A 72,089-nucleotide genomic window follows, 5' to 3' on the forward strand; every position below is an offset into this window, starting at 1 on the left:
TGCATGTATTGACTATTTGGTTGGTTGTATAAATGAGTAGAAGTGTTAATTTGGGGGCGTTAAACCAGCTAGATTCAACATAACAAACTCTAGTGGCTAGGAGTGTTTGCATGGATGTTTGAACACATGCAGTGTGTTTTTGTTCTTGAAAATGATCCAGAAATTATGACTTTTTGTTGCAAGAAACATTTCTGATTATTATCCATGTTAAAAACAGTTGTGCTTCTTTATGTTTGTGTTCAAACTGTGAATTTTGAGGTATTTTTTAAAAAAAGAAGAAGAAATAAAAGTAATACTTTTATTCTGCAAGGTGCAATAAATTGATCAAAAGTGACAGTAATTATAATGTTACAAAAAAATCTCTTTTTTAAAGTTCTTTTGAAGTTTCTATTCATCAAAGAATCCTTTGAAACCTAAAATGTATGACGGTTTCCACAAAAATCTGAAGTGTTTTCAACACTGATAATAATCATAAATGTTTCTTGAGCATCAAATCATCACATTAGAATGATTAGTGAAGGGTCATGTGACACTGAAGACTGGAGTAATGATGATAAATTCAGCTTTGATCACAGGAATAAATTACACTTTACTATATATTCACATAGGAACGATTGTAATAATATTCCATCATTTTGACTGTATTTATGGTTAAATAAACGCAGCCTTGTTGAGTAGAAAAGACTTCTTTCAAAACATGAAAAATCGTAATTATTTATAACGTTTGACCGGTAGTGCAAATACCACAGAAGTGCAGATTACGGAAAGCGATGCACTTTGGAAAGTTTCTCTGATTTGTTTTTTTTTTGTGTGCAATTAGAGCAACTCTTGATCTGAAAGCCTTCTAATCAACTCTCAGGATGATGAAGACAAACTCCAGGGCTGAAGTGTGGATCAAAGCGCTTTCTAAAGATGAACCCGCAGGGCCCGTCTATAACACGGACCCTCATATTTGATTCTGCACAGACACAGAGAAAGAACAAGGGCTGCGTCTGTGGATCTGAATCCTGAAGCGCAGCCTTTAAACTTTTTGAAGACATGCTAGCTGAGTTTTATGTATTTTTACGTTTTTGCAGGTAATCGCATTTTGGCCAGTGTCTAATGCATCTCAGAATCCATTGCAACAAGCTTAGTGAAACAATACCCATTACAGGAGGCGTCTAATTCTATTTCATGCATCCTGACTTATTGACACTGTTAGAGTTGATTCTCAGGATAAACATGGACAAATTTTCAAAAAAACTAGTTGGACGTATGACAGAGTATTTCTTTGCCAAATTCAAATAAGTTTTGGAAAGTTTTTTTCAAGTACGTCCCTATAAGATGTCATAAAGGGCGGAATTCCTTGTATGGGCCTTATAGCACACACACACACACACACACACACACACACATCAACCAGAGCGAGAGCAAGAGCAAGAGCGTGTCAATCACTTGAGCTTCATTCGGGTTATGGGAGCCGTCGGCGGCGCTGTCATTTTGTTTTTAGACCACTAAAGAAGTGTGTTTCTGGGGTTTCTTCCCAAATAACCCAGTGTTAAGGGAACAGTGGATGCAGTTTGTGTTTCCGGAGTTCTGCAAGTGTGTGTGTTTGTTCCCGCTCATGAACTCAGGCGGGGAGTGAAACTGCATCAAATGTGTGTGTTTTGTTGGCAATCGGCGCGTAAGTGCAGATAATGTGAACAACACCAACGTATAGAGAATAAAGAGTTATTCAGGGATAATGCCATGATGTGTGTGTGTGTGTGTGTGTGTGTGTGTGTGTGTGTGTGTGTGTGTGTGTGTGTGTGTGTGTGTGTGTGTGTGTGTGTGTGTGTGTGTGTGTGTGTGTGTGTGTGTGTGTGTGTGTGTGTGTGTGTGTGTGTGTGTGAGAGAGACTCTTTAGCTCCGCCCACTGCACGCCGCACAGACTCGGCTGTTTTCAGAAAGAATCGGCACAGTGTATCTGCCTTTTATGAATATGATAAACTAAAGACTCTTGTGAGATATGAAGGATCAACACTACTCTATACATACTCAAGATTAACATGAGATTGGCAGAAACTGTGTGTGTTACGTACCCTTTAAAGTTGATGGACAAAATGAGAAGTGTAAAAAAAAATTATGCTTTTTTGGAATGTTTATTTTCAAGTAGCATGTGCACTTCACATACGGAGCACTATTTGTGTCAGTAATTCAGTGTCATATAATCAATTTAATGGACAGTTCCTGGACTCTCTAAAGCTTCCCTCGTGTGTGAAATATGATTGAATTTGCACAAGCGTGCGGCTTGGATTCCTTGCACATAGCGCATGACCCTGACTCTCTCCAGGCTTTGTTAGAAATCGGATTTTTTAAATCCGATCTTTAGGATTTACTGTCAGTTTTCTTCTACAGCTACTGTGAAAATACGTCATACGTCAAGATAAGCATTGCTGGCATTAGCCTATTTTGTTTAACACAATCATACGCTGTGCCCCCCTCAACCCAAACTTTACACTCGGCTCAATGCAGTCAGGCAAGTCCCGTTCTCCTGGCAACCGCCAAACCCAGACTCATCCATGGGATTGCCAGACGGAGAAGCGTGATTGGTCACTCAGAGAACACGTCTCACTGCTCTAGAGTCCAGTGGTGGCGCGCTTTACCCCACTGCATCCCACGCTTTGCATTGCACTTGGTGATGTAAGGGTTGGATGAGCTGCTCGGCCATGGAAACCCATTCCCTGAAGCTCTACACACTGTTCTTGAGCTCATCTGAAGGCCACAGGAGTTTGGAGATCTCGATTGACTCTGCAGAAAGTTGGCGACTTCGGTGACCCTCAGCATGCGCTGACCCCGCTCTGTGATTTCACTTCGTGGCTGAGTTGCTGTTGTTCCCAATTGCTTTCACTTTGTTATAACACCACTAACAGTTGAGCGTGGAATATTTAGTAGAGAGGAAATGTCCCGAATGGACTTGCACAGGCAGCCAGCGATCACGGTCCCACGCTTGAGTTCTCTGAGCTCCTGATAGCGGCCCATTCTCTCACTAATGAAGCGTCTGCACGTCTAGAGCTTGATTTATACACCTGTGGCCATGAAGGGATTGAACACCTGAACTCAGTGATTTGGAAGAGTGTCCCAATACTTTTGGCAATATAGTGTATACCCAAACATACAAAATTGTATGAATAAACCTTATAGTTATGAATTCTTATAGGATTAGTCTGGAAGCTGCTTGGTTCACAATGTAAACCAAATCCATAACCAGAATAAAATCATACTTTTGCTGCCTGCCTGAACAAGATTTGGGTCTCCTCTTAGGTGGGCTTCATTTGAGGCTCACTGCAGGCTCATGGATGATTCCCCTTCAATCTGTGGGCAGCGCAGTGATGAGAAACGCTCTGAGAGTTTTCCCAAAGGCGTTCTCTCTCTGCCTGCTGGGAGTCATTAATTTAAGTCATTCCTCCGCGCCGTCAGCCAATAGAAACGTCCGTCATCTGCCTCGCTCGTTTGCAAGAGCCATTAACTTTTGTTGCAATACGCAAGTTTCTGGCTGCAATAAAAAAGGCGCATTAAACATGCATGACATGTAATTCTTTTCATTCTTCAGCCGTGAGATGGGAGAGCGAGAGAGAGATGTTCGAGCGAAAGGGAAGCGCTCGCAGCGTAAACAGCACGTTTATGGTCATTTTGCTAATGCGGCAGGCAGCTGGGTCATGTACAGAGACACTGGCTCTCGGCATACAAGCCAGACTGTCAGAATAAACGGAGAATTATCTCAGTCTCTCTGAATAATATTGCTTTTGCTTTCGGAGGCTGTTTGTTTGACTGTCCTACTTTGAAAAATCAGCTAACAAGTGCAAAATTCTGTCTACATAATTACATGGGGACTAGTGCTGTGAAAATCAGACTAATGGCAGACTTTTTTTCCCTCCACATTTTCCATATATTTTTCTATTGCGCTAGTTTTACTTGAGTTCTTGAGAAGGGATTTGAAGTGCAATCTATCAATCTACAAGCTTCGAGGGCCCTCGAGAGCCTCCGTTATTTTTCATTTAAGTATCAATTTTCTGATGTTTATCTATAAGAGGAATAAATGAGTCAATACACTCTTAAAAATAAACGTGAAGAACATTTCATTAATCTTTTTCCACTTTTTCACTTCACTTTCCAAGAATCTGTGCAATGGAAAGGTTCTATGGATGTTAAAGGTTCTTTATGGAACCATCAATGCCAGTAAAGAACCTTTATTATTTTAAGAGTTTAAAATCAAAGTTGCAGAGTATAGAGTTTAGACAGTGAATGTGAATGATTTTGGCTTGGAAGAGTTGGATGAGAAATATTTGAGTTCATAATGAGATCCTTGACTTTTGATTGCAGATTTTGAGTGCAAATCTGAGCACACTTGAGATGTTTAAAAGTTTTTTATTACCATTGATTGTTCCATGTAGAACCTTTAACATCCATGGAATCTTTCCATCGCACTAAAGGTTCTTTATAGGAGAAAAAGTCTAAGATTTGAAAAATTGTTATTTTAAGAAGTGTTCACTGAAAGGCTCTCTGTGAAAAAAAGGCTTTTGGAAAATTTCATTTTAAGATTCTTTTCATTGCACAAATGGTTCTTTATAGGTTCTTTAAAATCTTAAATGTTCTTCACAATAAGTTCTAAATGGTTCTTTTAAGAACAGTTCTCGGAATGGTTCCTCATGGCATCAATGTGAAAACCGAGAGACTTCCGTCCCTCAATTGAAAGTCCAATGTGGCGTTCACACCTGACGCGTTTGACGCGAATAAATTGCGCAATTCGCGCGTAGGTGGACGCTCGAACATTTTGAGTTTACTCGCTTCATTCGTGCGTGACATTCACTGCACAACAGACGCGGAATCGCGTCATGGGCAGGGCTTCTGCCAGCCGGCTCGTCTCATTGAGAAATGGCTGACATGGGCTGTGTTTACACGTCTTTTTTTGTTAAAATCTACTGTTAATGTGTGACAAAACGTAGTTTTAAGACTTTTTCAGTCGATAATGTAGTTGTTTAAAGCTCAAATCTGTGGTCTATTTATATAAAGAGTGCCTATTTGAACATTTTATCTGCCGTTTTCGGAGTTGTGAGCTCCAGCGGATCAGTGGATTTTATTTTTAGGCTATTTATTTTTACGTAGCCGACTAGCACTGACTTTGAATGTTTGACTGAATTGTTTGCTTGATTTCATGTGTAGCTCATTATACCTTTTACTTATACTTTTGTATTATTTATCATACATAAACTTGCATTTAACAAAAAGAGACTGGGTTTTGTTTCATGTCATTTAATGTTATCACAGTGATAATCAAATTGTCTGAACCAGATATTAATATACAGATTTTCTCCTCATTGTTGTCACTACTAGAGCAAGCTCCTTATTAGTTAACGCAGCGCGAATATCCACCAAAGTACAGATTTTTCAACTTGAGCGATTCGCGCGAATCACGCGTTCAAAACGCTCAATTTGCATCATTTGCGCAAATCACGCCATTCGTGCCGCAGAATGCCATTTCGCGTCTCTGCATTGAATTAACATGTAGATCACTCACGCGAATTGTGTCAATCGCGTCCAGTGTGAACGCACCATAACTATAAAGAGATCATAAATTAAATCTATATGAATCAAGTGGTCTTCTGAAGAGGTCAGTTTGAACCAATGTGGTTTGTTCGTCAAAGACGTACGGTTGAGTTTCCGTTTATATCCGCTGGTCAGTGTTTATGTGAGTAAAAGCATCATTTAAATCTGTTCATCATATAAAGCCATTGTGTAAACTGTTTGATTCATATGATTTTATTTTACAATCTCTTTATGAACGTTTTGAAGCATCAGAGTTTTAACTGAATCAACTTCCAATGGAGGGACAGAAATCGCTCAGATTTCATTAACCCTCTGCTACTGTGCGCATGTTGGTCAAAAATTGCTGATTTTTTAATTTCAATTAAATTATTGGACTATATTTTAGTTTGGTAATATTTTTTATTTAATAGTTTGTATTTTCAGGGGATTTTATAATACTAAATTATATTTTTGCAGTAGTTATAACCCATGTATTTACGTTTTGAGCATAGACTTGAAAATTTAATTTCCAAACTAAACTTTCCTAAATCGTAAATTAAGTTTGGTCTCTTTTTAAAGACGACACTTGGCAGATTATTGCTGAAGTGAAAAAAGTTTTAAAAAGTGAACTTGAAACAAGTTATAAATGTTAATTTTTTTGTTATGAAAAATGACAAAAATACCATTTTCAATTTTTATATGAAATATATATTTTCTACAACACATTTTACTCTAAATCTGTAAGAAAATCAAAGCCATTAATCTAAACAAGCTGTTTTCCAAATTTGAGTTTGATATCAAAAAATGAGCTTTCAGTGAGATTTTGTTTGGCCGCAGTACCAAACGCTTCCATTAGGTGAAATTTGTCTCTCATTCATTTCCAATATGTGTGACTACTTTTTTCAGGACCATATAACCTTTTAAAATCATGTCCATTTTTGTTTTGTGTTCACACAGCAAGTATCAAAACCTCTACCAAGTTTCGTACCATTCCGATGAAGTAAAAAATTCAAAACATTTCTTGACCAATCACAGCACCAGAATGTTAAAAATATCTTCATTCGTATTCTGAAAATGAATGCAAGTCTTACAGGTTTGGAATGAGTAAATGCCGACAGACTGTTTTAATTTTGGGGTGAACTAACTCGTTTAAGTTTTCCAAGTTTATTTTTAAGAGTCAAATTTCATTATACTAGGGGTTTTTTTCCAGGAGAAAACTCATTACTGCCTGGCCTGCGAGAAACAATAGGGATCTCGTTTGGGATTTGATTTCCCTTATGGAGCCAAACACATCACCAAACCCCGGAGCCCGGAGCCGGCGCTGGATGTGTCCTCTGTCTTGTTTTAACACTGTCGTTGGAACAGGATCTATAGGATGCGCTGCATGGGCTTTGCTGGCTTATTACTAAAGCAAATATTTTCTCTGTTGAACTGCAGCGCAGACAAAATCAGAAGCCTACGGCGTTCATTAGAACAGCTTGTCTGGCTTATAAATTTATGTAGAATATTTGCATTTACTCTGGAAATGTTTCTAACCACGAATTTCCAAATCCCATGGAGCCAAGAAAGAGATGAGTGTCATTGTGTACAAGGCAAAATGTGCCTTTGCGCTCTCTCAATCCCTGAATGATGAAAGGCCGACATGTCACTGGTTCCAGTCCAAATGCACGTCAATCGATAAACGGCAGACTGACACTTAACCCCAAAACTAAAACTTTAATAATAATGTGTTTGCCAGTCACGCCGGAGGTCAGATTTCATGGGGCGTCAGGTATTTTTATGCATCTGTGTGCACTTCCTAGAGGAAGTATTGTGTGATATTCAATCTCTCTGATTAAAACCATAAATCGCCGTCATATCAAAGAGGCTTTTCCTTTTTCTCTTGTAATCATATACTGCCTCCTCCTGAGAGACGTACGGCAACACAAATCACTATGGCAACAGCAGGGACAGAATTACCTCTCTTCCGAACTGGATATCGACATGGGGAGACGAGAGCGAGAAAGAGGCAGTGTAGGTTTTGCGGTGCATTAGGACCCGACAATTTCACTAAACACTGACGGAAAATATCCAGCGTGGATTTTGAAACGTCGCCTGACTGTAATCATGTACCTCTGTTCTGGCGCTGTACGCACAAGCAAATCACGAAATTCGTGGCTGTGAAAGTCTCGCTCCAGGAAATCTGTAGCTGGGTTTTCAGGAAACTAGCTATAATGACAGCAGTGATGAGCCAACAGGAAAAACAGAGGCTGAGTTGTTTAAACGTTCAATTCTGGATCAGTGGCGTGTGTATATACAGTAGACGCGTGTGGGTTTTACAAAACAGATGTGTTTATGATAATATATACAGTACAGCTGAAAGAAATTGCGTGGTGTGGTTGATAAAGACCTGGGCTGAAAGGTTGTAAGTTTAGACCCCAGAAGTGTTGCTCTTCATCAAGACACTTAAAGCATTATGCAAATCTATACTGTTTAAAACCCACATGGTTAGTTCTACTGACGCTATTGATTCACAACATTTCTTACTGCCTTAATATGATGTAGACGTCAAATAGATATTCAGTGAGATAAACAGGCAAAAACATTAGATGCACTGCGACTCTGTTATATTTACAATGTTATCTCGTATATATCGCACTTAATAGTGTATTTATAAACTCTTTAACCAGAGCTTTTGTTACAATCACGACCGAAAAGAAAAACAGCAGTCAATCTTCCTCCTTCAGTCCCTCAGCTAAAATGAAATTAAACTGCTACCGCCACTAGGTGGCGACAAACTAAATGAGTGAGTCATTGAATCATTCACTCAAATGATTTGTTCGAAGCCGCTTGATTCATTCAGGGACAAAGCAGAAGCGATTGAGTGAGTCGTTGAATCATTCATTCGGTAACAAAACTGAAACTGTATTGCTCGGCGACTCTACCGTTTGAAACTACTTTAGAGGAAAAACATACAATACTGACAATTTTGTGTCTAAAATATCAGTCACTAATAGACTATTATTATCCTTAGGATTAATCTTAAATCTAGATTAAATCAAGGTTTATCTAATAATTATGTTGCACCAAACTTTAAACCTTGATTAAAAATAAACAGGTTTACATTTAAAATGAAAATGAAAGAAACAGGCTACTTCATTAATTGGCTACTATAAATATATTTCCATGCTTATGAAATCCACACGCAATGCCACAATGTTTTCATTGCCTGCTTGATCAGTAACGGTCTCTCTACATAGCGCTATATAAAGACAGCTGACATTTTACATGTTTATTTCCTTTATTGGCAAGAGCTACTCGTCAGAGAGAGTTTCTGGTGGTCAATAAAGAAGATAATTGAATATTAGTATTGTTGCTGCCAATGGCGAATCAATCATGGCGGCGAAATTGTAAATGGAGGTTTTAATCGCAGGTTAAATTCGAATCCCTGATTTGTTAATCTGTGTTTAAAATTAAGTGGTGCAACACAACTCGATTTAAAATAAAGCCCAGATCAAGAAATCCTAGATTAGCTCTAAACTGTGCTTAATTTAATCCTTATTGGTGCAATTTATTGAATTGTTGTATAAAATCGATATCATATTACATGCTGATATTCGGGGAAAACAGCTGTGTGATATTGCCTATACATTTCAAAAACAATAACTTTTTTGAAGCATATAATTTTTATTAATTTTGGTGGCATTTTTGCCCCGAGCCCCTGTTTATTTTCAACCCGGTTTCGAGGCCCATTTCAAGTGAAACAGCTCCTAATCTATCTAGTACAGTTTTATTATTGATAGAATATAAAATGGGTAAAATATTTTAATACAATAATTTCAGTTAAATATAATTTAAGCAATACTTAAAAACCTTTAACTTGTGGAGAGGAAAACAACACAGCAACATAAAAAACGTGGACCTTGCTAATTGCGCTCGTCAAAATGATTGCAACGACCAATCAAATTGTAGAAGGAGGGCATTACTGTTCACAGAAGCAAAACGAGAATTCCAGCGTGACTCTTCAGATTTGACGTCCAAAAACATGAGGTAAGATATAAGTAGCTAAACATTTCAATATTCAACAACTGCTTTATGAAATGTTAAACAACCAACAGTAATATCCAGTGATGCAATCTTCTTGATTTTGTCAAATTTCACAGTTTTAAAATGAAAGTGTAAAACTGGGAAAAAATCAAAGCCATAAATCTAAACAAGCTGTGTTGCAAATTTGAGGTTGATATCTCAAAAAATGAGCTTTCAGTCAGAATTAGTTTGGCTGCAGTACCAAACGCTTCCACTTGAGGAAATTCATCTCTCATTTATTTCCAATGTGCAGACAATACAAGTGTGACTATTTTTTTCAGGACCAATAATTTGTGTGTGTGTGTGTGTGTGTGTGTGTGCAGGGGCGCAACTACCCAGTGCCAGAGGGGTATGCAACAATTTTGGCGCCCCCCATTGTTAAAGAAAGAAAAAAATATGAATTTTTATAACGATTCCAAGTAGGAACCGGTTCTCGATGCCCAATACTAGTAACAATGTTGCTACCAAACATTCTAGAGCGCTCTTTAGTTCCTACTAAATTGTAACATGGCGTGCCTTTTCACTTGCCCATTTATCTAGTATTAATGGTCATTGCAAAAACTGTCATGCAGATCGGCTGAGGATGGGAACCGATGATGGTGAATTAAAATTTTACTGTAACTGTAATCATAGCCGCGAGCGATAGGATTGACAGGACGATAGTGGAGGCATAAGCGCAAGATCCTTTTTGTTAATAATAAAAAAACACAAACCACAAACTGAGGGTTCCCGTTTTAAATGGGAATTTCCAAATATCTTTTATGTATTTGTTATAATTCAGTTATAGCTATTTTATGTCATCCGTCTTATTCGTTTTTTAACAAAAGTTTAATATACACGAGTTTTGTTTTACTGTACTATTTTATTGTTGTTGTATTTTCATTAAAAATAGGCTAATAACAAACATAAAAATAAACATTTGTTTGAAAGTAATTAAACAGGAAATTATGAATTAAGCAATATCATACGAGCAAGAGTGCTATTTTCCAGAGTAGCCTATATCAGCATAATTGCAAAATGCGATATGAATTTTATACAACAGTTCAATTACCAACAAGTTGTAATTTTTTACAGTTTTGCTCTATTTTTCCAACAAAAATAGATTCAAACAAAGTATAGGTTTCGTTCTCAAATAATTCACCGTTTTTGAAAAGTCGGTTAGAACGAATTAGTTGATGATTTTAGAATCCACTCACGCCGCCAACTATACTGGCAGTTTATAGTTTCATAGGCCTGGAATTTCTATAAATGAAATATTACATTTAGAACAGAAATCTAAAAATCTCATTACATTATTTAGGCAATTGTAATTACAGTGTAAGTGGATTTTGATAAATGGTAAGATGGATTTTGTTGATACTGATTTCATTTAATTCTATAACAGCCATAGTGTATTGTGGTAAATGTAATTACTTAAAAAGATGGTCAACAATATGTAACTTTACTTTATAAGAGGTGTGCCCTAAAAAGTGAGCATGCACATTTAAGAACACCAAGGAAAGAGCACGTTCTTTAGTCTGTTTGAATACTTCAAACACAAGTTTGCACTGCCTGTTTGGTTTACCTGCCGACTCATAGCGCGCCTCCTTTACCATATAAGCGCGCGTTCTCTGGGGTCACGGAAAAATAGCAAATCACGCGCCGAGGACGTGCGCTTTGATATAAGGAAATGCGCGTTTTCCTTGACCCCAAAGCGCACGTTAAGAACGCACGTTTTTGTGGTAAATCACGCGTCAAGGACGCACGTTTCGCTGTCAAATCGCACGCTTTTGACGTGTCAATGCACAATCAGACGCCCGCCCAAGCGTATATGAACACTTTGGCTTGCCACCGGCGCCAGGCGCGCCCACTCGCGATATTCCATTATTATCCAAAATTCTATTATGGAATCTTATGAGGGCGCCTACTCTAGCCTGTTAGTCCTCTTAAATGTTATATAATACATTCCGGTGAGGTAAAAAAAAAATACTTTTTTTAGTTTTTTTGTCAAAAATGACAGAATCGCACAAGAGGGTTTGTTACGACTCGTTAATCTAATCAAAGATCAGAAGTAAGAACATTAAGGTTGTGGCAAAATCTGCAGTGTATTGCAAGAGATAACGCAACAACGATAAAATGCAGAAGTGATTTATTTTAGCCTACAAAAGTGAAAAAAATATAAGTACCAAAAAGTAGGGACAACTCACAATAATAATAATTAAGAAAATAATAATATAAACAAATCATTACAAAAGTAAGGTAATATAATTTTTAATTAACCCAAGAGAAAAAGGGATGTAATTAGTGATGCCAAAGAAAAGAAAATAACAAGACAAAATGTTATTGTTAAATGTAAAAAAAACCCATATAATTCAGCCTCTAACCTACCTAATAAAATAAGCAAGAGAAATAAAAAGATCTTTGGCGTCAAATGCCCTAACTTACTTACTCTAGCTAACCGAAATAAAACATACAAAGGGTGGCGTTCTATACATCGAGTTATCTAAGTGTTGCGCAATGTAAGTCACGTGACATATAACCTGTCCACTTTTCTCTTGGGGAGAAAACACGCCATCAAATAAACAAATAGAAACTAAAGCAAATGAGATTTATTATCGAATTATGGAAACCACACAACACAGAGCGGCAAGAAAAGCAAGATCTCATTCGCGTTCAACTTGGCATCCTTTAAAAATGTTGTCGGGAAAACTTGATTTGCTGCGGAGGAGTTGATGTCACCCGGCATGATGGAAATTGACAAGTTCACGAGCCACACAAAAGAAAGAGTAGAGAGGTGGAACCTAAGAAAATGACTGAGAGGGAGGGGAAAAAGAGAGAGAGACGCAGACACACCTACAGGGACGTAACACTCCCAACCTTAAGAGCAAACAAGAACAGGCAACAATTTTCACTCTTGAAAGTGCGTCAACCAAAACATTATCAGTAACTTTTTTATGTTTCATGTTTTTTTATGCTTATTTTTATTAAAATAATTATTTACAAATATTTCAAATCAATTATTTTATAAAAATAAATCTTTTTTCCTCTGATTTCCTTAAATCCTTTAAATATTTAAAGTCTATATTAAATATTTAAATAAAAAGACCATAGCAAAAATGTTCAAATCAGCCTTGGATTGTGGTCAGGACAGAAACATGCTCTGATGAATCATTCAAAGAGCAGGAGTGTGTTTTACAAAAAGTAAAAGAGTCAGCTTTGATTCCATGTTGACTTTCTGAATTGTGCAATCCTGTCGGCAGGCCGAATGTTTTTAGTGAAGCTGTGAGGAGCATCAATGCACTGAAGTTGAGCTGCAGTGTGTCCTCGAGTCCAGACTGAAGCAGTGCACCCTGGGAATCAAGTGGGGCATTTTTCCCCAATCAGACGCTGATTATGAATGTGAGAGGACCCTCGGCCAGAGGATTGATGGTTCATCTGTCAATTCCACACAGTGGACACACTTGAGTTTGTTTGGCAGCTCCGTGAGAGGCTCTCGGCAGCACTGGTGAGCTAAACAAAATCAAACGGCTCACAGTCAGCGCTGTGATCATCAAAAGCACATTCACAGAGGATGATGGGTAGACGGAGGTCGGCTCACTTTTATTAAAGCTCATCTCTGCGTGTAATTGGCTCAGAGATGGCTGATAATTTACAGTGGTAGATATTTGTATCCGGCTTGTTTAGTATTCTTTTCTGCTAGAGCCAAATAGTCTTACTCGCAAAGTAAAGACTTATTGCTTGAACAACACCTACAAAATTCTCAGAATGGGTTGCATTAGTGTTACGCTTTTAATTCTTCACATCTGCACACAAAAAACCTGAATCCTTCATTCATCTTAGTTAAAGTTAATTTCAACATTTACTAATACATTATTGACATCAAAAGTTATTTTGGGATCTGAGGTAACATGAACTAACAATGAACAGTTGTATTTTTATTAACTAATGTTAACAACGATGAATAAATACTATAAAAAATGTCTTTCTCATTGATAATGTTAGTTAAAGATCCCATGGCATGAAAATTTAATTTTATGAGTTTTTTTAACATAATAAGTTCCCCTAGCCTGTATATGGTCCCCAAGTGGCTAGAAATTTGGATGGGTGTAAACCGAGTTCTGGCTGTCTTTCTCTGCCTTTGAGAAAATGAAAGCTCAGACGAGCTGATCTGGAATTTTCCTGTTATGACGTCATACCAGGAAAGGTTACCTCCCCCTTCCTCTGCTTTGCCCGCCCAGAGCATTTGGAGAAAATGGATTCAGTTAATGTCAGCAAAGGCTTTACAAACAGACTTTACTATATGGATTCGACAGCACCGCGACAAACAGTGAGTAACAGTGTTCATCAATGCCTGATCTGTGATCAGTGATTTCTGATGTGTAGCTAATCATTCAAGTTCACTCAGACTTTCTTTCTAAATCGTTTAATGATCGCCGTCTTGATGCCCTAAGCGTAATGCATCAGTGAATCAAGCCAGTGAATAAAACGATTGTTTCTGTTAGTAGCATGAAACAAATCCATTTTTTAAGTGATTAAACTACAGAGAGCGATCAAAGAACACTCTTTATAATGTGCGGATCTGTCAATCACACGTTGCCAGTGTATCTGCACACTTGCCCAATCTGCTGTTATAATGAATGACGCTGTTATGCAGCACAGCGAAGCTCTTACTGTATTAATGTCGACGTCATGTTTGCTGTTAGTTGTGGTGAAAGCATTTTGTGAGAGAAAACGCGTTTCAATGACAAGATCACTGCATTCACGCGATCAACAGACTGTCTGTGTACCTTACTAAATGCTCATCACTGCAGCCTTTCATGTGATAGGAATAGATCATAAAATAATGCTATAATCCACACTTTGACGATTCGTTCATCTCAACGGCTGTAATGGTTCATTACATGTTACAAACTTCGTAGAATAAGGTGGAAGAAGACAGAGTCGACGTGACTGGGACGGTTTATTCAGAACTCTCAGATACAAACAAAATAAGCTTGTGCTAACAGCACAGCGCTCTCAACAACTCAGTACAATAAAACTTCCTCCAGCTGTCTGTCTCTGGTTTACGAGTGCCCAGCCCGTCTCTCTCTCTCATGCATGCAGAGCGTGCAGTGCCTCTCTAAACCACGCCCCCTCCACAACATAATCTAACACTCATTTCAAATGCAAAGATGTCAGCCAATCACAACAGTAGGTGTTTTCACTGAAGTCTCACAGCAGACACGCCCTTGAAGCAGGGCAATCAAGCCAGAGGGCTAATATCAGTATAGAAAAAATGCCTTTTATTTCTAAATTATGACATTTTTTATGTAAAAATCATACTAACAATATAAGTACACCTCAGGAAACATTATAAAATGATAGAAAAATGCCATGCCATGGGACCTTTAATAAATATAAGGGTTAGTTCACTCAAAAATGCAAATTCGTCCATCATTTACTCACCCTCATGTCGTCCCAAACCTGTCAGACTTTCATTCATCTTGGAAACACAAATTAAGATATTTTTATATAATATGAGAGATACAAAAGAATGAACCTCATTGGTTCTTGAAGCTCAAACGAGCCTCATTGGTTCTTGCTGAAGCTCAAACGTGCTGCGTAACACTGAAGATCGTGGATGTCAAGAGCAACTGCCAATGAGATGAACTGGAATGGGAAAGTATGGCTCTCTCCAGGCTCATTGAAACTCATTGGACATCCTTGGAAATTTCATTCTGTAAGGTGCTTTGGATAAAACAGACAAGAAACTGTAATATTCACCAAAGAGAATAAAAACATCAGAATGGCAGAATTTATGAGATCTCTGCTACATCAGCTCCTGTAATGGGATGAAACATTATCCAGTGCTTGCGTAACATGAATGTTGAATGCTTTATAGCATGTTAAAGCTTGCATTTTAACGTCTTCACAGAAACTTTAGATAAAGTTATGCAAAAGAAGATCCAATGTTATTTTAGTATAATTAAGATACTTTTATCATATGTAGTTTTAATTCGTTTTATTTTTATATGTTTCATTTTTAATTTCAGTTAAAGATTAAGTGATTTTGTGGTGAGTTTTTGTCATTTTTATGGATGGCCAAGCGACGAAGGTGCTTCTTTTCCTTCTTCTTCTTCCGCTCGAGTCTATGGGAGCCCAAAATTATGAAATTTGGCACACAGATAAACAACAGTCGGAACATTAACCATTGCCAATTTGAAGACTTTACCTCATTCCCTCTAGTGCCACCAACTGGCCAAATTTGCACTTACGTTTATGCTAATAGCTTTTGAATGGTAAGGGCTAGAAACAAAATTATTTTCACCTCTGATTTCTTGAATCAAGATGATGATTAACCGAACCGATTTTTGATTAACCGAACCGTCCGCGAATAATGCACAACTGAATTTGTCGCAGAGCATGGCTGTGGCTGCATCCGAAATCGCATACTCTATTGAGAAGGCACTTATTTTTAACAAGTAATTACTTCATGACCACTAAAAAAGGTATGTTCTATATAATGTGAGTGTGTGTAGTATGAATGTAATCCGGACGTACTACATCCACCATGTAGTCATGATCATGTTACCTAACAGCGTCAGTTGTGACGCTTCAATGTCATTCACAAATGGCCTCATGGGATAGTAAAGTGTCCATCATACGCACACTTCAGAATCTCACTGAAAGTATTAGGTCATCCGGGTACTTTTTGCCTGCTCTTTTATGAGTACTGTGAATTCCAACATACTTATTTTGCCACATACTATTTTTCATCTACTATAGTAGGAAGTATGCGATTTCGAATGTAGCCTATATCTCAGCAACACTTTTGCAAATTGGGTTGAATATTGGTACATCTCATCACAAGCATGACCTGAGGCTACATGCAGCGTTTCGGCACAGCGCCACCTACTGGTCAGGAGATATGCTTTTTTTTGCCTATAACTTCTGAACAGTTTGGCAAAAAAATCTTAAAACTTGCTCTTTGTCTCTTTTAATTCAGTGCAACATACCAAGCCAATTTTTCCATATTGGCCATTTTGAATTTTGTCATAAAATTGTATATTTAATGCACGCATTAGTGTATCGTTGCAAAACTTGGTATGTATCATCGTCACCATGCCCTGAAGATACTTTAACAGGTTTGGACAGTGCCACCTTCAGGTCAAAATGTATAATGAAAAAAAAATGCTATTAGCTTTAAATTACTTTACCTATTCACTCTCAGAAAAAAAGGTACAGTGGAGGTACAATTTTGTTCCTTGGAGAACAAAACGTATAACTTTACCTTTAAAGGTACACAATTGGTCAACTATATCATTGTTTTCTTCTACATAGAGCAGGGGTAGGCAAGTTCGGTCCTAGAGAGCCGCTGTCCTGCAGAGTTTTGCTCCAACCTTGAAAGATGTCTATAGAAACTCTTGTTGAGATTTAACAGAGGTTTAGATGTTGATGTTTTATTGAAAATATTTGGTCACCATGATGGAGATCAGTATTTCATTTAGTTGGCCAGTTTGACTCTTGGCTTTTTATGTGATTTTTTGCTTTTTGTTACAGTGTTAACAAAACACATAATGTGTTCAAATCAAAAGAAGCCATAAACAAAAATTATCATGAAGAAAAACGTTTGACTAAACTCATCACTGACTAAAAAATTTTATAAATGATATTCACCAACAATACTTTCTTGCCAAAGATCAGACATTCTGAATTTTGATTTTTAAATACATTCTAGAGGGAAAAAAGTTTAGACCCATACAGATATCAAGAATCAGCATATGAATCTCAACAAATAATGCTGCAATGCATGCTGGGAGCCATGCGTTTTATACTGTGGTGGCTTAGTAAGGTTGGAGCTAAACTCTGCAGGACATCAGCTCTCTAGGACCGAACTTGCCAACCCCTGACTTAGAGGTACAAAAATGTACCCTTAAGGGTCCCACCCCAGTCATGGCCACCTTAAAAGGCACAATTTTGTACTTTTTTTGAGAGTGTTGTAATGAAATTGGTTTTGACATATTATACCAAGAACAATGATACCAATTATGCCATATTCGGTCACACTTGCTGTCCACCATTTTGAATTTTGTGGAAAACCTATTTTTCCAAACCATTGGAGCAAAACATATGATGATATGTCATCATATGTTATGATGACCAGATTTATGCAAAAATAAGTTTTTCTTCTCTGTCTTGTATTATTATCATCATGACACAATCCCTGACTGATTCCATTTGTCACCATCGCTCAGTCAATGTCATCATGTATGTTGAGCCAAATGCAAGACGGGACGGCATTTCAGAGCTGTGAAATTCAGTTTCTGGGACAAAATGTCAAAACTGTTAAATTCAATTTGTCAGAGTGAGAGAGCGAGAATCCGTCGCTTGATTCCTGACAGAGGAATAAGATGTGACTCCTCTCGCTCCTCTAATCTCATCGCTGGGGTGCCCAATCTTTCCTCTGATTTCACATTCTCTTCTCCCGGTACATCCGTCATTTCTCCAGCTTATGATTTTAGCCATCATATCTTCATCTGTCAAAACAGTTCAACATTTTTTTGGGGGTGAAACTACAGAAGACTTTTTTTAATAACCCTTTTGGTTCAATGCAAATCTGATGTGCAATAGTCAGGATTTCATGCAATCTTGCGGTCAGATGTTCACACGTCTGTTCAGCGATGAAGTGCTGCTTCGCTGTCCTGAATGCATGCCGCTTTTTAAACTGCTAAGTACACTAGGTGACATGATATACAATATGCAGCACAGATGTTTAATTCAGTAAGTGGCATCCAGTTATCATCTCACAAACAAATACAGTTTTTTAAGATAAATTGTGCATTAATGATCAGGTCAAATAATGCATCAATAATGGTGTTGATATTGCTCATGCTTAAGATCAAGTTGAGTGAATTGCATTGTGTGATAGTTTCCCACCCGGATTGACTTCCTTTCAGTCAAGAAGATATGAATTGAATGTTAACTGAATTAATTCCACACGATGTTGAGTTGGAAAATGAATTGCTACGACAGGAAGAGGAATTACACTTTAACACATATAAACCCAAAACAGAAATGTTAGCAGGAAAAAACATAGATCTTTATGAATATCAATAATTTTGACTATTTATTCCCTGTCTTAATAACATTTGTTTACATATATACACTACCATCCAGGTCAATAAGATTTGTAATGTTTTTGAAAGAGTATCTTCAGCTCACCAAGGCTGCATTTATTTGATAAAAAAATAGAGTAAAAATTGTGAAATATTATTATAATATAAATCAATTGTTCTCTATGTGAATATATAGCAAAGTGTAATTTATTCCTGTGACCAAAGCAGAATTTTCAGCATCATTACGCCAGTCTTGATCACATGATTTTCGGAAATCATTATTATATGATGATTTGCTGCTCAAGATACATTTATGATTATTATCAGTGATACATTTGATTATTTTTGTTTTGTTTTTCATGATTCTTTGATTATTAGAAAGTTCAAAAGAACAGCATTTATTTAATAGAAATCGAAATAGAATTATAAACTGTATTTACTGTCAGTTTTAATCAGTTTAATGTGTCCTTGATGAATAAAAGTATTAACACTAGTGTACAGTAGCCTATATATACATTAAATGTTAATTTCTATGGGTTGGCATGTCTAACATTGTAATCAAACAATTTGATTAATAATACCATCTAATGATTTGGAAATACTGTTGTATGATAATATGCAAAAATCTATTATTAAAACTAAAAATTCAGCAGTTCTATGAATTTCTCTCTGTTTTAAATCTGCCACGTTTAATTCAAATTTAAATTAGGATTCTACATATTGTTTGAGAACTCAGGAATTCGGGTTCAGGAATTGAATTGGAATTGAATAGGTATTTTCAGTTCAGTTCTGAATGGTTCTCATCCCTGTGTGTTCTGATTGTGCATATTTTGTATATTTCACATCTGGGTTTTCCATGCACGCTTAAAATTAAAACCACCTTCTTTCAGAAATAGGATGTCATTCTGAACATTTCTGTCAATCAAAGATTCTGTGAAAACTATTTCACGGTCAAGGCTTCCACAGGATTAATGTAGGATTTTTTTCTTAGAAATCAATTTCTTTCACACGGTCTCTCTCTCTCTCTCTCTCTCTCTCTCTCTCTCTCTCTCTCTCTCTCTCTCTCTCTCTCACGCTCTCTCTCTCTATATATATATATCTTGTTAATGCTTCAAAGTTCAAATTCCAAGTTGCCGGTTTAGTGTTTAGTTTAGTTGAGTCGTTTCACTCACACAATGAGAGGATCTCTTTAGTCATATATTTGAAATGCAAACTCCCCTTTGAGACGTTCAGAGAGCTTCATTATTGTTCAGTGTCATTTCAATTTAGATAAGAGAGTAATCTGTCTAATGCCACTGATACAGCTTGTCTAAGTGTGGCTGCGAAGGTCTGATAGCTGTCACGGAGAGAATGGAGCAGAGGATTATGGGATTGAGGCCTTGCCTTGCTCTGAGCTGAATGATCTAACAGGTGTTTTTGATGAACAGGTGTTCGAAAATTAACATGTCTATTAATTTCAGGGCCTTTGATTGTGGTCACAGCAGGCTGCTTTCCGGGATTTGATTGGATCGCTATTTGATTGACAAAAATAATGTAAATAGTGCCGAGTTCTTGTTTTGTTTAATGAATTTATGTAGATAACTAGATGAGGGATGTTAGTTAGAGATGACTATCGGTGATATCGATGTTAGAGATAAGTGTAAGTTTAAGGGTACATTTCCGCGACAACGATATACTAAAAACAAAAACAAAAATATTTAGATTTTTTTTCACGTACAGACGACAACGTTGATGCTGTTCAAAAGGATCCTCAAAAATGACGGAAAATGCTGCATTATTCATGCCAGGCCAGTAGGTGGCGATGTCACTTTGTAAAGAACACCAAGCACATATATACTGAACAGCATGTGGATGATGCTGCTGTTTTCACAAATTCACATTTTTGTAGTTTACACGGAGACGATAACGGTATCGTTTTCAAGAACTTGCACTTTGAAACCCGTTTTCAAAAGTTTGCTTTTAATAAGCGAAGGGCAATAAGGGCATGTCTGGCACGGCCACCCTAAATTGTTATTGCCGCCCTCACTAGTTCCCCCACACTTTTGGATCAGAGAACTGTCAATTACTGTCAAAAAAGTTTGCATTTGGAGCGCTCAACAACACCATTAGATCAAAGAGCTCGGTCAATGTTTTTGGCAAGGTAACACTTTTTTTAACCATACAATAAAGCAAAATTCAAACTAAAGGCCAATTTAAAAAAAAAACAGGTACAGTAAAAAGTGCACAAATCTGTATTTTTTTAGGGTATTTGTGGCCGTCGAGAAATCCCGCTGTGAAATGGGCAGATAGCATTGCTCAGTGCACATTTCATGATGAAGTGAGTGTGCAGTTATATGTTGACTCTATAAAGCTTTCTTCTCTTACTTGCACCTCCAAAAGGTTTTTACGCCAATGCATTGTTAAAAGAATCAGTGTGTTTTGTAATTGTCAGATATAAAACTTTAACGGCCAATTTAGAAATGGTATAATAAAATCTGCTAATTCACAACATTAATACATCCTTTATTAAATCACTTTGTCGAATGTAACACATCTTTACGGATGGCGTTGAATGCTGAATCGATTCATTCAGTTCTAATAGTGCTTAATGCGAGTAGTGTCATAAACACAGAGGGCATAGTGTCGAGTTATTTAAAGGGGAAGTTCAAGCATCAATGAGTAACAAAACCCGCACTGAATCAGTATTTATTCTTATTATTTTAATGTGAAATGTAATTATAACACGTAATAATTATGTAGTTATGTCTGAGAACAATTTCTTAGAAACTAGGGATTGCACAAATGTATATATTATATAGACCTAGGGCTATACAGGCATCTTGCTACACAATGGAATTACTTGTATTAATTTTAATCCTTATTAACAAATATATACAAATATAATTTGGAATGTATGAATCTGAAGAGGGGGGCATTATCACGTTAATTAAAGGTGCATGTAGGAATCTATAGGGTGCGATTTCTGGGAAATGCTGTTGAAAGTGGATCGCACAAGGGCACTTGTAGCCAATCAGCAGTAGGGGGTGTATACACTCTTTAGGGGGGAGGTGCTTGTGTTGCATAGTGTGTTTGTGAATTTGGGGGTGGAGCTATCAAGATAGGGGCGTGATCCTTTTGGGTAGGGGCGTGTTTGTTTTAGCGAATTCAAATATCTATAGCATTTTTCATAAATTGCGTACTGCACCTTTAAACAACCAAGGTATCAACAAAACAGGTGTCATTTTAAAACGTAGAAGCTTGTCTTATGGTGCGTTCACACCAGACGCTAATGAAGTGAATAAATCACGCTATTCACACGTGGTTGGACGCTTGAACAATTTGAGTTTACTCGATTCATTCGCACGTCAAAAATTCACTTCACAACAGACGTGAATGCACGTCATGGGAGGGGCTTTTGCCAGCCGGCTTGTCTCGTTGTGAAATGGCTGACATGGATCATTTTAAAATATGGAATAAGCCCATTTGCCGGCTTTAACTAGCTTGGAAACTTTAGTCTCTATGTATAGCTGAAATTGAGTAAAGAGCATTTTTTACAACTTACCAGATTGTCCGACCTCCTCACTCACTTTCAACTTTCTACCAAGCAAGATCCTTTTTATTCCTGTTTCTATAAAGTACATACAGCTCCGGGTATCCACATGTGATTTTGTCCTCATTGTTGTCACTACTAGACCAAGCTCCTGATTGGTTAACGAGGCGTGAATATCCGCAAAAGTTCAGATTTTTCAACTCGCACCATTCGCGCCATATCATTCAGAAATAGCTCTGCGCCGCAAAATTTATATTCGCGTCTTTGCATTGACTTAACATTTACAATGCGCGCGAAACGCTTCATTCGCGCCTGGTGTGAAGGCACCATTACAGTGAATATAGGGAATATGACCATCACTTAACAAGTGCTTTTAAATGTACTGTCATTTTAGAACTGCTCTAGTTTAATGAAGTAAAAAAAATAACTGCTTTACATGAAAATGTGATCTGTAAAATCATACCACATAAAAGATATAGTGTTGAAAATGTAGCAGAATACAATTTGTTTCAGTTTGAAGCCAAACTATACCAGGTATGAAAAAGCACTGCAGACAAACATGTAAACAGTGTACACATGATGCTTTTGCGGCATGTTTTTGTAAACCATAGTAGATCACAAATCTTTATTTAGAGCGGCTGGTCTCGAACAAGCCCAAACAATGCTAGATGACGGAGTGACATTGACATGATGCTTCGCTAAAGCAATAGGACATCCAGTTGTATCGCGATCATGATGCAGTGTTTTCCCACGTCATTTAAAAGTTCATCTCAGGTGTGGTGGGTGGGGACGATGTGTATATACCAATCAGACACTGGTTTACAGCTGGATCACACTTGGATTGCTTTGATCGCTCAGACTGTATAAAAATGTACTTTTATTGTGGCGTTTACACAAGTACTTCTATTGTTCAGTAAAATCACTTGTTTGGTGGGTTTTTGGGACCCTTGGTTAGTTATAATCTACCTAATCTATTGCATGCCTTGAAGATATTAATACATTTAGAATATGTATCTCTGACACGCTCGCTTAATTTATCCTCATGTGTGTGCTGTAAAACTATCCACTCTAATGATGACCTGGCTTAAACAACCATTATAAGTTTTATCAATTAAACTATTATCGACAATTAATCAATCGTTAGAATCCCTAGTAGACAGCATCACTGATTATAATAGGTTGTATTTGCTTTAGTTGCGTCGCATCGGGTCGCTCGCGTCTGCAGTGTTAGTTTTATGCACATATGCGACGGCATTAAGAGCCCCAGTCATTAGCACACATGAGAAGAGGAGGAACTCATGCATAATTCATGAGGTTCTGATTAAAGCCCTCATCCCACTGAGGCAGCAGAGCTCCTCCCCTCCCTGTCGTCAAGGCAGCAGCAGAAGTGCCACAGTCATGCATTATAGATGCAGCTACAGTCACCTGACACGCTCTCACGCTGAGAGCAGCTTCCTCACACCGTATGCCGCGCGTCGACACGATCCATGGGAAGACGGAGGCCACAAATCCTGGATGTGATCTGACACTAGCCACTTACAAACTAATTAAAATCCTGATTTACCTTAAGAAGCCATCAGGGTGTGCAGTTAGAACATGTGTGTCTGTTTGCACCATTTCTAGTGCCTGCTCTACACATTCAAGCTGTGGCATTTTAATGACTAATTGCTGGAAAAACACAATGGCGTAATCACTTCTTCATTTCTTTCCGTCCAGCAGGTCCCTGAATGTCACACTCTTGTTGCACCGGCTGGTAAACAGTTTTCCCTCTTCATTACACAGCATTATAATATTCTTTTTGATTCCAGAATGGGCTGGAGTTTGGGGCAACCGACTCCAAACAATTAAAATGTAATGCACAAATTTCCCGGCGTGTGAAGCCACCCACTTGGCAACATGTGAGGGCAACAGCTGGTCAGACATTTCATGCTGTTTAATTACCGCTGACATTCCTGCGGCTCTTAATAAAGGGACATGAAAATGACATGAACAGAAATGGCAATCTACCAGCAGCGATCATGCTTGACAGGTGGGAAACTGGGCAATCGGGATGAACAATATTCATGTTTTACTATATAGTTATTTAATGCTGCAAATATATATTAAATATTCATGGCTGTTAATCCACTGAATTAAACACTGTTTTTGCTGTGGGACACTGTTTTAACATTTTCTGGGGACACTGTGATACACTACCATTTAAAAGGGGTAAGTAAAAAAACATTTAAAAAAATAAAGATACTTTTATTCAGCATGGACGCATGCTGAATAAAGTATAAAAAATAAAACGTATCATGGTATCCACAAAACTCTGAAGCAGCACAGCTGTTTTCAACATTGATAATAATCATATATATTTCGTGAGCAGCAAATCAGCATATCAGAATGATTTCTGAAGGATCATGTGACACTGAAGACTGGAGTAATGATGCTGAAAATTCAGCTTTGATCACATGAATAAATTACAGCTTACGATATATTCACATAGAAAACTTTTTTACTGTAAAAAGATTTACTGTATATTTGATCATATAAATGCAGCCCTGGTCAATTGTTACTTGTCGTTGCAGTCAAAACTATATTCATCACTCTATCGTTATTCATCATTACAGTCAAAATTATACTCATCATTATCAGTAGTCATTGTCATAGTCAACGTTAAACTCATCGCCATCGCTAGTCATCGTTACAGTCAAGGTTATGTTCATCGCTATATCGTTATTCACTGTTATAGTCAACGTTACACTCATCACTATATCACTAGTCATCATTACAGTCAACGTTATACTCATCGCTATATCGTTATTCACTGTTATAGTCAACGTTACACTCATCACTATATCACTAGTCATCATTACAGTCAACGTTATACTCATCGCTATATCGTTATTCACTGTTATAGTCAACGTTACACTCATCACTATATCACTAGTCATCATTACAGTCAACGTTACACTCATCGCTATATCGTTATTCACTGTTATAGTCAACGTTACACTCATCACTATATCACTAGTCATCATTACAGTCAACGTTATACTCATCGCTATATCGTTATTCATTGTTACAGCCAACATTACACTCATCACTTTATCACTAGATATCATTACAGTCAAAGTTATACTCATCGCTATATCACTAGTCATCGTTACAGTCAACGTTACACTCATCGCCATCGCTATTCATCTTTACAGTCAACGCTATACTCATCGTTATATCGTTATTCATTGTTATAGTCAACATTACACTCATCACTATATCACTAGTCATCATTACAGTCAACGTTATACTCATCATATATCACTAGACATCATTACAGTCAGCGTTATACTCATCGCTATATTGTTATTCATTGTTATAGTCAACGTTACACTCATCACTATATCACTAGTCATCGTTACAGTCAACGTTATACTCATCGCTATATCACTAGTCATCATTACAGTCAACGTTATACTCATCGCTATATCACTAGACATCATTACAGTCAACGTTATACTCATCGCTATATTGTTATTCATTGTTATAGTCAACGTTACACTCATCACTATATCACTAGTCATCGTTACAGTCAACATTATACTCATCGCTATATCGTTAGTCATCGTTACAGTCAACGTTACACTCATCACTATATCACTAGTCATCATTACAGTCAACGTTATTAGATTAGATTAGATTAGATTCAACTTTATTGTCATTACACAAGTACAAGTACAAGGCAACGAAATGCAGTTTAGGTCTAACCAGAAGTGCAATAGCAGCAAGTGCAGGATATACAACGTTTGCATAAGTGCAGGACATGGATATGTACTGAGTATATATAAATATGTCTATAAATAGAGAGATGGTTATTACTATAAACAGAATTTACAGGTGAATATGTACAGTGAATAATATACAGATGGTTAATACTATAAACAGAATTTACAGGTGGATATGTACTATGAATATAATATAATATACAGATGGCTATTACTATAAACAGAATTTTACAGATAGAGGTATACAATGATATGTTAGGCTAAAATGAGGAATATGGCAGTGGATTAAGGTAGTGCAATAAATTATGGACAGAAGCTATCCGAAAAAAAAGTGTAAAAGTGCAGTGGAAGTGATTGCATATTACAGTTAGAAGTACGGTGCAAAATACAAATGTAAACAGTAGGTACTGTAAATAACAGTCGGCAGTGCAAATGAGCATAATCCAGTTACGGTGTGGTAGTGCAAAATGAATAAGTAAACAGTTGTTACTGTAATAAAGAGTCGGTAGTGCAAATAACAAAGTGAAGGTGGATGTGAGGTAGGAGAGTTATCAGTATATGAGGGGAGTGGATCAGCGGGGGTTTGAGTTCAGTAAGGAGACAGCTCTGGGGAAAAAACTGTTCTTAAGTCTGCTGGTCCTGGTCCGGTGGATCCTGAAACGCCTGCCGGAGGGCAGGAGAGAAAACAGTCTGTGGGCTGGGTGCGAGGAGTCCTTGAGGATGCTGCGAGCTCGATGCAGACAGCGTTTCCTCTGGATGTGTTCGATGGCAGGCAGTGGAGTCCCTGTGATGCGCTGGGCAGTTTTCACCACCCGCTGCAGTGCCTTGCGCTCCGCAACAGAGCAGCTCCCATACCACACTGCCACACAGTTGGTCAGGATGCTTTCTATTGCGCAGCGGTAGAAGTTCACCAGGATAGCCGAGGAGAGCTGATTCTTCCTCAGTGTCCTCAGGAAGAAGAGGCGCTGGTGAGCCTTCTTGACCAGGCTGGAGGTGTTGGTCGTCCACGACATGTCCGCCGAGATGTGGATCCCCAGGAACTTGAAACTGGAGACACGTTCAACAGCCATTCCATTGATGTGGATGGTGTCGTGTGTGCCTCTTGACTCCTTCCTGAAGTCCACGATGAGCTCCTTCGTTTTGGTGGTGTTGAGGAGCAGGTTATTATCAGCGCACCATGTGGCCAGGTGCTGGATCTCCTCCCTATAGGCAGTCTCATCGTTGTTGCTGATGAGACCAATCACCGTTGTGTCGTCCGCAAACTTGACGATAGAATTAGATCCATACACAGGCTTGCAGTCGGCGGTGAAGAGGGAGTAGAGAAACGGACTTAGCACACAGCCCTGTGGTACACCAGTGTTGAGTGTGATGGATGTGGAGCAGGTGGATCCTGAACGAACATTCTGGGGTCTGTCAGTTAGGAAGTCCAAAATCCAGTTGCACATTGAGGTATTGATGCCCAGGTCTCCAAGTTTGGCTATTAACTTGGTTGGGATGACAGTGTTGAATGCTGAGCTGAAGTCAACAAACAGCATGCGTGCGTAAGTGTTCTTATTGTCCAGGTGAGTGAGCACAGAGTGCAGTGCCATGGAAACGGCATCCTCTGTGCTCCTATTGCTGCGGTAGGCAAACTGGTGTGAGTCCAATGTGGATGGTAGAGAGTCTTTTAGGTGTTCCAGGACCAGCCGCTCAAAGCACTTCATGACGATGGGTGTGAGTGCTACAGGGCGGTAGTCATTAGGGCACCTCGGGTTAGAGTGTTTTGGCACTGGCACAATGGACGTGCGTTTAAAGCATGAAGGTACAGCTGCTTGGGCAAGAGACAGGTTGAAAATGTCTGTAAAAACCTCAGCGAGCTGCTCCGCACATGCCCTGAGAACACGACCAGGGATGTTGTCTGGTCCAGCAGCCTTGTGCGCGCTGATCCGGCTCAGTGACTTGCAGACATCTGTGGAGGAGAGTGTGATTGGTGGGTCAGCTGAGGGTTTGAGCTTGGTGGCAGTTTCTCTGTTGTCTCTTTCAAAACGAGCGTAAAAGTGATTTAGCTCGTTCAGGAAGTTGACATCAGTGGCTGCGGGGGTGGAGTGGGGGGTTTGTAGTCACTGATGGCCTGAATGCCCTGCCACATGCGTCGAGGGTCAGAGTTGGAAAAGTGACCCTCTATCTTTAGCTTGTAGCAGTGCTTGGCCTTTTTGATCCCCCTCTTCAGGTTTGCTCTGGACGTACTGTAGGCTTGTGCATCTCCTGATCTGAAGGCAGTATTGCGTGACTTCAGCAGGAGTCGCACTTCCCTGTTCATCCATGGCTTCTGATTTGGGTATGTGGTGATCTGTTTCTGGGTTGTAACACTGTCAATGGTGGTATTGATATGATCCAATACAGAGGAGGTGTAGGAGTCAATGTCCGTGTGAGCGCCACTGGTGGCTTGAGAAGCAAACATACTCCAGTCTGTGTTTAGAAACCTTTCCTGGAGTGTGGAATCAACCCCCGCAGGCCACACCTTGATGGTCTTCACTGATGGCTTCACACGGTTGATGAGGGGTGAATATTTGGGGATGAGGAACAAAGAGATGTGGTCTGACTGTCCCAGGTGGGGGAGGGGTGTCGCAACGTAAGCTCCCGCCATGTTTGTGTACACGTGGTCTAAGGTTTTGTTTCCTCTGGTGTGGCAGGAAACATGCTGGTGAAACTTGGGTAGCACTGACTTTAAGTTTGAATGATTAAAGTCACCTGCAACAATAAAAGCAGCTTCCGGGTGATCAGTCTGTTGTTTACTGATGGCTGCATGAAGTTCTTTCATAGCAAGCTTGGCATCAGCATCCGGGGGAAAATAGGCTGCAGTTATAATGGTGGAAGTGAACTCTCGCGGCAGATAAAACGGTCTAAATTTAACCATGAGAAACTCCAGGTTAGCTGAACAATGACTCCCAACAATAACAGAGTTTGTGCACCAGGCTTTGTTAATGTAAATGCACAATCCACCACCTCTGGTCTTACCGGAGCCATCTAATGTTCTATCCGCCCGGAGCGTGTGGCATCCCGCTAGCTCAATAGCGGTGTCCGGTATTCCGCCGTTTAGCCAGGTTTCCGTGAAGATTAGGACGTTACAGTTCAAAAGTTTCTTGCTGTGTGTGATGCTGAGTCGAATCTCCTCCATTTTGTTCACTAGCGACCGTACATTGGCAAGGAAAATACTGGGTAAAGAGAGCCGATGTGGGGTAAGCCTTAGCTTTAGCCTTAGCTTAGCTCTCAGACCACCGCGTCTTCCCCGCCTTTGTTTACGATCTCGGCGCCGCCTGCGAGCACTTCCGCCCGGCCGGGCAGAGTGCATAGCCTCGGGTGTTCTAGCGATCTCAGGAAGGAGTCGAAGATTGTCCATAAAACTGTCGGAAATTCGCAAACCAATATCCAAAATCTCACCACGGGTGTACGATGTTAAGGCACAACTATTCTGAACGAACAGACCCGAGATGAGCAGGAAAAATACCGCAAAATTGCAGAATCTGGAGAGACCCGGAGCCTCGCGAACTACTCGCGCCGCCATCTTGGGTTTTACTCATCGCTATATCACTAGTCATCATTACAGTCAACGTTATACTGATCGCTATATCACTAGACATCATTACAGTCAGCGTTATACTCATCGCTATATTGTTATTCATTGTTATAGTCAACGTTACACTCATCACTATATCACTCATCACTATATCACTAGTCATCATTACAGTCAACGTTATACTCATCGCTATATCACTAGTCATCATTACAGTCAACGTTATACTCATCGCTATATCACTAGACATCATTACAGTCAGCGTTATACTCATCGCTATATTGTTATTCATTGTTATAGTCAACGTTACACTCATCACTATATCACTAGTCATCGTTACAGACAACATTATACTCAACGCTATATCGTTAGTCATCGTTATAGTCAACGTTACACTCATCGTTATATCGTTATTCATTGTTATAGTCAACGTTACACTCATCACTATATCACTACAGTAGTCATCATTACAGTCAACGTTATACTCATCGCTATATCGTTATTCATTGTTACAGTCAACGTTATATTCATTGCTATATTGTTATTCATTGTTACAGTCAACGTTATACTCATTGCTATATCGCTAGTCATCATTACAGTCAACGTTATACTCATTGCTATATCGCTAGTCATCGTTACAGTCAACGTTTTACTCATTGATATATCGTTAGTCATCTTTACAGTCAATGTTACACTCATCGCTATATCGCTAGTCATCTTTACAGTCAACGTTATACTCATTGCTATATCGCTAGTCATCGTTACAGTCAACGTTATACTCATCACTATATCACTAGTCATCGTTACAGTCAACATTATACTCAACGCTATATTGCTAGTCATCTTTACAGTCAATGTTATACTCATTGCTATATCAATAGTCCTCGTTACAGTCAACGTTATACTCATCGATATATCGTTATTCATTGTTACAGTCAACGTTATACTCAACGCTATATCGTTAGTCATCGTTACAGTGAACGTTATACTCATCGCTATATCATTAGTCATCGTTACAGTCAGCGTTATACTCATTCCTATATCGCTAGTCATCATTACAGTCAATGTTATACTCATCGCTATATCGCTAGTCATCTTTACAGTCAACGCTATACTCATCGTTATATCGCTAGTCATCGTTATAGTCAACGTTACACTCATCACTATATCGTTATTCATCGTTACATTTAACGTTATACTCATCACTATATCGCTAGTCATCTTTACAGTCAACGCTATACTCATATCTATATCGTTATTCTTTGTTACAGTCAACGTTATACTCATCGTTATATTGTTAGTCCATGTTATAATCATCCTTATATTATTATTCATCGTTACAGTCAACGTTATACTAATTTCTATATCGTTAGTTGTCGTTACAGTCAACTGTGCTAACCTCAGTAATACAATCCCATAGCGACACCTAGTGGCTAGTGGCCATAGTGAAATTGCAGTTTTAATTAATTTTGTCCTTCTTGTCCTTCTGTAGTTGGTATTGCATTGGAAGAAATTACAACAGAACGCTGTATTTCCCTGCCATGCGGTTTCATGTTACAAAGGCCTTGAAAAAATATCTCAGTGAGTATTTAGTTTCATATCTTCTTTGTTAATAGAGTAAAATGCAATTTTAAGAAAGATGTGTATAGATTGTGTTTCCAATAAGATAATATTGAAGAGCTGGTTTGTAAGACCATCTGTGTGGAAGTGAACATGCTCAATATGCTAATATCTGAATGTAACAACTGAATTATGATGCAAAGACACATTATTTGACATTGTCTTTATTTGTATATTCAGTTTTACAGTGCTTCCTTCAAGTAAACCAAACTCAATCAAAGTCTGGCATCTGAGTCTTTCTTGGAGGAACCTGTTAGCTATCTGCCAAGCTATTCAGGCTCAAGCACTTCAGCACTCATCATAGTAGGGCCAGAATAGTTACAGTCAATGTTATACTCATCGCTATATCGCTAGTTATCATCACAGTCAACGTTATACTCATCGCTATATCATTATTCATTGTTACAGTCAATGTTATACTCAACGCTATATCGCTAGTTATCGCCACAGTCAACGTTATACTCATCGCTATATCGTTATTCATTGTTACAGTCAACGTTATACTCATCGCTAAATCGTTATTCATTGTTACAGTCAATGATATATTCATCGTTATATTGTTTGCCATCGTCAGAGTCAACGTTATACTCAACGCTATATCGCTAGTTATCGTCACAGTCAACGTTATACTCATCGCTATATCGCTGGTTATTGTTACAGTCAACGTTATACTCATGGTTATTTTGTTAGCCATTGTTACAGTCAACGTTATACTCATCGCTAAATCGTTCTTCATTGTTACAGTCAATGATATATTCATCGTTATATTGTTAGCCATCGTCACATTCAAAGTTATACTCATTGCTATATCGCTAGTTATCGTTACAGTCAACGTTATACTCATCGTTATATTGTTAGCATTCGTTACAGTCAACGTTATATTCATTGCTATATCATTATTCATTGTTACAGTCAACGTTATTCTTATCGTTATCTTGTTACTCATCTTTGCAGTCGACGTTATACTCATCGCTTTATTGCTATTCATCGTTACACTCGACATTATACTCATCGCTATATCGTTAGTCATTGTTACAGTTGACGTTATACTCATCGCTATATCGTTAGTCATCATTACAGTCAACGTTATACTCATCGCTATATTGCTATTCATCGTTACAGTCGACATTATACTCATTGCTATATCGTTAGTCATTGTTACAGTCGACACTATACTCATCGCTATATTGTTAGTCATTGTTACAGTCAACGTTATACTCATCGCTAATTTGCTATTCATCGTTACAGTCGACATTATACTCATCGCTATATTGCTGTTCATCGTAACTGTCGAATTTATACTCATCGTTATATTGCTAGCCATCGTTACAGTCAACGGTATACTCACTGTTATATTGTTAGTCATCGTAACAGTCAACGCTATACTCATAGATATACCATCATCATTTTGAAACATTTAGCATCGCATACTACCTACTATTTGTGCATGTAGATATACTGTAAAAGCAAGCAAAAAGATAATATTTTTTAAAATTTTAAACATAGCCACACTTTACATGGTTTTATATGTCATATTTGGCCAATTGAGGTCTAATTTCATCTACATCTGTTAGCAGCTGATAGTTTTCCTTTGGGATGTTCCTATAAGGGTTCCTGGCTATTGAGTTAATCGTGCTAATTGAATAATTTGATATGTAATGACACTATTTAATGAAGGTCAGCGTGTGGCAGAGGAATGGCTCAGAAAGTCAGGCTCCTCTCTGTGGACATTAGAGCAGAACGGCTGAGTCAGTCGGTATAAAGCGCAGTAAAAATCTGCTGAAAATGTGAAGCTGGTAAAGACTCTCTTCAGCACGTATGTGAGCGATCTGAAGCTCTTCCTTGTGTTACACAATCCGCACACAGCAGAACACCTGCAGTGATGATGTTCACTGTTTGGGAGTAAAAACATTAGCAGTACAGCAGCACGACCAGCTCTTTTGTGAAAAATGACTCTGAAACTGAAAGAAAGAACATTATTAACAGTCCAATGTGCAAATCAAGCAGGTGAATTGATTTATTATTTCTGCATATGAATATAAATGACATTTTGGCTGGATCCAATGTGCCTGACAGTTTAGATTTAGTAAATGACATAAAATTAGCTTTCTTAGTGTGCTAGACATTATGCACTGCTGATCTGATTTGCAACCAGCTTTATATAGTTACCAACGGCGAAATTGTCTCTTAAGTAGACAGACGAAAATAGAAGTTCTGCTTGATGAAGCAATTAACTCCCAATTAACAGCACTGAGGAGGTGTATCAGATGTTCAGAATAGAAACTTAACATACTACTTATACTACATATGGTGCAGCACACACGCTTCTGTGGTTCCATGAAGAACCTTCAACATCCCTGCAATCTTTCCATTGCACAAAAGGTTCTTTAGTGGAAAATGTTTCCTTAGATCAGTGGTTCCCAAACTGGGATAAGTGAGGTGACAGAGAGGGTACGTGAACAAAATGCTGAGTTTTGCTGTTAATTTAATTCTGCTCCACCTTAAAATAACATTAAAACAGAGCATGCATTTCTAACAGGCACAATGCTGTGAATACATGACATCCAATCAAAATACCAAAACTTTCACCGTCAAAACTGACTGCATCTGTTTCCACACAAGCAGCATGTAGGTTGTGTGCAGCCTGCTGCCTTAGCAAATCACGCTACATTACTGCCGTTCTCCACAATGCACCTGTAGATTTATTACTGACTAACAGCCTGGCACAGACTATGCATAAAGATCGATAAAAGATTCAACCTCTTCGATAAAAAAACACATACCCTTTGTGAGTCATTTTTAATATTGATGATATTATATGAGCAAGAATGCAAATCCAATCCACACGATTGCAAATGTGACTTTGATTTTATACAACAGTTCAACAAACAAAAGGGTAATATTAAGTTATGTTCATTTTAAACCCAGTATTGTCAATCCGGGTCAAGGCACCAATGTAACCCCTCCGGTTCTTCTCACACTGCTCCGAGTGGGATTTGAACCTGCATCACCATCATGGGAGGAAGGCACGCTAACAAAGACCGCAGCCTCTAGTGTCAGTCCCTAGTGCACTTCTAGAGGCCAGGGGAGTGAAGTTTACCTGCACAGCTGGCCTCTGTTACACTTACCCCCATCCGGGTCACGGCACCAATGTAACCCCTCCGGTTCTTCTAACACTGCTCTGAGTGGGACTCGAAACTGCGTCACCGTTATGGGAGGAAAGCAAGCTAACAAGGACGCTAAAGACCTCAGCCTTTAGTGTCAGTCACTAGTGCACTTCTTGAGGCCAGGGGAGTGAAGTTTACCTGCACAGCTGGCCTCTGTTACACTTACCCCCATCCGGGTCACGGCACCAATCTAACCCCTCCGGCTCTACTCGCACCGCTCTTAGCAGGATTAGAATTGCCATTTCCAGAATGGTAGGTAGGAACATGGTAGGTAGGAACAAGGAATGCTAAAGACCACTGCCTCTAGCATCAGTTCCAACACTCACTCCCATATGGGTCACAGCACCAATGTAACTGGTTCTGGACGATTTGACCTAAAACCAAAATATCGATTAATTGAACATTTTACCTCGATTATGATTAATGAACTATCTTTTTTTTTTGCCCTTATAGTTTACTGACATGGTTTGTAGGCCTACTGTAAATATGCTCAATTATTAAAGGTGATATCTTTTTTTTTTTATGAAAAATTGCATTTCTTTGTGATTTTAAAATAATTGCAGGAAATGGCTCGCTTTCAGCAGTTATTGTCTATGGATCATAACATTTCTTACAGATTGCTGTGTGTTATAAGTCAGATACAGATAAATTAGCACAGTAGGCCTACATTACATTTATTTGAATGCATTAATGAGAGAGTGATTGTGTGTGTGTGAATTAGTCATATCGTCTCTTGTGAAGCGGTGCGTTGTAGTTACTTCAAAAGTAGACAAATCTATGCTAAAATGGTTGAGTTTCTAAGCTACTTTAGTGATGAATCACAGGTCGGCATTGAAAATGAGTTTCTGCGCTCCTCTCTGTGCGCGATCTTCACGTGATCTTCACGTGATGTGTGAGCTACTGTGTTCGTGTGTCACAATATATCAGGCAATATTTCAACATAATACACATCCAATGGTCTAAAATTGCTTCAATGTTCAAACTGGCAAGCCTTAAAACACATACAATTGACAAACTTCCGTGAGGACGGAAGTGAAAGTTATCTGGCTTCAGGGCTTGTGCGTTGTGCTCGTGCGCTCTCTGTCTCTCAAAAAAAAGCTAGCAAGAAGTTTTCTACATTGTTGTTCTTGAATGGTGTAAAATCGCTTGAATGTTCAAACTGGCAAGCCTTTAAACGCATTTAATTGACAGACTTTCTTGAGGACGCAAGTGAAAGTGATCTTGCTTCGGGCTGTGTGTGCGTGTAGCAGCACATATAAGAATGGCGATTAACTTACTTGTAACATAAACTGTGTAAAACAGGGGTGTCCAAACTCGGTCCTGGAGGGCCGCTGTCCTGGAGGGCCGCTGTCCTGCAGAGTTTAGCTCCAGCTTGCCTCAACACACCTGCTGTAATTTCTAGTATGCCTAGTAAGACCTTGATTAGCTGGATCAGGTGTGTTTAATTGGGGCTGGAGCTAAACTACGCAGGACAGTGGCCCTCCAAGAGCAGAATTGGACACCCCCTGGTGTAAAACATGCAATTGTCATTGCAATACTGAGCATCCAGATTTTTATAAACAAAGATAACTGCTCCCAAATCCCAAACTGCACTTGATGTGACTGGACGGGGTGGAGTCACGTAGGCTAACTACACATGGGATTATTAACAGGATTAAAAAAAGGAAATAACTGACATGGGAGAGTTAGAGGTTTTGAATTTCGGTTTTGATTACTTTTCGATTAATCGTCCAGCCCTAAATGTAACCCCTCCTGTTCTACTCGCATCGCTCTCAGCTGGATTCAAACTAGGTAGGCACAAGAACAAGGATGCTAAAAACCATAGCCTTTAGCGTCAGTTGCTAGTGTGCCCCTCTTGAGGCCAGGGGAGTAAGATTTACTTGCACAGCTGGCCTCCGTTGCACTCACCTCGATCCGGGTCACGGCACCACTCTAAGCGGGATTCGAACCAGTGTCACCGGCCTTGGAGGTGGCCGTGCTAACAAGGATGCTAAAGACCGTAGTCTTTTGCGTCAGCCTTTAGAGCGCCTCTCTTGAGGCCAGGGGAGTGCGATTTACTTGCACAGCTCTTTACTAGCTGGCCTCCGTTACACTCACACGTGGCAGACTGGTTTCCCCAGCACGCTCATGAGAGAGAGAGTGATTTGCATCAGCTCTGATGGACATGAGATCACTTCCTTCCAACTGTAAGAACAGAGGAGATCATAATCACAGTCCATTTCCTTCTGGTAAGGGCGCATTAGGTATGCATACTAGCTTTACACCTCTGACTGTTTGCTGCCATATCCAATAAAAACATTTTGTTAGCTTCTCTAAATGTTTGCGACTACGCTGTATGAGAGGGAGAAAAGCAATTTACTCTCAGCAGATTGAGTCGAGGAACTTATCGGAATACAGAAATTGCTCTTGTAGACAGAAGTAAAACGGATTCTGTGAGGGAAAGATCATGGCTAGTTCAGAGATCCTGACCTCATTCCCTTAAATTGTGCTTGAATGTTTCATTAGTCGATAAAGGCCAAAACAAGCAGACCAACTTGTGCGTTTATCCACAACTGATGTCTTCATTTGTCAAATTTGGTCCTTGATGCATTCTGAAACGCAATTTGGTAAAGGCTAAAAGTTAAAAAGAAAGGCATAAACCTTTATATTCTGGCTGCAGAATATTTTATTCAGCTCTTTTCAGTTTTGTCTCCAGTAATAGACGGTTGGGGTTTCACATTTACATAAATCTTGTTCGGGTGACTAGTGGTTTCTAATCACTTTAGGATAATTTGCCTCCTGAAATGACGGAAGAAATTGGAGTTCGCTGCAGCCGTGTGACAGATGGAAACCGTACAAGATTTGAACACTACAAAGTGATAGTCATATTTTCATTTAGCTTTAGCTGACTTTGGTCACAGTGTAATGTAAGTCAGATGTAACCCATGGCTATTCCTACAAATCCTACCAACCAAATTCAAAGATGATTTATTTATTTAAATATTTGATGCAAATATAATCAGACTTTTTATTTTAATTATATTTATTTATTTTTTAATATTTATTTAAATAATTGTATTCATTTATTTATTGTAAGGAGTATTTCCACTGTATTTTTTTAAATAAATACCTAAATTAATTATAACTTTTTTTGTATTTAAATAATTGAATTTATTTATTGTAAGGGGGGTTCCAATGTCATTTATTTGTATTTATTTATTTATTTAAATAAATTAATCATTTTTGTTATCTAAATACATTTATGTAAACAAATGTATTTATTTATGGAGTATTTTTTTACCATCATTTTATTTATTTATTTATTGTAAGACGGTTTTTCCACTGTAATTATAATTTATTCATTTAAATTATTTATTTATTTTATTTAAACACTTTTATGCAAATCATTTTCATTTAATTATGGGGTATTTTTTTACCATCGTTTTATTTATTTATTCATTATAAGAGGGTTTTCCACTGTAATTGTTATTTATTTATTTAGAAATACTTTATTTGTTTATTTTAATATTTTTATTTTAAAAAAATATATATATTTATTTATTTAATTAAATATTATATTTAAATAATTGCATGTCTTTATTGATGAGGGTATTTCCACTGTTATTTAAATTGTAATATAAATAAATACTTTATTTATTTATTTGATTATGTTTTTATTATTTAAATAATTGTATTTATTTATTGTAAGTGTTTTTTCCCTCTAATCTTATAAGAATAATTTTATCATTTAAATATATGTAAATTATGTAAATGATTGTAATAATTTATTTAAATAATAGTACTTAATTTTTCATTTGTTCGGTTTTGATGATTAAATATTATGGTGTGTTTAGTAGATGTTGCCATATCATTTCTCCTTCTGTATTCCATTCATAGTCGCCCATGGTGACATTCTTTTGCTCTTAGGAAGCTGGAGTCGATGGGAACATTAGTATGAAACCCGTCACTCACACAAACAACATTGTGGAGCTCTTCACAGCCGCTCAGATTGCTATTGACCGCTGCTGAATTTTGCATTTAACCTGAAGCAAAACTCTGCCTCTCCATCCCTCTCTCTCTCTCTCCATCCCTTTCTCTCTTGCTCACCTTCCACATTTGTTACGCCATTCGTGTCCTGTCAATTACCCTTTGATTAGGATAACTTGCATGGCCTGATTAGTTGGCTCTGCCATTTGATGCATAATAAGCAGGTGTGTTGAATAATTCATCAGCGTCACAGAGGGTATTAATGACGGTGGGGTTACAGAGGGGCACAATGACTGTGTTCCTCATCTACCCGCATGCCTTTGCACAGGTTTTGACCCAAGTGCTGAATGTAATGCAATGCTGTGAGGGACAGACGGGCACTGTTGTGTACATTAGTGCTGATCGCCCCACCAAAAACCTCTGGCAAACATTTGTGAAATTAGATGTGACCTAAGACATTCTTTCAGTCTTATTTCCAGTCCCAGAGATTGATTTTTATTCAAACAGTTACAGATTTCAACTTTTTCTTCGCAAAGGTCACATTTAAATGTCTGGAAAGTTGACCATATCAATACTGATTGTGTGAAATGTGATCAATTTGATTCCGACTGCATCCCTCAGTTGATGCATAATTTTTATCAAAACCAGCAATTTTGCCCCTATAATTTTGACACTTTTCCAAATACACTATATTGCCAAAAGTATTGGGACTCCTCCAAATCATTGAATTGAGGTGTTCAACCCCTTCATGGCCACAGGTGTGTAAATCAAGCTCTAGGCGTGCAGACGCTTCATTAGCGAGAGAATGGGCCGCTCTCAGGAGCTCAGAGAACTCAAGCTTGGATCGTGATCGGTAGCCGTCTGTGCAATAAGTCCATTCGGGACATTTTCTCACTACTAAATATTCCACGCTCAACTGTTAGTGGTGTTACAACAAAGTGGAACCGATTGGGAACAACAGCAACTCAGCCACAAAGTGAAATCACAGAGCGGGGTCAGCGCATGCTGAGGGTCACCGAAGTCGCCAACTTTCAATAGTCAATCGACCCTTTTTGTGCCAACGTCACAATTACGTCACGGCGTTAGCTGGAGGCAAAACAAAGGAAAAACTGGAGGCGGCCAATACAAACCAACACCGAGTCGGAGCTCAAAATGTCATTTTTTTGTGATTTTGGGTGCCAGAATCAATGGAGTACAGGCTCCAAATTGAAATTTTAACGCATACCTGCTACTACTGCCAGACAAAAAAAACAACGACAGCTGTGGTTAAACGCAATAAAATGAGCGGACTGGAGTGTGTGTGTGTGTGCAGGCGCTGGCTAGGCAGAACTTCGGATCGTACGACACAAAACTCATCTGTTAAATCTGTATATTTTTAGTCTTGTACATGTCCATTTAGCACATAGTTATAGGCATCTAACGATCTATGCGCATTCATGTTTTCACCATGAAGTAGCCTAAACTGAGAAATGTAGATATTTAATGGGAATTTTACAAAACAATGTTGCTATTGTAAATAAACCTGTATATACACTGTAAAAAAAATCTATTTCAACTCCAATTGAAAATTTTCTAGTGAGCGATCACATCTAAAATTTTCAGTTGGCCAAATTGAATTTCTTGAATTTAATTGAATTAAATTGCATCAATTCACAGAAATTCAATTTGGCCAACTAAAAAATTTAGATGTGATCGCTCACTAGAAAATTTTCAATTGGAGACCTGAATTTTTTTTACAGTGTAAATATCTTTACTAATTTTGGCAAAATATAGGGCATTTAAAAAATGCCCTAAATCCCCTTAAAACTGTACAACTAGAGAGTAAAAACATTAGGCTATTAAAAAAGCGATTTGTGTTTATAAAAAACTGACATGATTTTTTTATAAAAATCACACAGAGTACCCAAAACAGCAGCTTGCATAAAGTTTAAGGTAAAAATAAGCATTTGCTTATTCCGCCTATGCCGTGGGCCGGCTCTGGGTGTAATGGCTCAACCGGAGGTAATGCTGTCAGATCGTCCATCCATCGAGTGAGCTTGTACGGGTCGGTCAATCTGGTTCTGTCCCTTAAGGTTAACTTTTTAAAATAACAGTAACAGTCCCGGACAGAGAGTGACCTTACATATTCAGATACAATTACTGCAGTCATTGTTTATAAACAAGCTCACCTTAAAAAAACTAGCTGGCTAGCATCAGTGAAGCGATCTGGGGAATCTTTCTGCCTCCAGCTAAGCACAAAAAAACGTCACAATGTTTACTAACTGAAAAAGGGACTATAGCTCCAGACCTCCAAACTTCGGTGGCCTTCAGATGAGCTCAAGAACAGTGTGTAGAGCTTCATGGAATGGGTTTCCATTGCCGAGCAGCTCATCCAAGCCTTACATCACCAAGTGATGGATGGAGTGGGGTAAAGTGTGCCGCCACTGGACTCTAGAGCAGTGGAGACGTGTTCTCTGAGTGATCAATCACACTTCTCTATCTGACAATCCCATGGATGAGTCTGGGTTTGGCGGTTGCCAGGAGAACGGGACTTGCCTGACTGCATTGTGCCAAGTGTAAAGTTTGGTGGAGGGGGGATTATGGGGTGGGGTTGTTTTTCAGGGGTTGGGCTTGGCCCCTTAGTTCCAGTGAAAGGAACTCTTAATACTCCACCAAGACATTTTGGACAATTTCATGCTCCCAACAGTTTGGGGACGGTCCCTTCCTGTCCCAGCATGACTGACCAGTGCACAAAGCGTCGCTCCATAAAGACATGGATGAGCGAGTTTGGTGTTGAGGAACTTGAGTCCTGACCTCAACCCGATAGAACAGTTTTGGGATGAATTAGAGTGGAGACTGAGAGCCAGGCCTTCTCGTCCAACATCACACATGCGCTTCTAGAAGAATCCCCATAACACTCCTAGACCTTGAGGAAAGCCTTCCCAGAAGAGCTGAAGCTGTTAGAGCTGCAAAGGGTGGGCCGACTCCATATTAAACCCTACAGATTCAGAATGGGATGTTTGTGTGCATGTAAAGGCAGGCGTCCCAAAACTTTTGGCAATATAGTGTATGTTAAACCAATGTTATCAGACATAATTTGAGATGTGGTGGAAATGGCTGAATATTATTAGTGGTTAAATTACACTAGTGAGGACGTGAAAGGTAGTTTTCATTTGTGTCTTCTGTGTGTTAAAAGCCTTCCCAGGCTGCTTTAAAAATTAAATCAAGTTTGAGATGGAAATTTCCTTCATGCTCTGTCGTTGTCTTGCTTTTAGGTTTGCATAAAGCAATTATTCTATTATAATGAGTGCTGGCTGTATATCAGAGCATGGCAGATCCTCGTGCTGAATTTAAAGGGTTGTTCCTTCAGGAGGGATTCAAACACGCGTGTCGTCTCCGCCGAGGGTCCGACCACAATCCCTGCGGATCCAGACGAGAATCAGCTACACACCACAAAAAGAGGAGCAGACACAGAAAAGCAACAGGAAATGACCTGTTTTACTTCCATAATGTGTTTCTGAGTGAAAGAGGATATTCAAAGAGAAGAAAAAATAAATAGAATGGCATTGCTTTTATCCATGAGGATCATGAAAAGTGGGCATTTTTTTATACCAGAATGCTCTCTGTATGGATTTATTTGTTGGTTTGTTTTGTTTGTTTATTGGGAAGTTTAGATTATATTTATTCATATAATATATATATATATATATATATATATATATATATATATATATATATATATATATATATATATATATATATATATATATATATATATATATATATATATATATTACATTTTTTAGGGATAACATGCACTGGATGCAAGTTATATTGTATTTATTTATATATATATATATATATATATATATATATATATATATATATATATATATATATATATATATATATATATATATATATATATATATATATATATATATATTAGGAATAACATGCACTGGATGTAAGTTTAAATTGTATTTATTTATATCATTTTATTAGATTTTTTTAGGAATAACTTGCACATAATGTAAGTTTAAATTATATTTATTTCTTTTATTTATTTTTATTTTAATTTTTTTAGGAATAACATGCACTGATTGTAAGTTTAAATTATATTTATTTATATCATTTTATTATTTTTTTTTAATAATTTTTTTAGGAATACCATGCACTGGATGTAAGTTTAAATTATATTTATTTATATCATTTTATTTTTTTATCCATGTTTTATGGATTAACATGCACTGGATGTAAATTTAGATTATATGTATTTATATAATTTTATTTATTTTATATTTAGGAATAAAATGCACTGAATGTAAGTTTAAATTATATTTATTTATTTAATTACATTTTTTATAAATTTTTCTAGGAATAACCTGCACTGGATGTAAGTTTAAATTATATTTATATAATTTTATAATTTTTTTAAATATTATATTTAGGAATAACGTGCTGAATATAAGTTTAAATTATATTTATTTATATAATTTTTTATAGTTTTTATTTTTATTTTTATTTTTATAGATAACATACACCGGATGTAAGGTTAAATTATATGTATTATAAAAATATATATTTTCATTAGATAAAATGCACAATAAGACCGAAAATGTTTAACAGTAGGGTCAATTTTGATTTCATGAGCATTTTCACATTCTATGAAGTCTCTGTTTTGAAGTAGCCTCATGCGTTTGCGCCCTGATGTCCGTCCTCATCCGTCGTGTCTCACATTCGGACACCAGCCGAACAGCACCTCTGCTAATTGAATTCATCCCTAATTAAGATGATAATTAGATGCGCTGATGATAACGAGCTGACCCCTGCGGCTCTGGTTCTGCGTGGTCAGCAGATGTTTATCAGTCCCTTCAGACCAAATGAGCAAATCGTTCTGTTTGCACGAGTCTGGAGCTCTGACTAATGGAACCATCACGTTAATATTCACATCAGCTCGACGGCCACCCGCAGTTTCACGTTCAGACGCACACAATAATGAGAGGCAATGTGAAGGAAATCTAATTTTCGGTATATTGCTGCCTTTAGATGGAGAATAATAAGTAAAAATCAAATTTACGTTACGAGCAAAACTGAGGTGATTGGGTACTATAATGCAAGCTTGTGTTTTTAAAATATTTCTCAATCTGCGTGTGCGTTTGGTTTGATCGGGTTCATTGCTCATGCTTCAGTTTTGCACAAGCACCATTCACATTTTTAATCTAAAACTAGTTTGACTTGTCAAGCCTCGCACTCCCATATCAACACAACTTCATAAAAGCATTCGGGTTGAAAAACATACAAACATTCATAGATAAACTAAAGCCGGACAAACACATTCAGGGATTGTGAAGTTCTTAAGCTAGCGTCCTTAAATCCCAGATGAACTGCAAACTTCAGGCTGTGTTTTCTGGCATCCGCTTCGTTCTGCTGCATTTAGATCCGTTCATGCATGTCTCATCCGGGCAGGTGTGATAATTAAAGCTGTGTTTCTTAATTGCTTTTGACCAGCGGACCAGAACGTGAGCATGGCGATGTAGAAAGCGTTGGGTCAGAATCATGCGAGGAAGTGTTTGGCGTTCAGAGACAGAATAAACAAGGATTTCTGCTATTGCTTAGTATTTGCTCTTTTACAGCTCAGAAGTATAAATGTTGTTTTGCATGTAGTTATACTAGGAACTGTCGCATTTTCGTGGATGCACATAAAGTAAACTAAATTTTAGCATTTCTCTAGTCGTTTTTTTTTTTTCGCATTGCAATACTTTTTACTCAAACAATACATTCAATGGCAACATTCAACTGATCGTTTTTGAGTATGAATGTGTCATTTTGAGTTGAAAATGAACTCCAAATGTCACAAAATAGCATGTTACGTAACCTAACAACAAGAGCAATGATAAAACAGTGTACATACAGCTGGAAAACAACAAAAAATCAACCTTATTAATCATTCCTGCCCCAGTGCATGATGGGAACACCAGTATCAGAAAAGTTGAGTAGGTTTTACTTAATTTTATAATGCTGATGCAGTGTTAACCCTCTTGAGTCGGCCGTCGCGCCGGCTTGATTGGCTTGCTTTTTTTCTTAACAGTGCCAAAGAGACTCAAATAACTCGCTTTTTATCATTCAGGCAAGTGTTATACATCATTATAATATGTTAAGTTTTATGTGAATGTTTTATGTGAATGAGCAGGCTCAGTAATTCTCACATCAGTTTAAAGCAAAAACTCCAGGCAAATACACCCATTAGTCAAAAGTCTTTTTTACCGAAAGTCGGCGACCGGTAAAAAACATGCGCTCAGTGTGAAATAGACGCTTAGCGACTCATCGCGCAAAAATACGGCACTCCCATTGAATTCAATTAGATAAATATAAATATATGGATTTTTCCGTCATCGTCTTGCCAGTTACGCTTTTTCCGTAATTTGAATATGGGAGGCGGTCCACTGGGAACTAGATATTTTACTTTATAAAGTTTTAAATATTGATTTTATTTTATTTTTTTCTACAAAAACCCCATCGATTAGCTTCAGATTCGCTCTATTAACCCCCGGAGCCGTGTGGAGCAGTTATATGATGGATTGATGCACTTTTTTAAGCTTCAAACTCAATGGACTCACTGCCATTATAAAGGTTGGAAGCGTCAGGATATTTATTAATATAACTCTGACTGTGTTCATCAGAAAGAAGAAAGTCATATACAACCAGGATGACTTGAGGGCGAGTAAATCATGGGCTAATTTTAATTTTAAAGTTAGCTACTCCTTTAAAAATGGTGACTTGAAAGCAGCATTTTATTGTTTTAAAAGCTGCTGAAATGAGACTGCATGTTCACTTTATACAGCCAGAGGTCAAATCCAATTAAATGTTAAAGACTTTCTTATTTTAACAGAATCAGCCGTGACTTTGCTGGTCTCAGATGTTTAAGTTGATGGAGTCACACATCTTTATCTCCCCATCGGCTGCTGTGGTTTGTCATCCATGACGGTGTTTTGCCGCTACTTGAGTGTGTAAGTTCCCCAGAGAGCGATTGCTCTATCCGTCTTCTTTTGTGTCCCATCGTCTTCCTGTTTCACCTGCAGTCAAATGATCCGTCGATGGATCCATCCGGGCTCCTGCTGCGGGTCGAGTCCCAGTGGCCGCGAGGTCCTGACCGCCGGACCACCTGACAAAAGACCAATCATTCTCCAGGTAACAGATCGATGAGGGTTGTAGAGGGTGAGCTTCAGTGATCACATGATTTGACTGACATGAATCTTACTGGGCCATCTAACCAATCAGAGCAGAGTAGACCAATACTCTAAAAATACTGGGTGAAAAACAACCCAAGTTGGGTTGAAAATGGACTAACCCAGTGATTGGGTTGTTTTAAGCAAACATTTAACCCAACCGCTGGGTTAAAACGACCCATTCACTGGGTTAAAACGACCCAATTGCTGGGTTAGTCCATTTTCAACCAAACTTGGGTTGTTTTTAACCCAGCATTTTTTAGAGTGAAACCCAATCAAAACCTTTTAAAATTATTTTATTTTATAATATAATATTTTTGTGCCAATCATTCAGTTATGATTCTCATTATTATCACATAGACACTAATATGGTTTTACAGTAAGGAGAAATGTGACGTTTCTTTTATTTAAATGTTACTATGTTATGTTATGTTTCAAAGATTCACTGTATTAAAGTTTGACTTCATGGCAATTTTTTATGTTAATCATCCAACTATTATGAACTCATTATTGTCACACACTCATATGGTTTTACAGTTAGAAGACATTTAACAATATTAATTTACATTAGCAGGCAAATTCTCACTATGGTAAAGCAGCAAAGGAAATCATAATTTGCAATTATATTGTAGCTTTTTTATCATTGTATTAAAGTATTTAACTTTATAACATATTTTTTTATGTTAATCATGCAATTATGATTCTCAGTTAGAAGACATTTGATATTTTTATTTTACATTAGTATCCAAATTCTCATTACGTTAAAGCAACAACAACAAATTCCCTCATAATTTGCAACGTCTAAAAAATTAAACATTATTTAAATGGTTAAAATTATTCAGGTTTTTTGTCTTTTTTATGTTCATCATCCAATTATGAGTCTCATTATTGACACACATTAATATAGTTATACATTAATGAGAATAATGAAAGTGACGAACACATCTGACGCATTACAATAATGAGACTTTGGCTGGAAATGTGTTTAATTGTCATTAAAATAATCTTACAAAGGCAATTTTCTTTGTCTAATATAGTCTTGTTTGCAGTGTTCCAGGCCTGTTTGCTTGCGGTTCACCCAGAATCACATTGTCCTTTCAGAGGAACAAAAGAAAAACTATTCTCTCAGATCCTCAAGAGGTTTCCTAAGAAAGCGATCCAGCAGAACTATGTGTGTGAGGCTGCGTGTTTATAATGGGCTTTTACAGTCGTGTTTTTCCAGCACATATTAATCATGCATGTCAATGACAGTCTGCAGCCATTATTTGTTCTGACATACAGTTACTCTGATCCTAAAACACAGTTAATATTTCATTTCTTGTATGTATTTTTCACAGACAGGCCGCTCTGTTCCTGTTTTCCGCCTCTACAGAAAGACCATCGCTATTCGTTATTACCTCAGCGTATTTCATTATATCACGGGGGTGTGATTTCAGCTGTTCAGCGGCCTTGTTTTACTAGTTAATGGCTTTTCCGTGTGGCTGCTTGAGAAAGAAATATAAAGTGTAGTGCTTTGGAACAGGTTTGGCGTGTGAGTTCTAATGGAAATCTTTCATACACTGAATGAAAACACCTTGTGTGCTCTTCAAAGCCTTCATACTCTTATATATATGATGGATACAAACTACTACAAACAGTAACTAACAATTCCAAACCGCTACAAACAGTTCCAAACACTACAAACAGTTACAAACCGCTACAAACTGTTCCAAAGCGCTACAAACAGTGACAAACAGTTCCAAACCGCTACAAACAGTTACAAACCGTTCCAAACAGTTCCAAACAGTTCTAAACCGCTATAAAACAGTTCCAAAGCGCTACAAACAGTCAAAAACAGTTCCAAACCGCTACAAACCGTTACAAACAGTTCCAAACAGTTCCAAACCGCTTCAAACAGTTACAAAACGCTACAAACAGTTACAAACAGTTACAAACCGCTACAAACAGTTACAAACCGCTACAAACCATTACAAACCATTACAACCAGTTCCAAACGCTACAAACAGTTCCAAACACTACAAACAGTTCCAAACTGCTACAAACAGTTCCAAACGTTCCAACCGCTACAAACAGTTCCAAACGTTCCAAACAGTTCCAAACCGCTACAAACTGTTCCAAACCGCTACAAACAGTTCCAAACCACCACAAACAGTCATAAACAGTTCCAAACCGCTAAAAACCGTTACAACCAGTTCCAAACGCTACAAACAGTTCCAAACTGCTACAAACAGTTCCAAACTGCTACAAACAGTTCCAAACAGTTCTAAATGTTACAAACAGTTCCAAACCGCTACAAACAGTTACAAACAGTTCCAAACAGTTACAAACGTTACAAACAGTTCCAAACCGCTACAAACAGTTCAAAACCGCTACAAACAGTCACAAACAGTTCCAAACAGTTCCAAACCGCTACAAACAGTTACAAACGTTACAAACAGTTCCAAACCGCTACAAACAGTTCAAAACCGCTACAAACCGCTACAAACCGTTACAAACGGTTCCAAACCACTATAAACCGTTTCAAACAGTCACAAACAGTTCCAAACCGCTACAAACCATTACAAACAGTTCCAAACAGTTACAAAACGCTACAAACAGTTACAAAACGCTACAAACAGTTACAAACAGTTACAAAACGCTAAAAAACCGCTACAAACCATTACAAACGGTTACAAACAGTTCCAAACCGCTACAAACAGTTACAAAACGCAACAAACAGTTACAAACAGTTACAAAATACTACAAACCGCTATAAACCGCTACAAACCGTTACAAACGGTTCCAAACAGTTCCAAACCACTACAAACCGTTACAAACAGTCACAAACAGTTCCAAACCACTACAAACATTTACAAAACTCTACAAACAGTTACAAACTGCTACAAACAGTTCCAAACCGCTACAAACAGCAGTTCCAAAGTCCCCAAGTCCCACAAGTTCCAAAAGTCTAACTGTTCCAAAGTTTCGAAGTTCCAACGTTCCAAAGTTCCTCCAGCGGGAGTTCTTCTCTATATCAGTGTTTCTGAACTCCCTGAAACGCCTTCATTGTTGTCTTGAGTTTTCTTCCGGGAACGAACATGTCACACTATTCTTCATTTAAATAATTAATATGCAGAATAAAGGGGCGGGCCTTGTTGAGTTAGTTAGTAGTGTTTTGAAACTGGCAGTCATGGTAAGTGCGGGGACATATCCCAAACACAATAAAATCACAACACACTGATCCAGCCGACCAATCAGAGCACAGTGTGCTTTTCAGAAGGAGGGGCTTCACAGAGACAGGAACTAAACAGAGCGTTACTGACAGACTGGGAAAGTGACGAGCTGCAACAATATCTGTTTCCATTCACCTTTTTTTTTTAGATAATCGCATTAAAAACGCTGGATGGAAACACAAGATGGCATAAACTCGTGCATTAAAAGCGTATGCACTCAATTGAGGTGGATCATTGTTTCATCCGATAAGAAGAAATGCGTATAAACAACAATGGAAATTAATTTCCCGAATAAATCCCTCAAAACACTCTGGTGACTTTGCCTCAGCAGAGACTGTGATTGGATAACTGGACTAACCAGCTGACCAATCGCATTGCAGCATCTCAAATGTTGGTTTGGTCATTATGATTTGGTTAACCTCTTAAGCTCTGGGACCATTTTTGGGATTTTCACCTGGATTTGGCCTACCCAAATTGAAAAGCTTCCCATACCCATATACAGTGGTCTCTAAATACACAATTTGTGTGTAATTTTACAGGAAACCCTTTGAAGTTACATAAACCAGTATTTTTTCCAGTATTTTCTGGAATCTAGTGGAAAAAGCCCAAACTGTCTGCAGGATGCTAGAGCATCCTGTATTACATTACTGTATTACAGCTCAGACAACATAGGCTTACATGTTTATCACATTTAGCAGTGTTTTATGTAACTTCAAAGTGTTTCCTGTAAAATGACACCTGAATCTTGTATTTAGAGACCACTGTATGTGTGTATGGGAAGCTTTTCAATTTGAGTAGGCCAAATCCAGGCGGAAATGGTCCCAGAGCTCCTCCCCAGACACGTAAAATGTAAAGTTTATACTTGATGTCATCCCTGTACAGGGTCCGCAGAGTTTCAGAGGTTCCCTCCAGAAGCGTCTCACACACTTGTGTTCCCAAACACCAGCATCCCAACACAAGAGAACATGACATCCTTTATTGTATTTCGTCTGACGCTCTGAGACGACACTCGTTTATGATGGAGGGGAAAAGAGCCAGATTGGGCAAATTACAGTTTTATTACTGATATGTTGCACCAATTTTCCAGTAAGTGGTGATTGAAACTCTGCTTTATTCGCAAATGTGTTATGCCATATTCCAGTTTTGGATGGAAACATATGGGACAAAAAAGGTGTTTTTTGAACAACCTATTCTTAAATCAAGACTTTGTAATGGGCATAATACGGCCTCTTTGAAATTAAAGAGCAACCTAAAGAGACTTCCTCCAGTATTTTGATGATAAACACTGAGCCATTACTAAATGCAGAAAGGCATTAGTTGCCAGCTTAAACAAATGCATCTGCCAATTACGATGATGACCTGAGTTGTGCTGTAATATTCCATCTAATCCACAGATTAATCGCATCGAGTGTAAAAAATCACACTGGATCCAGAAAATGACATGCCATTAATTACCATGACTAGTTTATTTTACTCTATATGTCTTCAACTTAGTCAGTCAGTTGACAAAACAGTTTCAGTTTTAGTTGGTGCATTCTTTATCTTATATGTTATCTTTACACAAAAAATAAACGATTCAAATACTATTGTAAATGCTTCTACTCTATTGATTTATTAGAATAGGTACTTCAAGTTTATCAGTAGAAACCAGCATGAAATCTGTTGCTTTGCCAATCGTTTCATGTGCCGTTCTTTGGGTTTTTCTGTGCCGTTCTTGGAATACCGCTTCGTCTTTGTATTGATCGCTCACAAATGAAAGGTTTTCCTGAGCCGATTAAAAATGATAGTTTATCTAAGACTTTCAAAGCATCATTTCGTACGAGGGCTTCTTTGAAGAGCGACTCCAAATGGGTTTTCCGTCAATAATGAATAACAGTTTATTTCCTTTATGAAAAGAGGAAGACTAAACCGAATCAATGAGGAAAATTAATCTGCCTAATCAATGGTGTCTTGAGTGTGACGGGTTGATTTTCTCTGTGCAGACGTGGAGGTTTCGCCCTGCCGCTGGTGTTCATCTCCCTCAGTCGAGGTGCTTTTACTGCAGCATGTTTCTGAAAATGGTGCCGGTTCATGGTAAGGTGGAGACATCTGTTTCTTGATGAGGCCTGAAAGGTCACCTTCTACCCGCAGTCACGCTCCCAGAGGAGACGGCTGGAGTCACGCTGCCGAACTGAAGTGACATTTGCCTTTCGCAGGGGACAATCTGACAATGAACTGAAAATTGAAAGGAGGAAAAAGGGGACAAATCTTTCATTTCAATCTCATGTGACTCAAGAAAGAGAGAAGATTATACTTTGTCAAGATTTGGGTTGAGTATTTCATGCTCAAATATATATATGAAGACTTCAGATGCAAAAGTCTCTAAGTCCGTCTGACGGTTTTCTTTAAAATAAGCATCTTTGTCAGGCTTCTTTGTATAGGTTTCTACCTAAGTACCGTTACTTCTGAATGGGCTGAGGCTGGGATTTAGTGGGTTTGAAGTGAAAGTATTTTATGAACGTATACTATATGCGGAGAGCATTCACTCACTATCGTTATCAAAAGTGGCTTTTAGAGGCTTTTGCATCAAAACTGTTTATATATATATATATATATATATATATATATATATATATATATATATATATATATATATATATATATATATATATATATATATATACCGATCAAGCATAACATTATGACCACCTTCCTAATATTGTGTTGGTTCCCCTTTTGCTGCCAAAACAGCCCTGACCTGTCGAGGCATGGACTCCACTAGACCCCTGAAGGTGTGCTGTGGTATCTGGCACCAAGATCCTTTACGTCCGGTAAGTTGCGAGGTGGGGCCTCCATGGATCGGACTTTTTTGTTCAGCACATCCCACAGATGCTCGATTAGATTTGGAGGCCAAGTCAACACCTCAAACTCGTTGTTGTGCTACTCAATCCAAACCGGCTTGCCTTCTTCCCATAGTGCACCTGGTGCCATGTGTTCCCCAGGTAAGCGATGCACATGCCACCTTCTTCCATTGCTCCGTGGTCCAGTTCTGATGCTCTCGTGCCACTGTTGGTGCTTTGGGCGGTGGACAGGGGTCAGCATGGGCACTGGTCAGCGGCTGTGCCGCCCCATACGCAACAAACTGAGATGCTCTGTGTATTCTGACACCTTTCTATCAGAACCAGCATTAACTTCTTGAGCAGTTTGAGCTCCAGTAGCTCGTCTGTTTGATTGGACCACACGGGCCAGCCTTCGCTCCCCACGGGCATCAATGAGCCTTGGCCGCCCATGACCCTGTGGCCGGTTCTCCACTGTTCCTTCCTTGGAGCACTTTTGATAGAGACTGACCACTGCAGACCGGGAACACCCCACAAGAGCTGCAGTTTTGGAGATGCTCTGACCCAGTCGTCTAGCCGTCACAATTTGGCCCTTGTCAAACACGCTCAAATCCTTACGCTTGCCCATTTTTCCTGCTTCTAACACATCAACTTTGGGATAAATATATCCCACCCAGAAACAGGTGCCGTGATGAAGAGATGATCAGTGTTATTGCTTTCAGCTGGTCATAATGTTATGCCTGATTGGTATATATACATATATATATATATAGGCCTAAATGTAACATTTACGTATTTGGATTGCAGTTTTAACATAAACTTATTTGCTAAATAATGCAATGAACTCTATTTGTGTTCATAACATATTCACACTAACTAAACATCATTATACTAGTGAGAGCGACTCTAGAGGCCAAGAAATTAACTAAACATTCAATTCAACACATTTAGAATAAAAAATGGCAACCTCACATACAAACTCAAACTCTCGAATTAGATTAGAAATCATCATTAATAGGTAATTTTATATTCATTTTATGCAACTAATTGAAAAGCCATTAAAATATAAGCAGTAAAAATGACAGATTGGTAATTTGCCCATGGCATTTCACAGGAGAATTTCTTGGCTCATGGAGATTTCAATTACTGAGAACCATCCTCTTGGAGTTGAGTTCTACATTAGAAATAGTGTTATTAAGTTCATAATTTTAGTCTGTAAAGCACATTTGACCTGACTAACACAAGACGGCCAGAAAATAAATCGCTAGCACTTTACAATGAGATCTCATTTGTTAATGCATTAGCTATGGGACCTTATTGTAAAGTCTTATCATTATAAACAATGATATTCTAGCAGCGAGCAGACTCTATTCAGAAAATAAATTACTGTGCAGGAAATATTTACTTCAAAATGCAGCGAATTACAGCACATAAATCAAACATTCATCCCTTTCAAGTCTGGCTAGAAAAATTAGCGATTTCTCTGTGCCTGACGGGTCAATAAGCCTATAGCACATCCCCTTAAAATACGAGTTCACACTCTATTGAATGTGTTTCTCTTAGCATTAAAGAAATGCTTTATGATCTATAACCGTGTCAGCAGCACTATGAATGTATTACACAGCATGCACAGAGCCGCAGGTTGAAAAATTATTCGATTTTATGAGAAAACAGAACAAAAGTGAAAACGACAACAGTATAGAGCTACGTGATCGAATTACATGAATGCATATGCATTAGCAGTTATGTAATCATGAGGTTTACATTGGTGCATGAGAGTGGAGGTTATGCATTTCAATAATTGATGAGGAAGCCTGATTATTAGTCTTCAGGTTAAGACATATTATTGGTTTCATTAGCTGGGGTCATTAGACTTGCGAAGATGAAAAACATTCACATTTTGTGATGAAGAGGTAAACTAACAAATGTCTTGTTTTGTTAAAACCGCATGAACAATGACACTGTAGCCTCAACATCATATTAAAATGTTCAGCTGTACAAATCAAGTTCATGTTCTGCCAAAAATTAAACTACTAAAGGTCATCTTTTGTGTTCCACAGGAGAAAGAAAGACAATACAGAACAACATGAGGGTGAGTAAACTATAAGAGAATCTCCATTTGTGGGTGAACTGACCCTTCAATCCCGTAAAGCTTGATTTATGAAATAATAGACGAAAATAAGTATACTTCAAGTTCATTTTATTAAGTATCACTCTAAAAAAAAAAGGTTCTATATGGCACCAAAAATGGTCCTTTGCTCGTAATCATATGGAAACCTTTTTTAGTGCTATATAGCACCAATTTTGGTGCTTCGGTGGTTCTTCAGTGGCTCTTCAGCGGTTCTTCACCGGTTCTTTGACTAAGGTGCTATATAGAACCTCTGAAGAACCGCTGAAGAACCACTGAAGCACCAAAATTGGTGCTATATAGCACTAAAAAAGGTTCCCCTATGATTACGAGCCAAGAACCATTTTTGGTGACATATAGAACCTTTTTTTTTTAGAGTTAATGTTCAAGTATATTTTGAAGTATACTTTCTGGAGGAAGTGTACTAATATCAATGCACTAGTAGTACTGTTTCAATACTGCTTGGGACTACTTTGGCCTACTTATTAGTGTAAAAAAGTATACTTTTAAGTGTAACAGTTGTAAACTTCGAGTACACTAGTTTACAACTAGTTTTTTTGTTTGTACTGCATCTATACAAGATAACTTATTGGTATACTGTAAGTTCTGTCATACACTGTAGCATTATTTTAGTCTATAAAAGTACACTTTGAAGTATACACTACAAATTTAGTAGTTTTATACTGCAAGTATACTTGTAAGTGAACTTAGCATCATACTTATAGTTTACTGTTTTATTATTTTGGCATTTTAAGTATACTACTATGTTCCTATTTAGGTATTCATTTTTATAATTGAAATACCTTGAACTGCACTTTAAGTAGATTTGAAGTAAATTTGTACATTACCAGTGGACTACAAAAACATTCAGACACTCAGAATTAGGAACATATCTGTTTTCTTTATAAATCAATATTTTCAAAAAATGTAAGTTTATTAGTAACTATGTAAAACTATGTGGGAAAAATAGTATTTAAAGGCTACTCGATCAAAAGAGTAAACAAAACTACAAGCCAAGTATGCTTGGAATAATTCATTATACTTTTAAGTATATCTCGATCAAAAGATTGAGGATAGGCCAAATATACTTAGACTTTTCTGTCAATGTAAGTAAAGTATACTTAAGGGCAATTTTAAGTACATTTCTGAGAAGTACATAGAAAGTAGACTGAAAGTATACTTTCTCATTTTCACTTTTTTTTCAACATTTATGTGGTTCAGGTTGATGTGTATGACAGTTACAAAACATCAACAAATGCCATGGAGTCAAGATACTCTTTGCTCAAGTTCTCAGACCTTGACCTTTGTGTTTAACTTCATTTGCTGTGCTGGTGGAGTCAGACTGTTACAGAGCACCTTAATAATCTGCATTTCCACTCGATTAGAAACATCAGCAGGGTTTTGGCGAGACGAACTCTGTCATCTGTTATATGACTTGCTCATTTATCACGTCTGAAGCGAGCCGCTCCATCCACAGGAAAACAAATGTGAGAAGTTCTGCATTTGTCAGCTTGAGCGAAGATGTTCTGAGCGTGTCTATGAAAGATGAATTTCATGGTTTATACACACCTGTCCCCCCCACTGCATTAGTTAAATGCTTTATGAGCCGCTTCATTGTGACTGTTGGATCTGGGTTTGATTGAGAATGAAGCTGCTCTACTCTAATCTACAGGAAAAGATTTTAATAATGCATCTACACTCTTAGAAGAAAAGGTTCTATGTGGAACCTAAAGGGTTCCATCGGGTGCTTCATATATAGAATCTTAAAGGGTTCTGTCAGGTGCTTCATATACAGAACCTTAAAGGGTTCCATCAGGTGCTTCATATATAGAATCTTAAAGGGTTCCATCAGGCGCTTCATATATAGAACCTTAAAGGATTCCATGACGTGTTTCATATACAGAATCTTAAAGGGTTCCGTCATGTGCTTCATATGTGGAACCTTAAAGGGTTCTGTCAGGTGCTTCATATATAGAACCTTAAAGGGTTCCATCAGTTGCTTTATATATAGAATCTTAAAAGGTTCCATCAGGCACTACATATGTAGAACCTTAAAGGGTTCAGCTCTTCATATATAGAACCTTAAAGGGTTCCGTCAGCTCTTCATATATAGAACCTTAAAGGGTTCCATCAGGCTCTTCCTATATAGAACATTAAAGGGTTCCGTCAGGTGCTTCGTATACAGAATCTTAAAGGGTTCCAACAGGCGCTTCATATATAGAACTTTAAAGGGTTCCATGACGTGTTTCATATACAGAATCTTAAAGGGTTCTGTCATGTGCTTCATATGTGGAACCTTAAAGGGTCCTGTCAGGTGCTTCATTTATAACCTTAAAGGGTTCCATCAGACGCTTCATATATAGAACCTTAAAGGGTTCCATCAGACGCTTCATATATAGAACCTTAAAGGGTTCTGTCAGATGCTTCATATACAGAATCTTAAAGGGTTCCACCAGGCGCTTCATATATAGAACTTTAAAGGGTTCCATGACGTGTTTCATATACAGAATCTTAAAGGGTTCCGTCATGTGCTTCATATGTGGAAACTTAAAGGGTTCTGTCAGGTGCTTCATATATAACCTTAAAGGGTTCCATCAGACGCTTCATATATAGAACCTTAAAGGGTTCCATCAGACGCTTCATATATAGAACCTTAAAGGGTTCTGTCAGATGCTTCATATACAGAATCTTAAAGGGTTCCACCAGGCGCTTCATATATAGAACTTTAAAGGGTTCCATGACGTGTTTCATATACAGAATCTTAAAGGGTTCCGTCATGTGCTTCATATGTGGAACCTTAAAGGGTTCTGTCAGGTGCTTCCTTTATAACCTTAAAGGGTTCCATCAGGTGCTTCATATACAGAATCTTAAAGGGTTCCACCAGGCGCTTCATATATAGAACTTTAAAGGGTTCCATGACGTGTTTCATATACAGAATCTTAAAGGGTTCCGTCATGTGCTTCATATGTGGAACCTTAAAGGGTTCTGTAAGGTGCTTCATATATAACCTTAAAGGGTTCCATCAGACGCTTCATATATAGAACCTTAAAGGGTTCCATCAGACGCTTCATATATAGAACCTTAAAGGGTTCTGTCAGATGCTTCATATACAGAATCTTAAAGGGTTCCACCAGGCGCTTCATATATAGAACTTTAAAGGGTTCCATGACGTGTTTCATATACAGAATCTTAAAGGGTTCCGTCATGTGCTTCATATGTGGAACCTTAAAGGGTTCTGTCAGGTGCTTCCTTTATAACCTTAAAGGGTTCCATCAGACGCTTCATATATAGAACCTTAAAGGGTTCCATCAGACGCGTCATATATAGAACCTTAAAGGGTTCTGTCAGATGCTTCATATACAGAATCTTAAAGGGTTCCACCAGGCGCTTCATATATAGTACTTTAAAGGGTTCCATGACGTGTTTCATATACAGAATCTTAAAGGGTTCCGTCATGTGCTTCATATGTGGAACCTTAAAGGGTTCTGTCAGGTGCTTCATTTATAACCTTAAAGGGTTCCATCAGACGCTTCATATATAGAACCTTAAAGGGTTCCATCAGACGCTTCATATATAGAACCTTAAAGGGTTCTGTCAGATGCTTCATATACAGAATCTTAAAGGGTTCCACCAGGCGCTTCATATATAGAACTTTAAAGGGTTCCATGACGTGTTTCATATACAGAATCTTAAAGGGTTCCGTCATGTGCTTCATATGTGGAACCTTAAAGGGTTCTGTCAGGTGCTTCATATATAGAACCTTAAAGGGTTCCATCAGACGCTTCATATATAGAACCTTAAAGGGTTCCATCAGACGCGTCATATATATAACCTTAAAGGGTTCCATCAGCTCTTCATATATAGAATATAACAGTTGTTGACAGAATTACCTGTAAAATAATTGTTGCTTATACTTTAAACAAATGTATATTCTTGGTATAAGTTCATGGTCAGAATAATCTAGTGGTCTAGACTTGGCTGACACTCAGACGTCTGGTTACATGAGGCTACCAGCAGCGAAAGTTTCTCATTCTCCTCTATCTCTCTGTGCATTGCTCGTGTATCCTTTATTTTCCTGAAACCAAGTGAATCGATATTTCATCAGTTTTTCTGTTGCTTTGAGGTTGACAGAAACCCCTGGACTAGAATCCTCAGGAAAGCGCCGGCAATCGGATCTCATTATCTGCTCCACAAGACGAAGATGTTTTATCTGGTTCTGTCTACTGTTCCCTCCTTACAGTTCAAACAAATCTGAAAAAAGGGGAAAGAATAATATGTAGAAAAGCATGAGAATACTAGTCTTATTTTCTGCAGTATATAATAAAACAAATAAACAAATAAATTTGCGTAGTGAAATTAAAACCTCTAGCAGTAGTTTTTGTTTTTGCCACTAATTTCGTCAGCCTCAACCAAGTTTAGTGTTTTGTTCTTCCCTCATATTTTGAAAATTTAAAAGTATAAAATATTTCCCTCATATTTTTTAATGAAACTTGTATGGTCATTAAAAACAAATATCACATCACTTTTGGACACTTCTGCTATAGTATAACACTTACATTTTAGTGCCACTAGGAACATCATTTTCTCTTGCGACTCAAACTTCATGCTCTGTGTTCTTCTTCCTTCAAATCTAATTTGTTCCTGTGTGTGAAGGATCCGCTCAGGAGCTCACTCGTCTCTCGTCAGTTCACGTTCTCCAGGTCTAATGACATTATCGCCTGTCACTTTTATAAGCAGGAGGAAAAGTACATCTGTCTTACACTGACCTGCTGCCAGCGAGTTAATGACCGTCACTGTAACAACAGCCGGACAACTAATCATTCTGCTATCGTTTTCTGCCCGTGATGTAAACTCACTCAGAAATACATCATCTTTGTGCTTCACGTCGACGTTCACCTGTCTCAAATCCTTATGTATCTTCTAGAACATCATTCACTGATATGTTTAGAACTTACAGACTGCAGACACAGTCATTTACAAGAGTTTATTAAGACTTTGGGGTTCATATTTCATGCGGTGAGTAATGTGCCATTCTGGATGGTGACAAATATCAGCACAAATGCAGGATCACATGCCTCCATTATTCATGTGTTGTTGGAGGAGTGAAGTTCGTGCAATAGCAGAGACAGAAAGACACGAGCTCTTTTCCTAAACGCACGAGCTGCACACCTAGGTGAGCAGCATTTTTACTCATTATAGACACCATCCTGACACAAAATATAATATACACTCACCTAAAGGATTATTAGGAACACCATACTAATACTGTGTTTGACCCCCTTTCGCCTTCAGAACTGCCTTAATTCTACATGGCATTGATTCAACAAGGTGCTGAAAGCATTCTTTAGAAATGTTGGCCCATATTGATAGGAGAGCATCTTGCAGTTGATGGAGATTTGTGGGATGCACATCCAGGGCACGAAGCTCCCGTTCCACCACATCCCAAAGATGCTCTATTGGGTTGAGATCTGGTGACTGTGGGGGCCATTTTAGTACAGTGAACTCATTGCCATGTTCAAGAAACTAATTTGAAATGATTCGAGCTTTGTGACGGTGCATTATCCTGCTGGAAGTAGCCATCAGAGGATGGGGACATGGTGGTCATAAAGGGATGGACATGGTCAGAAACAATGCTCAGGTAGGCCGTGGCATTTAAACGATGCCCAATTGGCACTAAGGGGCCTAAAGTGTGCCAAGAAAACATCCCCCACACCATTACACCACCACCACCAGCCTGCACAGTGGTAACAAGGCATGATGGATCCATGTTCTCATTCTGTTTACGCCAAATTCTGACTCTACCATCTGAATGTCTCAACAGAAATCGAGACTCATCAGACCAGGCAACATTTTTCCAGTCTTCAACTGTCCAATTTTGGTGAGCTTGTGCAAATTGTCGCCTCTTTTTCCTATTTGGAGTGGAGATGAGTGGTACCCGGTGGGATCTTCTGCTGTTGTAGCCCATCCGCCTCAAGGTTGTGTGTGTTGTGGCTTCACAAATGCTTTGCTGCAGACCTCGGTTGTAACGAGTGGTTATTTCAGTCAAAGTTGCTCTTATATTAGCTTGAATCAGTCGGCCCATTCTCCTCTGACCTCTAGCATCAACAAGGCATTTTCGCCCACAGGACTGCCGCATACTGGATGTTTTTCTCTTTTCACACCATTCTTTGTAAACCCTAGAAATGGTTGTGCGTGAAAATCCCAGTAACTGAGCAGATTGTGAAATACTCAGACCGGCCCGTGTGGCACCAACAACCATGCCACGCTCAAAATTGATTAAATCACCTTTCTTTACCATTCTGACATTCAGGAGATTGTCTTGACCAGGACCACACCCCTAAATGCATTGAAGCAACTGCCATGTGATTGGTTGATTAGATAATTGCATTAATGAGAAATGGAACAGGTGTTCCTAATAATCCTTTAGGTGGGTGTATGTGCTAATGCATTCATCCGGCATCAGAGCCTTGTGAAAGTTTAGTTTCAACAAATGATGGAGTCCAAGAGTAAAAGAGTTTTGAGATCGCTCTAATTTGAAACGATTGATTTCTCATTATGCGGCAGCTTTAATCTTTAAAGTTTTTCCAGACTCAAATCCTACTTATTACCGGAGCATACGGCTGTAAATAAGAGACAGTTTAGCACAAATTGCGAGAAGATCCCGATCTGTCAGAGTTGTTTACGGAGTTTGTTGCTTCCTGTGAAAGTGCAGCTCTCCGTTTCTAACATCTTGTTTACTTCATCATTTAGCGCACACAAAATTTGCCTGATCAAATTGCTCTGTCAGAGCGAGTGATTGGTTAACCGCTCGTCACAGATGTTTTGGAGAAACGACTTGTGCAAGTTAATTTCACACGAGCGGCGACGAGACGTCTGGCCCTGTGTGAGTCGCGCAGGAATATTGTACATTTTGTGGGGTTTCTTGCATAATCAGTCAGATATATTTTTCCACCTTATTTTTGCATGGCCATTTGCTTCCAGTTGTTTTTGCAATTTGCTGCTTTATATTGCAAACCGGTGTTTGTTAACATGTTCTGTGTGCGGTGTGCTTTCTAGTTTTCAGTCTGACTGGCATGGAGACCTGGAGGGCAAAACATCCGCAGAACTGCAGCACAGGCCTGTCAATTTTCCATCTGCTTCAAGCCACACATATTTTGATTACCTTTCAAAAGAATAAAAACAAAAATATGTGAACAAAATGCAAGTGTTTTAGTTCTCAGAACTGACATCTTAACAATCTCTGTTGGTCAGCCAGGAAAGTTTTGGTTGGAGAACGTTCTCCTAACCTTCCCAGAACATTCTCAGGGCAAACCATGTCTTGTTATGATCTATTGTTTAATAGGAATAATCCAAGCACATAAACCATCATATGGAGGATTAAATAAGATGGAATTTGCCTATTAATATGTGAAATTTGCGTAGAACTTGTATCACTGTAAACCAGATTTTACATGTCCTAAGCTCCAAGTACTTCAACATAATATAATATAAAATGTATTCATGGACATTAAAAGATGCATAACAATTAACTAACATTGCATTAATGTCTTTCCTCTTTTGGTCAGTAAACAAAAACTTTTCGGTTAACTTCATGTTCATGTGTCAAATCTCCCTAAAATCACCATATTTACTCTCCTATTTATAATACTTATTCATTAAAGGCGACATATTTTGCCCCTTTTGACAAGATGTAACATAAGTCTCAGGCGTCTCCAGAATGTGTTTGAAGTTTCAGCTCAAAATACCCCACAAATCATGTTGTAAATGCCCATTTTTGAGAGCAAGGAAAAACACGCCCTTTTGTGCATGTATCTTTAAATGCAAATGAGCTGCTGCTACGCCCACTATCCAGAAGAGGGCGGAGCCAGTACAGCTCATGCCTCTGAAAACATCTGTTTTGTTTTGATGATCATCTCTATCGCGCTCACGCGCACGTGACTTTGCAGTTCATCATCATGAAAGTTTATGATCTATAAGCCATATCAGTGTAAACTTCTGATATATGGTTTTCTGAGCGCACACACACACCCGAAGACACACGCACAGAAAGCTGTGTGTCAGACGGAGCGTCCCGTGAGTATCAAACTAAGTTCTCTTTCACGTCTTATTGCACTTAAAGGGGTGGTGAAACACATTCTTTTGAAGGCTTGATTGTGTTTGTGGGGTACACTGTAACATGTGTTCATGCTTCGTTTAAAAAAAATGCATTATTTTTCATATATTTGACCTTTATTCTACACTGCTCTGTCCCTCCTTGTAAAACGGTCTGATGGTTTCCGGGTTGTATGAAGCCAGTCCCTCAAAAATATGCAATGGGCTCAGATTGGTTAGCTGGCCCAGTGTGTTGTGATTCGCTAACCGCCGGTTGCACGTTTGTCGGAAATGCCACGCCCCTTACCTTTACCGGTAAACTGTGCTTTGGTCAGTATTAGAAACAATGGCGTCAATAAAACCATACCAATCTGAGCCCGAATCAGACCCAGAACATTTTAGTGAAGATGATCGAGCAGAACCTGTTCAGTCCTCAAGATTAAAGACTGCGGATCTATAGTGATCGCTACTGAATGGCACTTTTGTATTTTTAGAACGATTATAGCCAAATATCTGTCGCAAGAACTATTAACCCAAAACGAACACTAAGCACTGGCTTTAACTAGTAAGTTAGCCAAATCACACACAGAACCATGTTTAGCATGCCTGTAGATAAACAATACATAAAAGCTCTAATCAAAGAATAATTTACACTAATGCCAAGTTCGCTGTTGAGATTTTAACGTTAGTGTTTGTAACGTTAGGTGTTTGTCGGATAACGTTAAGTATGAATGAGCATTTAACAGACTGGTTTGCAGAACAGCATTGTCTGTTTACTTCCTTGCTACAACCTATTACAGGAAAACACATCGATGAAAAATTCATCAGACTTACAGGTTGTGGCCCGTAAACAGCTTCTGTTTATAAATCCAGCTTTCAGGACAAGCCGTGGTGCAAATCCTGCATTGAACTCGCGAAGATTTTCCTTCGTGAAATGTGCAGCTGGAGCCCCGCGCGCGTCGTGCATCCACACACTGGCAGTGTTTGTCTCGCGCAGTTGACGTTGTGCGAATACTACATTGAACTCGCGAAGATTGTGGATGTTTTCCTCCGTGAAAATGTGCAGCGGGAGCCCCGCGCGCGTCGTGCATGATTCACACTGGCAGTGTTTGTCTCGCTGAACCGCTCATGAATTGCAACGGATGAATAATGTCCATTATGTCACATTTTCCAGTCTTCTCCTCTGACCCTGTCTGTCTCGTGCTTTATGATGGGCAACATATATCTGCGACCTGTTCCCTTCTGTCTCAAACACACATGCATATAACATGCTGTATGTTAAACGCACTGCAACGCACCCCCGTCCCTAGGAAGGAAAGCAAGTACCCCAGACCCGCAATCCGGATAAAAATAACAGCGTTTCGTCGGCATTGCAGCAACACCACTCCAGCCTATACCACTATACCACAACAACAGCGATACAAAAGGGCCTCACCCCCCCTTATTTAATATTCTCGGAGGAGGGGTTTATGTAAATATTGAGGCTGGTGATGTCACTAACCCTGGAGGAATGTCTGTAGTCGCCTAGCAGCCGTTTGCTGTAGTCCTTAGAAATGGATTTCTTTAAAAGCAAATATCTCCCTTTGCTTTAAACTTTGAACGTTGTAACTTTGCAGATGTTGTCTATGCTCAAGCAGCAACATTACACGCTAGCTAAAGTTAGAATAGTGAAATCGTGGTTTACCACCCCTTTAAACTATCAAACACACACAAGGTTATGTCAAATACACACACAGTTCACATGAACACAGTCGGTTATGCAACAACTGCTGGGTTAAAACAACCCAATTGCTGGGTTAGTCCATTTTCAACCCAACTTATTTTTAACCCAGCATTTTTTAGAATGTACCTCCTGCTACATCTGCTGTTAATATGAATCAAACAGAACATCACTCACTGCTCTCGACTGAATAACTTCAGTAGCTTTAATAAGAACACATTTCTTACTTGAATGCTCTGGCGAGGAGATACGCATGGCGGACTGTGTACAGCTCACTGTGGGCGGAGTCTATGAGGGCGGAGTCTGAGCATATGTGATGTCACATTGCATAGAAACTGCAAAGGTTTATTCTGAAAGACTGATGGCGTCATGTACAAGTGCAAAAAGACATTTAAGGGAAATAGAATAACAAGAAAGTGCAGTAAACTGTAAAAACATTTGCTCTATAAACCAGTGTGTTTATGATGTCTATATTTATAGAGATGTCAATATCGTAGGTAGCGATGTATGGAAGGAAGCGCAGCGCTTTCTCTCGGTCAGCGTGTCAAGTTCTGGTAACCAACACACACATATTCCTGTGCAATGAATGGATTTCGCCCGCAAAATTTCACAGAGCAATAAAGCTTTGCAAGTTTCAAAATAAGGTAGATACGGATTTGAACTTTTTTGAATGTGCACACGTGCGCTCGCACTCTCAGCTGTGTGGGCGCTGATGCTGAAGCGCTGACAGAGATTATGCTCACACACGCACAGGTGGAAGGGTCTCCATGGCAACGGGCTCCGTGTGGTACTGTTGGCGATGGGTCCTCAAACCCCCGAGGATCGTGCACGTGCCTTTTTATCAGCGTGACACACACACACACACACACTCACACTTACAAAACTCTTCACACAAATACACACTCAAAAAGTCACAGCATGGACGAGTCTCTAAGCCAAGAGACATGAACTCATCTCACACACACACACATTGAGCTTTCACACTGACAGCTTTCTGCTGTGTAACAGGAAATATAGTAATTTACAAGTTCCTGCATGAACATTGCTTTTAATAATGGCTGAAGTCACAAACAACATCTGATTTACATGAATCGGGGCGTCTGACCAGCTGACAAGCAGCATTATTTTAGTATTATTGATATAGTCTACTATTATAGATTTTTGTTAAAGGGGTCATGACATGATAAATCCGGTTTGTCTTGATCTTTTGTCATATAAGAGTGTTCGTACCATTAAAACATCCTGTAAGTATCAGAGCTTAAAACATCCTCCTCATTATAAACAAAGCATTCATTTAATCAAGCGCCAAAAACAGCTCGTTTTGATATTGCGAGATCTGTGATGTCACACAGCCAAATGAATTTGCATATGACATCAACGAATAGTTATATATCTTCGCACCATAGGTCTCGTCCATTTGTATCTTAGGCTCCACCCACTGGTAACATAGGCCCCACCTACTGGCATCCAGTTTCTTAACGGCTGACATTTGCCTATTTCCTTTTTTATTCATATTCATGCCACCTGTGCCAATTACCACGTAATTTAAAATACCACTAAATGCCACAAATTGCTTATTTCTCTGGATTTAAACATTCTTGGCAACATTTGGGATAATGTAAGTACACAAGTCAACAAAATATATAACATTGTTCTAGTGCTTTTTAGATATTTTAATCTTAAAATATTACATATTGTGCCTTTAAAAGTTTATATATAATAAATCCTATGATTAATCAAAAATACTTTTTGTAATGTGTATTCAATGATTCAATGCTCTTCTCATCTAACACATGAGATGGGGGAGGGGGGTGGGTAATTTCTCAGCCCAAACTTAATCGATTAATTCGATTAATTAATAAGCACATCAAAAAAATTGTAATCGCTTGACAGCCCAAGTTTGGAATGATTTATGTCAGTTTTTAGAACATTTGGAAGTGTAAAAGTAACCTTTAGAATAATGTTTTGTGTTTACCATAATTCAACGTCCCCATTTTACATGCCCATTATGCAAAATTCGCACAAACACCATTTCTTGTATTTTACAGAGAGCTGCTGAAGGGTGGCGTGTTTTAATGGCAGGATTGATGTTTCCATCAGATATGCTAATTTTATTAAATATTATTTGCCCTTTTTGGCTTTGAAGTGTTTTTAACATCAGAATTTCATTTTTTCTATCAGAATAATAACAAAAACCCAAGCTGACGCATCTGATGTTGTTATTCTGCAGTCAGCAGGGATTATGTTAGCAGAATACAGGTCCATCTTTGCTCTGAACCTTTTATCTCCTCTCTTACGGCCGGACAAACTCCAGTGTCCTCCAGTTCTGGGTCACTCTCTTCTGTCTCCTCCTGTGATTCACTGTGAGAAAATGACAGTGCTGAACCCACCGCCTCCGTCCCCAAACACTGGCCCAATTTAGCTCTGCTCTTCTGAACTCAACACCACAGAACTGTGTGTCATTCCTCATTCAGTTCGGGATTCAGCATGGATGCTCTGGAATGAAGCAATTCGAGAGTTAATGTTGAATGATAATGATATGTTCATTTAAATAAAGAGAGAGAGAGTGAGAAAGAAAAATTGTAGGCATTATGCAAGGATGTTTTCACATGACCTCATCTCATGTGAGTCCGTCCAGTTATCATCTTGGAAAATTACGAAAATTAAGGAAATCACTGTAGATCACTATATTTACCCTGTCTGAATCGTGCCCTATCCCCTATATAGTGCCATTTATTTACACTGTCTGAATCGTTTCCTGTCCCCTATATAGTGCACTCTATTTACACTGTCTTAATCGTTCCCTATCCCCTATATAGTGCGTTGTCTGAATCGTTCCCTATCCCCTATATAGTTCACTATATTTACACTGTCTGAATCGTTCCCTATCCCCTATATAATGCACTATATTTAAACTGTCTGAATCGTTCCCTATCCCCTATATAGTGCACTATATTTACACTCTCTGAATCGTTCCCTACCCCCTATATAGTGCACTATATTTACTCTGTCTGAATCGTTCCCTATCCCCTATATAATGCACTGTCTGAATCGTTCCCTATGCCTTAAATAGTTCACTATATTTACACTGTCTGAATCGTTCCCTATCCCCTATATAGTGCACTATATTTACACTGTCTGAATCGTCCCCTATCCTCTATATAGTGTTCTATATTTACACTGTCTGAAACGTTCCCTATCCCCTATATAGTGCACTATATTTACACTGTCTGAATCGTTCCCTATCCCCTATATAGTGTGCTATATTTACACTGTCTGAAACGTTCCCTATCCCCTATATAGTGTGCTATATTTACACTGTCTGAAACGTTCCCTATCCCCTATATAGTGCACTATATTTACACTGTCTGAATCGTCCCCTATCCCCTATATAGTGTGCTATATTTACACTGTCTGAAACGTTCCCTATCCCCTATATAGTGCACTATATTTACACTGTCTGAATCGTTCCCTATCCCCTATATAGTGTGCTATATTTACACTGTCTGAAACGTTCCCTATCCCCTATATAGTGTGCTATATTTACACTGTCTGAAACGTTCCCTATCCCCTATATAGTGTGCTATATTTACACTGTCTAAAACGTTCCCTATCCCCTATATAATGCACTATATTTATCGTCTCTACTTTAAACATAATTGAGTTTTCTTACATCACATTTGAACTGGTGATGCCCGTGAAATACTTCTCTCCATTGCTTTACAACACGAACATGTTCTGTTTGTAAAGTTACAGAGTTGAAAAGGTTTGTCACTGCAGAAATGACTCAAAAGGAAAATGAGCATGGATAATACGGAGCATGACACAATGTTCTCAGAATATTAAGGAACATCACTAGAAAAAAATTGAAGTAACCCTGTAAACATGAAAGCAAGATATTTCTCCTTACGTAGAACCGTTTTGGCTTAAAGGACTCTTTAACATTGAGTCAAGAACCATAGGGGCCCATATAGAACCTTTGATTCTGAGGCCCTTTCGCTTTAGTCACATACTAATGTATAAATCCACTCTGTTGGTTTGGTCCATGAGTGAGCGTTACTGAAGCTGCTGCCTATAAAGAGCGTCTCAAATCAGACACAATCAGGCTCCATTTCCATTAGGATGCCGTTTGTGGACCGCTGCCAATGTAGACATTAGACAGAGAGTCAGATCACTACGGGTGGAGACACAGCCATTAAGGTTTCTGTCTAGGGTGACCAATGACCATGATCAAAAATTCAGGGCACACAAGAAAATATTGTCAGGTTGTTTTGTTCTGTTTTAGCTACAGCAAACATTCAGCAACACAAGTTTCATCCCAAAAAAACTTTGGTCAAGGTTACGCTAATGTTTGGCCTGATAAAGCGTCTGTGTTTCCTAGTGTGAATGAGAAAAACAGAAACTAGACCAGTTTAAAATCAGGTCACATCTAGTGATTTGCTGACCTGATGTCAGTGTTAACAGCTTGTAGTTTTGAACATAATACTGCAAGATAAGACTAAAAACAGCATCCCAGTGTAATATGTGTAAAAGTGGGGCTGTTCCCAATTTGATCTGAAAAATGAGGTCACACAGCTCCTTGGAAATCTTTTTGTGACAATCAAAGTCAGTAACTTTCTATGTTGTTATAGCGACAAAAATGCCGCTCGTCAATGTCAAAATGATTGCGATGGCCAATCAAATTAAAGTGGGCGAGGCTTACGGCTCACAGAAGCCGAACGTGAGTTCCAGCGCCGCGCTTCAGTTTTTTCTGGGTAAGAGTGCGAGGTAAGATATAATTAAAGTAGCTAAATGTTTAATATTTAACAACTACTGTTTTGCTATAGAAATGACCAACAGTAATATCCAGTGACGGTGAGTTTCGCTATATGTGATTCATGTAAATCCTTGTTAAATGTGACAAAACAAGGAACATGATTGGAGCCGTGTTCAGTGTAATAGGCCTAAAATTAAAGGACCGTTCACACTTAACTATAACTATAAAGTTTACTAATCGTTCACAAACGGTGCACTCGCATTATAGGCAACACGCATTATGGCGGAATAAGTCCCGCCTTCTAAATAAAAGAGGCAATCACCAACTGGGAAAGAAAAAAATGGGGCGGTCAATGTACAATTCTAATGAAGAAAGTTTTGTCGTCTGCCGCTTTGAATGATTGAGCAGATTGGATTCTGATTGGCTGTTGATGTTTTAATCAACAGCTGGGGGGAAAATGTTTTTAAAGGTGATTCCAACAATGCCAACATTCCTCTGTTTTCACTATTGTAATAGTTGTGGTGTTGAGTCTGCTATTCTTTTACATTTATAATGTGTTTTTTTATTGTTATAGTTGTCGTCTTTGAATAGGCCTTAAAGGGTTAGTTCACCCAAAAATGAAAATTCTGTCATTAATTACTTACCCTCATGTCGTTCGACACCCGTCAGACCTCCGTTCATCTTCGGAACAGAAATTAAGATATTTTAGTTGAAATCTGATGGCTCTGAAAGGCCTCCATTGGCTCAATGGTACTCTACACTCTCAAGACCCTTAAAAGGTACTAAAGACGTCGTTACAAAGTCCATCTCACTACAGTGGTTCTAAAATAACTTTATGAATCGGCGACAATAGTTTTTGTGCGCAAAAAAACCCTAAATAACGACTTACATAGTGATGACAATTTCAAAACAAAGCATCATGAAGCTTCGAAGCGTTATGAATCACTGAGTCCGTCTCAGTCCCTGCCCTGGTCTGTTCCATGGTCCTTCCCTCCCTCCCATCCTGCCCTGGTCCATCCCTCCTTGGTCCGTCCCGTCCTGGTCCGTCCCGCCCTGGTCCGTCCATCCCTGGTCCATCCCACCCTGGTCCATCCCTCCCTGGTCCGTCCTCCCTCCCTCCCTCCCTCCCTCCCTCCTGTACCCGCCCTGGTCCGTCCCTTCCTCCCTCCTGTCCCGCCCTGGTCCGTCCCACCCTGGTCCGTCCCTCCCTCCCATCCCGCCCTGATCCATCTCGCCCTGGTCTGTCCCTCCCTCCCGTCCCGCCCTGATCCATCTCGCCCTGGTCTGTCCCTCCCTCCCATCCCGCCCTGATCCATCTCGCCCTGGTCTGTCCCTCCCTCCCGTCCCGCCCTGATCCATCTCGCCCTGGTCTGTCCCTCCCTCCCATCCCGCCCTGATCCATCTCGCCCTGGTCTGTCCCTCCCTCCCGTCCCACCCTGATCCATCTCGCCCTGGTCTGTCCCTCCCTCCCGTCCCGCCCTGATCCATCTCGCCCTGGTCTGTCCCTCCCTCCCGTCCCGCCCTGATCCATCTCGCCCTGGTCTGTCCCTCCCTCCCTCCTGTACCTGCCCTGGTCCGTCCCTTCCTCCCTCCCGTCCCGCCCTGGTCTGTCCCTCCCTCCCGTCCCGCCCCGATCCATCTCGCCCTGGTCTGTCCCTCCCTCCCTCCCGTCCCGCCCTGATCCATCTCGCCCTGGTCTGTCCCTCCCTCCCTCCCTCCCGTACTCGCCCTGGTCCGTCCCTTCCTCCCTCCCTGGTCCGTCCCGCCCTGGTCCGTCCCGCCCTGGTCCGTCCCGCCCTGGTCCGTCCCACCCTGGTCCGTCCCTTCCTCCCTCCCGTCCCGCCCTGATCCATCTCGCCCTGGTCTGTCCCTCCCTCCCGTCCCGCCCTGATCCATCTCGTCCTGGTCTGTCCCTCCCTCCCTCCCTCCCTGATCCATCTCGTCCTGGTCTGTCCCTCCCTCCCTCCCTCCCTCCTGTACCCGCCCTGGTCCGTCCCGCCCTGATCCATCTCGCCCTGGTCTGTCCCTCCCGGGCCATGTGCTCGTGTCTCTATCTGAATGAAGCAATTCGAGAATTAAAGTTGAATGATAATGATATGTTCATTTAAATAAAGAGAGAGAGAGTGAGAAAGAAAAATTGTAGGCATTATGCGATGATGTTTTCACATGACCTCATCTCATGTTAGTGCCGTCCAGTTATCATCTTGGAAAATTACGAAAATTAAGGAAATCACTATAGATCACTATATTTACACTATCTGAATCGTTTCCTGTCCCCTATATAGTTCACTATATTTACCCTGTCTGAATCGTGCCCTATCCCCTATATAGTGCACTATATTTACCCTGTCTGAATCGTGCCCTATCCCCTATGTCCCTCCCCGGTCCGTCCCTCCCTCCCGTCCCGCCCCGGTCTGTCCGTCCCTCCCTCCCGTTGTTATTTTGGGCCATGTGCTCGTGTCTCTGTCTGATCCCTCCCCCTTGTTATCTGATTAGTGTTTGATTTCTCCCACCTGTTCCCTCCTGATTTCTTCCCCTTTAAATAGTTCCCTTGTGTTCTCAGTCCTTGTCAGTACGTTGTTTAACGTCTCCCTTCCCCGTGATCCGTCCCTTCTCCGTGACCTTTTGGTATGTTTGTTTTGAAGTTGTTGTTTTGTTGTTTTGTTGTTTTGAGTTTTGTTATGTTTTCCCCCTTGTGGGTTTTTGTTTTTGATTATGTTATTTTGTTAATAAATTCTATCCCTTCCTGCACTTGAGTCCTCACCCTAGTTTTTTTTAGTTTTAACGTAACAGTCTAATACAACACATCATATATGTGCAGTGGTGTAGTGGTGCCTGAAGAAGTGGGTATACTTCTTACTTATAATTTATACCCTCAAATTTTTTTTTTAAAGCGGCCCAACAATAGATGAAAGTCCTGTGTTATTAACAGTGACATGTAAGACTAGTCTTGCATATTTAGTTCACCCGAAAATGAGCCAGTAGTATTTGCACATTGTCTCTTAACTTTTGCTGCTTGACATCTCGGAGTGACCCTGGAGCTCAACAGCAGTCCTGCGTCTCACGGGTATATTTGTGGCAATAGCCAACAATACATTGTATGGGTCAAAATTATACATTTTTCTTTTGTGCCAAAAATCATTAGGATATTAAGATCATGTTCCATGAAGATATTTAGTAAATTTCCTACTATAAATATATCACAAATGTATTATTAGTAATATACGTTGATAAGGACTTTTCTCAATATTTTTTTTTTTTTGCACCCTCAGATTCCAGATTTTCAAACAAATATTGTCCTAACAAACCATACATCAATGGAAAGCTTATGAATTCAGGTTGCAGATGATGTATAAATCTAAATACATTTTTTTTTTTTAATTACGTTTTGTGGTTCAGGGTCAAATCGTCTTTGTTGTTTCCAAGGTTTATACAAAATAAAACCTGAAATCGAGTGTAATATGATGTCATTGATAGGCAATGCACGGATACGGTCCATGTCCTGGTTAAAACGGCTTATCTCTCTGGATTGAAACATTCTTTGGGATAACATTTTGAATTTGGGATAATGTAAGTACACAAGTCAACAAAATATATAGCATTGTTCATGTGGTTTGTGGATATTATATTTAAAAAAATCTTACATATTGTGCCTTTAAATCCTTTTAAGTAAAAATGACAGTTTCATTGAATTAAAAAAACAATGTTCATGGTTACGGCCTTGGTGTATAGATTAAAACACACTCCTGATCTGTCTGAATACAGTGAATGCTTCAGCCAGTGAGGTGCTCATGTGTGTTTGATCTGTTTGTTGTAGAGGCAGTTTGGCATCTGTTTGCCCGCTGCTGTCTGGGTCTGGCACAGAAGAACCACAGC

The sequence above is a fragment of the Gobio gobio genome, assembly GCF_949357685.1.
Source record: "Gobio gobio genome assembly, chromosome: 8".
NCBI classification, from domain to species: Eukaryota; Metazoa; Chordata; class Actinopteri; order Cypriniformes; family Gobionidae; genus Gobio; species Gobio gobio.